General features: G+C 45.4%; 2 protein-coding genes across 11 annotated transcripts; both read left to right on the top strand.

Moving 5' to 3' along the window:
• Positions 1–25,845: 25,845 nt before the first annotated feature.
• On the top strand, positions 25,846–42,015 carry LOC123143088 (uncharacterized). Of its 5 annotated transcripts, XM_044561888.1 has the most exons (24): positions 25,847–26,842; positions 27,379–27,605; positions 28,074–28,165; positions 28,263–28,320; positions 28,419–28,510; positions 28,606–28,663; positions 28,776–28,924; positions 29,294–29,463; positions 29,579–29,724; positions 29,830–30,120; positions 30,845–30,985; positions 31,215–31,469; positions 31,645–31,782; positions 31,860–32,156; positions 32,296–32,466; positions 32,694–33,657; positions 33,734–33,822; positions 34,781–34,885; positions 34,975–36,447; positions 37,935–38,168; positions 38,256–38,879; positions 38,967–40,064; positions 40,173–40,368; positions 40,769–42,015. In XM_044561888.1, exons 1-24 carry the CDS (start codon positions 26,380–26,382, stop codon positions 41,797–41,799), a joined length of 8,562 nt encoding a protein of 2,853 aa, XP_044417823.1. In that variant the 5' UTR covers positions 25,847–26,379; the 3' UTR covers positions 41,800–42,015. The 5 variants fall into 5 exon arrangements, with proteins under 5 accessions (XP_044417821.1, XP_044417818.1, XP_044417822.1 ...); XM_044561886.1 differs by having other exon boundaries at positions 25,846–26,842; positions 37,935–38,879; XM_044561884.1 differs by having other exon boundaries at positions 38,256–40,064.
• Positions 42,016–42,352: 337 nt separating this feature from the next.
• On the top strand, positions 42,353–48,890 carry LOC123143090 (receptor-like serine/threonine-protein kinase NCRK). Of its 6 annotated transcripts, none has more exons than XM_044561894.1 (7): positions 42,353–43,034; positions 46,155–46,295; positions 46,397–46,522; positions 46,613–46,732; positions 46,852–47,109; positions 47,218–47,459; positions 47,652–48,890. In XM_044561894.1, exons 2-7 carry the CDS (start codon positions 46,226–46,228, stop codon positions 48,699–48,701), a joined length of 1,866 nt encoding a protein of 621 aa, XP_044417829.1. In that variant the 5' UTR covers positions 42,353–43,034; positions 46,155–46,225; the 3' UTR covers positions 48,702–48,890. The 6 variants fall into 6 exon arrangements, with proteins under 6 accessions (XP_044417829.1, XP_044417827.1, XP_044417828.1 ...); XM_044561892.1 differs by adding an exon at positions 45,742–45,833 and having other exon boundaries at positions 46,195–46,295; positions 46,852–47,459; XM_044561893.1 differs by having other exon boundaries at positions 46,195–46,295; positions 46,852–47,459.
• Positions 48,891–72,089: the final 23,199 nt, after the last annotated feature.

Below are 72,089 nucleotides of genomic sequence, written 5' to 3'. Positions count from 1 at the left end.
TACTAACTCATTAGTTGCATTGCGTGCAAGGCTTATAGTGATGTGCATTACCGAGAGGGCCCAGAGATACCTCTCCGACAATCGGAGTGACAAATCCTAATCTTGATCTATGCCAACTCAACAAGTACCATCGGAGACACCTGTAGAGCACCTTTATAATCACCCAGTTATGTTGTGACGTTTGGTAGCACACAAAGTGTTCCTCCGGTATTCGGGAGTTGCATAATCTCATAGTCATAGGAACATGTATAAGTCATGAAGAAAGCAATAGCAATATACTACATGATCAAATGCTAAGCTAACGGAATGGGTCAAGTCAATCACATCATTCTCTAATGATGTGATCCTATTAATCAAATGACAACTCATGTCTATGGCTAGGAAACTTAACCATCTTTGATTCAACGAGCTAGTCAAGTAGAGGCATACTAGTGACACTCTGTTTGTCTATGTATTCACACATGTACTAAGTTTTCGGTTAATACAATTCTTGCATGAATAATAAACATTTATCATGATATAAGGAAATATAAATAACAACTTTATTATTGCCTCTAGGGCATATTTCCTTCAGTCTCCCACTTGCACTAGAGTCAATAATCTAGATTACACAGTAATGATTCTAACACCCATGGAGTCTTGGCGCTGATCATGTTTTGCTCGTGAGAGAGGCTTAGTCAACGGGTCTGTAACATTCAGATCCGTATGTATCTTGCAAATTTCTATGTCTCCCTCCTTGACTTGGTCGCGGATGGAATTGAAGCGTCTCATGATGTGCTTGGTTCTCTTGTGAAATCTGGATTCCTTTGCCAAGGCAATTGCACCGGTATTGTCACAAAAGATTTTCATTGGACCCGATGCACTAGGTATGACACCTAGATCGGATATAAACTCCTTCATTTGCTGCTTCCGAAGCATCTATGTACTCTGCTTCACACGTAGATCCCGCCACGACGCTTTGCTTAGAACTGCACCAACTGACAGCTCCACCATTCAATATAAATACATATCCGGTTTGTGACTTAGAGTCATCCGGATCAGTGTCAAAGCTTGCATCGACGTAACCATTTACGACAAGCTCTTTGTCACCTCCATAAACGAGAAACATATCCTTAGTCCTTTTCAGGTATTTCAGGATGTTCTTGACCACTGTCTAGTGATCCACTCCTGGATTACTTTGGTACCTCCCTGCTAAGCTAATAGCAAGGCACACATCAGGTCTGGTACACAGCATTGCATACATGATAGAGCCTATGGCTGAAGCATAGGGAACATCTTTCATTTTCTCTCTATCTTCTGCAGTGGTCGGGCATTGAGTCTGACTCAACTTCACACCTTGTAACACAGGCAAGAACCCTTTCTTTGCTTGATCCATTTTGAACTTCTTCAAAACTTTATCAAGGTATGTGCTTTGTGAAAGTCCAATTAAGCGTCTTGATCTATCTCTATAGATCTTGATGCCCATTATATAAGCAGCTTCACGGAGGTCTTTCATTGAAAACTCTTATTCAAGTATCCTTTTATGCTATCCAGAAATTCTATATCATTTCCAATCAACAATATGTCATCCACATATAATATTAGAAATGCTACAGAGCTCCCACTCACTTTCTTGAAAATACAGGCTTCTCCAAAAGTCTGTATAAAACCATATGCTTTGATCACACTATCAAAACGTTTATTCCAACTCCGAGATGCTTGCACCAGTCCATAGATGGATCGCTGGAGCTTGCACACTTTGTTAGCACCCTTTGGATCGATAAAACCTTCAGGTTGCATCATATACAACTCTTCTTCCAGAAATCCATTCAGGAATGCAGTTTTTACATCCATTTGCCAAATTTCATAATCATAAAATGCGGCAATAGCTAACATGATTCGGACGGACTTAAGCATCGCTACGGGTGAGAAAGTCTCATCGTAGTCAACTCCTTGAACTTGTCGAAAACCTTTCGCAACAAGTCGAGCTTTGTAGACAATAACATTACCGTCAGCGTCAGTCTTCTTCTTGAAGATCCATTTATTCTCTATGGCTTGCCGATCATCGGGCAAGTCAACCAAAGTCCACACTTTGTTCTCATACATGGATCCCATCTCAGATTTCATGGCCTCAAGCCATTTTGCAGAATCTGGGCTCATCATCGCTTCCTCATAGTTCGTAGGTTCGTCATGGTCAAGTAACATGACCTCCAGAACAGGATTACCATACCACTCTGGTGCGGATCTTACTCTGGTTGACCTACGAGGTTCGGTAGTAACTTGATCTGAAGTTACATGATCATCATCATTAGCTTCCTCACTAATTGGTGTAGGAGTCACAGGAACAGTTTTCTGTGATGAACTACTTTCCAATAAGGGAGTAGGTACAGTTACCTCATCAAGTTCTACTTTCCTCCCACTCACTTCTTTCGAGAGAAACTCCTTCTCTAGAAAGGATCCATTCTTAGCAACGAAAGTCTTGCCCTCGGATCTGTGATAGAAGGTGTACCCAAGAGTTTCCTTTGGTATCCTATGAAGACACATTTCTCCGATTTGGGTTTGAGCTTATCAGGTTGAAGCTTTTTCACATAAGCATCGCAGCCCCAAACTTTAAGAAACGACAACTTTGGTTTCTTGCCAAACCACAGTTCATAAGGCGTCGTCTCAACGGATTTAGATGGTGCCCTATTTAACGTGAATGTAGCCGTCTCTAAAGCATAACCCCAAAACGATAGCGGTAAATCAGTAAGAGACATCATAGATCGCACCATATCTAGTAAAGTACGATTATGACGTTCGGACACACCATTACGCTGTGGTGTTCCGGGTGGCGTGAGTTGCGAAACTATTCCGCATTGTTTCTAATGAAGACCAAACTCGTAACTCAAATATTCTCCTCCACGATCAGATCATAGAAACTTTATTTTCTTGTCACGATGATTTTCCACTTCACTCTGAAATTCTTTGAACTTTTCAAATGTTTCAGACTTATGTTTCATTAAGTAGATATACCCATATCTGCTTAAATCATCTGTGAATATCAGAAAATAACGATACCCGCCGCGAGCCTCAACATTCATTGGACCACATACATCAGTATGTATGATTTCCAATAAATCTGTTGCTCGCTCCATTGTTCCGGAGAACGGTGTTTTAGTCATCTTGCCCATGAGGCATGGTTCGCAAGTACCAAGTGATTCATAATCAAGTGATTCCAAAAGTCCATCAGAATGGAGTTTCTTCATGCGCTTTACACCGATATGACCTAAACGGCAGTGCCACAAATAAGTTGTACTATCATTATCAACTCTGCATCTTTTGGCTTCAATATTATGACTATGTGTATCACTACTATCGAGATTCAAAAAGAATAGACCACTCTTCAAGGGTGCATGACCATAAAAGATATTACTCATATAAATAGAACAACCATTATTCTCTAATTTAAATGAATAACCGTTTCGCATCAAACAAGATCCAGATATAATGTTCATGCTTAACGCTGGCACCAAATAACAATTATTCAGGTCTAAAACTAATCCCGAAGGTAGATGTAGAGGTAGCGTGCTGACCGCGATCACATCGACTTTGGAACCATTTCCCACGCGCATCGTCACCTCGTCCTTAGCCAATCTTCGCTTAATCCGTAGTCCCTGTTTCGAGTTGCAAATATTAGCAACATAACCAGTATCAAATACCCAGGCACTACTGCGAGCATTAGTAAGGTACACATCAATAACATGTATATCACATATACCTTTGTTCACCTTGCCATCCTTCTTATCCACCAAATACTTGGGGCAGTTCCGCTTCCAATGACCAGTCCCTTTGCAGTAGAAGCACTCAGTCTCAGGCTTAGGTCCAGACTTGGGCTTCTTCACTTGAGCAGCAACTTGCTTGCCGTTCTTCTTGAAGTTCCCCTTCTTCCCTTTACCCTTTTTCTTGAAACTGGTGGTCTTGTTGACCATCAACACTTGATGCTCCTTCTTGATTTCTACCTCCGCAGCCTTTAGCATCGCGAAGAGCTCGGGAATTGTCTTATCCATCCCTTGCATATTATAGTTCATCATGAAGCTCTTGTAGCTTGGTGGCAGTGATTGAAGAATTCTGTCAATGACCCTATCATCCGGAAGATTAACTCCCAGTTGAATCAAGTGATTGTTATACCCAGACATTTTGAGTATATGCTCACTGACAGAACTATTATCCTCCATCTTGCAGCTGTACAACTTATTGGAGACTTCATATCTCTCAATCCGGGCATTTTCTTGAAATATTAACTTCAACTCCTGGAACATCTCATATGCTCCATGACGTTCAAAACGTCGTTGAAGTCCCGGTTCTAAGCCGTAAAGCATGGCACACTGAACTATCGAGTAGTCATCAGCTTTGCTCTGCCACACGTTCATAACATCTCGCGTTGCTCCTGCAGCGCACTACTGGAATTTGCGTATTTGCCGTCTGCCTATTCTTTGCCGTCTGCTGGCGGACGGCAAAGAAGGTCTTTGCCGTCAGCTTGCAAAAAACGGACGGCAAAGAAGGTCTTTGCCGTCAGCTTGCAAAAAACGGACGCCAATTCTTTGCCGTCTGCTGGCGGACGGCAAAGATCTTTGCCGTCAGCTGGTGGACGGCAAAGAGAGAGGTGGGCCCCACTAACGAGCTGCTTAGAAAAAACCTAACGGCCCCCCTCTTTGCCGTCTGCTAGCAGACGGCAAAGAGCAACAAAGCGGACGGCAAAGGGGGGCGGAAGTCAAAGAGATAACCTAACTAACGGCCGTCCCCCCACCCCGCTCCCTCCCTCTCTCTCTCTCTCTTTCTGTCCTCCCCACCCCGACGACCACCGCCACCCGCCACCGCCCCCGCCACCAGCCACCCGCCGCCACCCCCACCACCCGCCCACCCACCGCCTCTCGCCCCGTCGCCCCGACCACCCGCCGCCCCCCTTGCCCCGTCGCCCCACCGCCTGCCGCTGCCCCCTCGCCCCGTCGCCCCGCACCCCTCTCCTGCGGCGCCCCTTCCACGCCGGCCAGCCGCCCCCTCCCTCCCCTGTGTGGCCGTTCCCGCCCCGTCCCGCCGCGGCCTCCCCCTCCACCGGGCCGCCGCCGCCCCCACCCACCGCGGCCTCCCCCTCCACCAGGCCTCCGTTGCCCCCACCCGCCGCGGACTCCCCTCCACCGGGCCGCCGCCGCCCCCACCCGCCGCGGCCTCCCCCTCCACCGGCATCCGCTGCGCAGGTGAGTGATCTTCCCCCCTTTTTTTAGCTTAGTTTGTTTTAGTTTAGTTTCTTTTAGTTACTTTTAGTTAATTTAGTTTCTGTTTTAGTTATAGTTTTACTTTAGTTTTAGTTTCAGTTTAGTTTTAGTTTTAGTGTTAGTTTAGTTTATTTTAGATTAGTTTTAGTTTTAGTTTAGAAGAATAAGAAGAGTAGAAGGAGGAGGGAGGAAGAGGTGGAGGGAGAAGAAGAAAGAAAAGAAGAAGAAGAAAGAAGAAGAAGATGAAGAAGAAGAAGAAGAAGAAGAAGAAGAGGAAGAAAGAAGAGGAAGAGGAAGAGGAGGAGGGAGGAAGAGGAGGAGGAGAAGAAGAAGAAAAGAAGAAGAAGAAGAAGAAGAAGAAGAAGAAGAAGAAGAAGAAGAAGAAGAAGAAAAGAAGAAGAAGAAGAGAAGAAGAAGAAGAGGAAAAAAAACGGGAAAAAAGAAGAAGAAGAAGAAGAAGAAGAAGAAGAAGAAGAAGAAGAAGAAGAAGAGAAGAAGAAGAAGAAGAAGAAGAAGAAGAAGAAAAAGATAGCCTGACACCCCGACCCCGACACCCCGACACCCTGACACCCCGACCCCGACACGCCGACACCCTGACACCACACCCTGACCCACCCCGACCCCGACACCCTGACACCCCGACCCCGACACGCCACCCCGACACCCCGGCACGACACCCCGACCCCCGACCCCCGACACCCTGACACCACACCCCGACCCCGACCCCGACCACCCCGACACCCCGACCCCGAAACAGTACCCCGACCCCGACACGACACCCACGACACCAGAGGCCGACGGGGTCATATATTTGTGAATTATGAGCTAGGTCATATATTTTTCGATTTTGTTATGAAAAACATCATATATAATTGTGTTGATCGGGTAGATTTAAATGTGCAGTTGTTTCATCGCTGCGAGGTTTGGTGTTCGACGACCTCCCCGTGCGTTTGACGAGCTCTGCCCCTTCGTTCGTGGGTGAGAACAAATGACATGTCCTCCTCCCCCCTTAATTATTTGCTCTGTTCCGGTGTTCATGCCGATGAAACTTGATAGCTAGCTATATATCTGTCTTGAATCATCAGTATGCGTAACCAATATGTGTCTCCCGTTCGAAAGCGTTATAGTTATAAATATGCATGCATTTGCATATTTATAACCGTGATTCTTTTGAATTGTCCAACGCTATCCATGGATAGCCCGAGTATGTGTAGATTGGGTTCGTTTTCCCATATGCTTTGCTCCGGATCCGACGCATAAATTTCGTCAGTGCCTCCCCTGTTGTTCTCCGGGTACACATCCTCTCTGTTTATTGCAGAGACGTGTATCAGGAGAACAGCGGGGAGGTGTTGCCGAAATTTTGCGTTGGATCCGGAGCATAGCATGGGAAAATGAACCCAATCTACACATACTCGGGTGGGATTAGGACCTATCATTACCTATTAGAGTGTAGGTTGCATGGACATAATAAAATTGACAAAGTAGATCAACTGATGAATATATACATGGTGAATTATATATATATATATATATATATATATATATATATATATATTTGTTGTGTGTCCAGTAGCTCTGAAAGTCAAGATGAGTGATCGTGCGTGGATGTACACCGGTCACACTAGTCAGAACAAATGGAGCACTGAATGGTTCACAAAAACCAAGGGGTTTGTGCAAGCCGCATTTGCAAATGGCCAGAGGAAAACCTGGTGCCCCTGTTTACGGTGCGGCAATTGGGAAAGAGGACAGAGGCTGAAATGGGCAAACACCTGCAGAAGAGTGGTTTTACGCCCGATTATACAGTGTGGACATATCATGGTGAGTCTGCCCAACGTGACCGAGCTGAGGTGGATCGTCGTCGCACCGACGAGCATGGTACCGGGGCCCCCCGGACAGATTATGCAAAGAAAGAACATTTTCCTGATGTTGATAATTCCAGGGCCCAACTATCCGGGGAAAAATATGAATGTGTACATGCAACCACTTAAGGACGAATTGCAAGAAGCCTGGGATAATGGGTTCAAGGCATACGACGCCTATAGCAAACGGAACTTTATAATGCGTGTCTGGTACATGTACTCGACGCATGACTTGCTGGCGTATGCGCTATTCGTCGGCTGGTGTGTGCATGGAAGGTTCCCGTGCCCCACATGCAAGGGAGCTCTTGAGTTTCGTTGGCTTCAGGCCGGTCGCAAGTTTTCTTGCTTTGACATGCATAGACAGTTCCTGGATCCTCGCCATAAGTTCAGGAAAGACAAGAAGAACTTCATCAGAGGTAGAGTTGTCAAAAACTCTGCACCACCTGCGTTGACAGGCCAACAGACCCTGGATCAGTTAAACGCTCTCGAGCCAGATCCAGAGCATCCAGGGTACTTCAAGGGGTATAATTCTAAGCACGCCTGGACTCGCAAGACATGCTTATGGGATCTGCCTTACTTCAAAGACTTCCTTTGCCCACACAACATCGACGTGATGCACACTAAGAAGAATATCGCCGAGGCACTTTTTGGTACATTGTTCGGCATAGATGGGAAGTCAAAGGATAATACTAAGGCTAGAGTCGATCTGGAGGCGCTATGTGATAGGCCGTTACAAAACATGGAAGAACCGAAAGGAAAGCAGAACTGGACGAAGCCAAAGGCATGGTTCAATCTTGGAAGGCCAGCTATGAGGGAAATTATCTTGTGGGTGAAAATGCAGTTGGTGTTCCCCGATGGGTATGCAGCGAATCTAAAGAGGGGAGCGAGTCTTGATAAATTGAAGATATTTGGTCTCAAGAGTCATGATTGGCACATATGGATTGAGCGGGTAATGCCGGTGATGTTGCGTGGCTTCATCCCTGAGGATGAATGGCTAGTACTGGCAGAACTCAGCTATTTCTTCCGTGTTCTTTGTGCGAAAGAACTATCTCCTGGTGTGCTAGAAGAAATGGAAGAGTTGGCGCCGGAGTTGATCTGCAAGTTAGAGAAGATATTTCCACCGGGCTTCTTTAATCCAATGCAGCATTTGATTTTGCATCTCCCGACCGAGGCAAGATTGGGGGGGCCCGTGCAAAATCATTGGTGCTACCCAACTGAGAGGATGCAGAAGACGCTTCGACAAAAATGTAAAAATAAACGTAGAATTGAAGCATCGATGGCTGAGGCATTCATCACTGAGGAGGCGGCAAACTTCGTGACAGCACACTACGAAGCCAAAAATCGTCATTTGCATAATCTGAAGCCTCGGTACAATGCTGACGAACCTCAAAAGGGTGGATCCAACCTCAGCCTATTCAAAGGGAACCTCGCACCAGCCAGTGGTTCGAAACCAGTATCTTTGGATAACGAAGAATGGCGGACCATTACGTTGTATATCTTCAACAACCTGACAGAAGTGCGGCCGTACATCGAGTAAGTTCTCGGTACATTGTTTCGCAATTTCTATTTCCTTTGAACTGCTCTTATTCCTGGATATTTCATACAGTCGATACGTCGCCATATTCTCGTATGGAGCGGTGATCCAAAAGGATTCCGTCGAAGAGTATGAGCTTCTCGCAAAAGCAAGGAGGCGGCTATCCCGGTTTCATCTCTTGGTTCAAACAAACGGTAATTTCTATTAGACCATTTCATTTCATTCGCTAATTTCTGCCTAATGCAACAATCCTTTCGTATTAAACTTGTAGGCTAATTTAGAGTCTATGGACGCCGAATTGAGACAAGTCACTAATGGTTTTGACTATAAGGTCCGTTCATTTGACAAATACGACATCAACGGGTATCGCTTTCGTACCTATGGCAAAGAGCTATCTATGGCCGACCGAAAGTCTACAAATTGTTGTGTATCTGCTATCGGCGAAGGAGGTACCGAGTATTATGGGAGAGTTGAAGCAATTTATGAACTTCTATTCTATGGTGACAACCCACCGAATGTCGTACTCTTCCAATGTTATTGGTTTTAGCCGAAGGAGACTAGAAGGACTCATGAACATATATGGCTAGTTGAAATCAAACAAAGCACCCATTTAGATGTTCCTGATGTCTATATTACGGCTCAACAGGCGACCCAAGTATTCTATCTACCGTGGGCCTGCCAAACTAATCCAAATATGAAAGGTTGGGATGTCGTTTATGAAGTGCCGCCACGTGCTAGACTATCTCCCCCAAAGGAAGAGGATTATGAACCTCACATTAACCCAGACACATATGAAGGAGAATTCTTCCAAGAGACACGTCTTTCCAAAAAGCGTTTCAAGAACCGCTATACTTCACCCCAAAACATTGAAGTAGACAGCGACAGTGAATCCGACATCAACCCAGAGGAGGAACAAGAAGAGCCGGAACAAGAAGAGGTTACTGCTGCGGATGACCTGTCAATGCTTGACCGATTACGTCAAGGTGGCCTTCCACATGTTGATGCCACTGAACCCTATGAGCCCGTCATTGATTATAGTGATGATGATGATTATGCATTTATTGATGATAGTGATCGAGATTATTAGTAGTGTCAGGTATTCAATTTTTTTTATGTTGTACTTGATGATGATACACTTAAGTGATATACATATTATTATTCATGTCGGTATTTTTTTTATGTTGTACTAATTTCCTTACTCTTTGTCATGGCAGGTGTTGAAAGATGGTGGGCGCTGGTAAGTTTCTTCTGCAGATTAGCCAAAACATTCATGTAGTGTTTGTCTCATTACTAACTAGTATGACTGAGTCGTCAAAACCAAATGTGCAGTCTGTGTGCGAGAAGACCGGTCAGACCGCTCCGCCGATGCCAGTGATTGCTCCTGGGACCACGGTGAGTTTAATTTGAATGGACATTACTTGCTAGTCTTAACATTTGAGTGTCATCATGCTAACGAGACATTGGAAATGATCTTTGGTGCAGCGTAACTCCAGACAAGCATCGCACGATCCTTCTCCAGCTACCGGCACGAGCCAGCCCGCTCCTACACCTCCATGATCATGGTAAGTTTCTCTAGTGTTTTGCTTAACAAATGCATAAAGACCTAGACTTAGCCTTATTTCCTCCAATATGCTTACCACAATGACCTAGAGTTAGCTTCTTTTCCTCCAAAATGACTTAATAAGCTTACTGACCTCCAAAACCATCCATTTTACCTAAATTAGCTCTAAAACGATCTATACTTAGCTTTGTTTCCTCCAAAATGACCTAAGTTAGCTCTAGTATGCTTAGTTAACTAGGTTTGCTCAATAATGACATGTACTTAGCTTACTTATGTCAAAAATGGCATAATTAGCTTAGTTAGCTCATAAACAATCCATTTTACCTAAGTTAGCTCTAAAATGACCCATTATACCTTAGTTAGCTCATAAATGATCCATTTTACCCAAGTTAGCTCTAAAATGACCCATTTTACCTAGACTAGCTCCAAAATGATCCATTTTACCTATGTTAGCTCTAAAATGCCCATTTTACCTAGGTTAGCTCCAAAATAACCCATCTTACCTAGGTTAGCTCCAAAATGATGCATTTTACCCAAGTTAGCTCTAAAATGACCCATTTTACCTAGATTAGCTCATAAACGATGCATTTCACCTAGGTTAGCTCACAAACGATCCATTTTACCTAGTTTAGCTCCAAAATGACCCATCACACCTAGGTTAGCTCTAAAATGATGCATTTTACCTAAGTTAGCTCATAAACGATCTATTTCACCTAGGTTAGCTCATAAACGATCCATTTCACCTAACTTAGCTCAAAAACGATCCATTTCACCTAGGTTAGCTCCAAAATGACCCATCTTACCTAGGTTAGCTCTAAAATGATGCATTATACCTAAGTTAGCTCATAAATGATCTATTTCACCTAGGTTAGCTCATAAACGATCCATTTCAACTAAGTTAGCTCATAAATGATCCATTTCACCTAAGTTAGCTCATAAATGGCATATACTTCTTCTTCTAGTCACCTTTTTCTAACTTTCTTATTTGCCATTTTGCAGATTTCATTCACTTCACGGAAGCTAGCTTGCTACGATGGAGTGCTTATTTTTTTCTTTCATTCTCCTCTAGTATTCTTCTAGCTTGCTATGATGGAACTTGCTATCTTGATGAAACTTCGCATTGTAATATGTATGGATGGAACAATGTGTATGTGCAACTTGCTATGTATGAATGGATGGAACTATATATGTATGCACGATGAAACTTATGTGCTGGATATGTCATATGTTTGCTGTTAAATAGCCCTGTGAAATATATATGTGTGTGTGTGTGTGTGTGTGTGTGTGTGTGTGTCATATATTTGCTGTGAAAATTGCTGGATTAAAAAAAACAGAAAAAAGAGGCACCTTTGTCGTCAGCCGCTGATGGCAAAGGCGCCTTTGCCGTCTGCCGCGGACGGCAAAGAAGCCACGCGGCGGCCACCTGTGCTCCCTGGGAGCTGACCCATTTGGTCAGTTTGCCTACAGTGGTGGACGACAAAGGCTTGTCCCGCAGTGACGTCCAGCTGACGTCATTCGGCGGACGGAAAAGGCCGGATGCTCTTTGCCGTCAGCGGCGGACGGCAAAGGCTGCCGTTAGCCGCCTAACAGACTAACAGCACATTTATTGCCGTCGGCTTTCTTTGCCGTCAGCCGCTGATGGCAAAGGCCCCTTTGCCGTCCGCTTCAGAAAGCAGACAGCAAATAAGCTCTTTACCGATGCCTACTTTGCCGGAGCCTTTTGCTGTCCGCGGCATACGGCAAAGGCCTTTGTCGTCCGCCATCCTTGCCTTTGCCGTCTGCCGTGGCAGACGGCAAAGTAGCTGATTCCTGTAGTGGCGGGTTTGGCACCTAGCGGTGCTTCCATGACGTAATTCTTCTGTGCATCAATGAGGATAATCCTCAAGTTACGGACCCAGTCCGTGTAATTGCTACCATCATCTTTCAACTTTGCTTTCTCAAGGAACGCATTAAAATTCAACGGAACAACAACACGGGCCATCTATCTACAACAACATAGACATGCAAAGTACTATCAGGTACTAAGTTCATGATAAATTAAAGTTCAATTAATCAAATTACTTAAGAACTCCCACTTAGATAGACATCCCTCTAATCATCTAAGTGATCACGTGATCCATATCAACTAAACCATGTCCGATCATCACGTGAGATGGAGTAGTTTTCAATGGTGAACATCACTATGTTGATCATATCTACTATATGATTCACGCTCGACCTTTCGGTCTCAGTGTTCCGAGGCCATATCTGCATATGCTAGGCTCGTCAAGTTTAACCCGAGTATTCTGCGTGTGCAAAACTGGCTTGCACCCGTTGTATGTGAACGTAGAGCTTATCACACCCGATCATCACGTGGTGTCTCGGCACGACGAACTTTCGCAATGGTGCATACTCAGGGAGAACACTTATACCTTGAAATTTAGTGAGAGATCATCTTATAATGCTACCGTCGATCTAAGCAAAATAAGATGCATAAAAGATAAAAATCACATGCAATCAATATAAGTGATATGATATGGCCATCATCATCTTGTGCCTTTGATCTCCATCTCCAAAGCACCGTCATCATCACCATCGTCACCGGCGCGACACCTTGATCTCCATCATAGCATCGTTGTCGTCTCACCAACTATTGCTTCTACGACTATCGCTACCGCTTAGAGATAAAGTAAAGCAATTACATGGCGATTGCATTTCATACAATAAAGCGACAACCATATGGCTCCTGCCAGTTGCCGATAACTCTGTTACAAAACATCATCATCTCATACAATAAAATTTAGCATCATGTCTTGACCATATCACATCACAACATGCCCTGCAAAAACAGGTTAGACGTCCTCTACTTTGTTGTTGCAAGTTTTACGTGGCTGCTATGGGCTGAGCAAGAACCGTTCTTACCTACGCATCAAAACCACAATGATATTTCATCAAGTATGTGATGTTTTAACCTTCACAAGGACCGGGCGTAGCCACACTCGATTCAACTAAAGTTGGAGAAACTGACACCCGCCAGCCACCTGTGTGCGAAGCACGTCGGTAGAACCAGTCTCGCATAAGCGTACGCGTAATGTCGGTCTGGGCCGCTTCATCCAACAATACCGCCGAATCAAAGTATGACATGCTGGTAAGCAGTATGACTTGTATCGCCCACAACTCACTTGTGTTCTACTCGTGCATATAACATCTACGCATAAACCTGGCTCGGATGCCACTGTTGGGGAACGTAGTAATTTCAAAAAAATTCCTACACACACACAAGATCATGGTGATGCATAGCAACGAGGGGGAGAGTGTTGTCTACGTACCCTCGTAGACCATAAGCGGAAGCGTTATGACAATGCGGTTGATGTAGTCGTACGTCTTCATGATCCGACCGATCCAAGTACCGAACACACGACACCTCCGAGTTCAGTACACGTTCAGCTCGGTGACGTCCAACGAACTCACGATTCAGCAGAGCTTCGAGGGAGAGTTCCGTCAGCACGATGGCATGATGATGGTGATGATGAAGCTACCGACGCAGGGCTTCGCCTAAGCACCGCTACGATATGACCTAGGTGGATTATGGTGGAGGGGGGCACCGCACACGGCTAAAAGATCAACTAATCAACTTGTGTGTCTATGGGGTGCCCCCTCCCCCGTATATAAAGGAGTGGAGGAGGGGGAGGGGGCCGGTGCTACCTTTTGAGCACTGCGTTGGTTTTCCCTTGAAGAGGAAAGGGTGATGCAGCAAAGTAGCGTAAGTATTTCCCTTAGTTTTTGAGAACCAAGGTATCAATCCAGTAGGAGGCTACGCGCGAGTCCCTCGCACCTACACAAACAAATAAATCCTAGCAACCAACGCGATAAGGGGTTGTCAATCCCTGCACGATCACTTACGAGAGTGAGATTTGATAGATATGATAAGATAATATTTTTGGTATTTTTGTGATAAAGATGCAAAGTAAAGAAAGTAATAAAAACGGCGCCAGAAATAGCTTGTTGTCGGGAGATTAATATGATGGAAAATAGACCCGGGGGCCATAGGTTTCACTAGTGGCTTCTCTCAGGAGCATAAGTATTACGGTGGGTAAACGAATTACTGTTGAGCAATTGATAGAATTGAGCATAGTTATGAGAATATCTAGGTATGATCATGTATATAGGCATCACGTCCGCGACAAGTAGACCGAAACGATTTTGCATCTACTACTATTACTGCACACATCGACCGCTATCCAGCATGCATCTAGAGTATTAAGTTCATAAGAATAGAGTAACGCTTTAAGCAAGATGACATGATGTAGAGGGATAAATTCATGCAATATGATAAAAACCCCATCTTGTTATCCTCGATGGCAACAATACAATACGTGCCTTGCTGCCCCTACTGTCACTGGGAAAGGACACCGCAAGATTGAACCCAAAGCTAAGCACTTCTCCCATTGCAAGAAAGATCAATCTAGTAGGCCAAAACAAACTGATAATTCGAAGAGACTTGCAAAGATAACCAATCATACATAAAAGAATTCAGAAGATTCAAATATTGTTCATAGATAAACTTGATCATAAACCCACAATTCATCGATCTCAAAAAACACACCGCAAAAGAAGATTACATCGAATAGATCTCCACAAGAGAGGGGGAGAACATTGTATTGAGATCCAAAAAGAGAGAAGAAGCCATCTAGCTAATAACTATGGACCCGAAGGTCTGAGGTAAACTACTCACACTTCATCGGAGAGGCTATGGTGTTGATGTAGAAGCCCTCCGTGATCGATGCCCCCTCCGGCGGAGCTCCGAAACAGGCCCCAAGATGGGATCTCGTGGCTACAGAAGGTTGCGGCGGTGGAATTAGGTTTTTGGCTCCGTATCTGATCGTTTGGGGGTACGTAGGTATATATAGGAGGAAGGAGTATGTTGGTGGAGCAACATGGGGCCCACGAGGGTGGAGGGCGCGCTTGGGGGGGTAGGCGCGCCCCCCTACCTCGTGGCTTCTTGGTGGCTTTCTTGACGTAGGGTCCAAGTCCTCTGGATCATGTTCGTTCCGAAAATCACGTTCCTGAAGGTTTCATTCCGTTTGGACTCCGTTTGATATTCTTTTTCTGCGAAACTCTAAAATAGGCAAAAAACAGCAATTCTGGGCTGGGCCTCCGGTTAATAGGTTAGGCCCAAAAATAATATAAAAGTGAATAATAAAGCCCAATAATGTCCAAAACAGAAGATAATATATCATGGAGCAATAAAAAATTATAGATACGTTGCAGACGTATCAAGCATCCCCAAGCTTAATTCCTGCTCGTCCTCGAGTAGGTAAATGATAAAAACAGAATTTTTGATGTGGAATGCTACTTGGCATAATTTCAATGTAATTCTTCTTAATTGTGGTATGAATATTCAGATCCGAAAGATTCAAGATAAAAGTTCAATATTGACATAAAAGTAATAATACTTCAAGCATACTAACTAAGCAATTATGTCCTCTCAAAATAACATGGCCAAAGAAAGTTCATCCCTACAAAATCATATAGTTTAGTCATGCTCCATTTTCGTCACACAAGAATGCTCTCATCATGCACAACCCCGATGACAAGCCAAGCAATTGTTTCATACTTTAGTAATCTCAAACTTTTTCAACTTCCACGCAATACATGAGCGTGAGCCATGGATATAGCACTATGGGTGGAATAGAATATAATGATGGGGGTTATGTGGAGAAGACAAAAAAGGATAAAGTCTCACATCAACGAGGCTAATCAATGAGCTATGGAGATGCCCATCGATTGATGTTAATGCAAGGAGTAGGGATTGCCATGCAACGGATGCACTAGAGCTAAAAAATATATGAAAGCTCAACAAAAGAAACTAAGTGGGTGTGCATCCAACTTGCTTGCTCACGAAGACCTAGGGCACTTGAGGAGGCCCATTGTTGGAATATACAAGCCAAGTTCTATAATGAAAAATTCCCACTAGTATATGAAAGTGACAAAACAAGAGACTCTCTATCATGAAGATTATGGTGCTACTTTGAAGCACAAGTGTGGTAAAAGGATAGTAACATTGTCCCTTCTCTCTTTTTCTCTCATTTTTTTGGGCCTTCTTTTTTTATGGCCTTTCTCTCTCTCTCTTTTTATTCCTCACTTGGGACAATGCTCTAGAAAATGATGATCATCACACTTCTATTTATTTACAACTCAATGATTACAACTCGATACTAGAACAAAGTATGACTCTATATGAATGCCTCCGGCGGTGTGCCGGGATATGCAATGAACCAAGAGTGACATGTATGAAAGAATTATGAACGGTGGCTTTGCCACAAATACTATGTCAACTACATGATCATGCAAAGCAATATGACAATGATGAACGTGTCATGATAAACGGAACGGTGGAAAGTTGCATGGCAATATATCTCGGAATGGCTATGGAAATGCCATAATAGGTAGGTATGGTGGCTGTTTTGAGGAAGATATAAGGTGGTTTATGTGCGAAAGAGCGTATCATATCACGGGGTTTGGATGCACCGGCGAAGTTTGCACCAACTCTCAATGTGAGAAAGGGCAATGCACGGTACCGAAGAGGCTAGCAATGATGGAAAGGTGAGAGTGCGTATAATCCATGGACTCAACATTAGTCATAAAGAACTCACATACTTATTGCAAAAATCTACAAGTCATCAAAAACCAAGCACTATGCGCATGCTCCTAGGGGGATAGATTGGTAGGAAAAGACCATCGCTCGTCCCCGACCGCCACTCATAAGGAGGACAATCAAAGAACACCTCATGTTTCAAATTTGTTACATAACGTTTACCATACGTGCATGCTACGGGACTTGCAAACTTCAACACAAGCATTTCTCAAATTCACAACTACTCAACTAGCACAACTTTAATATCACTACCTCCATGTCTCAAAACAATCATCAAGCATCAAACTTCTCTTAGTATTCAAAACACTCATAAGAAAGTTTTACTAATCTTGAATACCTAGCATATTAGGATTATTTAAGCAAATTACCATGCTATTTAAGACTCTCAAAATAATCTAAGTGAAGCATGAGAGATCAATAGTTTCTATAAAACAAATCCACCACCATGCTCTAAAAGATATAAGTGAAGTACTAGAGCAAAAACTATATAACTCAAAAGATATAAGTGAAGCACATAGAGTATTCTAATAATTTCCGAATCATGTGTGTCTCTCTCAAAAGGTGTGTACAGCAAAGATGATTGTGGTAAACTAAAAATTAAGGACTCAAATCATACAAGACGCTCCAAGCAAAACACATATCATGTGGTGAATAAAAATATAGCTCCAAGTAAAGTTACCGATGGAAGTAGACGAAAGAGGGGATGCCTTCCGGGGCATCCCCAAGCTTTGGCTTTTAGGTGTCCTTAGATTATCTTGGGGGTGCCATGGGCATTCCCAAGCTTAGGCTCTTGCCACTCCTTGTTCCATAATCCATCAAATCTTTCACCCAAAACTTGAAAACTTCACAACACAAAACTCAGCAGAAAATCTCGTGAGCTCCGTTAGTGAAAGAAAACAAAAGACCACTTCAAGGTACTATAATAAACTCATTCTTTATTTATATTGGTGTTAAAACTACTGTATTCCAACTTCTCTATGGTTTATAAACTATTTTACTAGCCATAGATTCATCAAAATAAGCAAACAACACACGAAAAACAGAATCTGTCAAAAACAGAACAGTCTGTAGTAATCTGTAACTAACGCAAACTTCTAGAACTCCAAAAAATCAGCCAAAATAGGACGACCTAGACAATGTGTTTATTGATCAGAATCAATTGGAATCAATATTTTATCACGTTCTGGTGATTTTTAACAATTATTTTCGTGAACAGAAAGTTTCTGGAAATTTCTGCAAGATCAAATAACTATTATCCAAGAAGATCCTATAGGTTTAACTTGGCACAAACACTAATTAAAACATAAAAAGACATCTAACCAGAGGCTAGAACAAATATTTATTCCTAAACAGAAGCAAAAAGCAAAAAACTAAAAAATAAAATTGGGTTGCCTCCCAACAAGCGCTATCATTTAACGCCCCTAGCTAGGCATAAAAGCAAGGATAGATCTAGGTATTGCCATCTTTGGTAGGCAATCCATAAGTGGCTCTCATAATAGATTCATATGGTAATTTTATTTTCTTCCTAGGGAAGTGTTCCATGCCTTTCTTCAATGGAAATTGGAATCTAATATTCCCTTCCTTCATATCAATAATTGCACCAATCGTTCTAAGGAAAGGTCTACCAAGAATAATAGGACATGAAGGATTACAATCTATGTCAAGAACGATAAAAATCTACGGGCAGATAGTTCCTATTTGCAACAATAAGAACATCATTAATTCTTCCCATAGGTTTCTTAATAGTGGAATCCTCAAGGTGCAAGTTTAAAGAGCAATCATCAAAATCACGGAAACCTAGCAAATCACACAAAGTTTTTGGAATCGTGGAAACACTAGCACCCAAATCACACAAAGCATAGCATTCATGATATTTAATCTTAATTTTAATAGTAGGTTCCCACTCATCATAAAGTTTTCTAGGGATAGAAACTTCCAACTCAAGTTTTTCTTCATAAGATTGCATCAAAGCATCAACGATATGTTTGGTAAAGGCTTTATTTTAACTATAAGCATGAGGAGAATTTAGCACGGATTGCAACAAGGAAATACAATCTATCAAAGAGCAATTATCATAATTAAATTCCTTGAAATCCAAAATAGTAGGTTCATTAACATCTAGAGTTTTGTTCTCTTCAATCCCACTTTTATCAATTTTAGCATCAAGATCTAAAAACTCCGAATTTTTGGAACGCCTTCTAGGTAAAGGTGGATCATATTCAGTCCCATCATTATCAAGATTCATATTGCAAAACAAAGATTTAATAGGGGACACATCAATAACTTTTAGATCTTCATCTTTATTTTCATAGAAATTTGAAGAACACGCTTTCATAAAGCAATCTTTCTTAGCACGCATCCTAGCGGTTCTTTCCTTGCACTCATCAATGGAAATTCTCATGGCTTTGAGAGACTCATTGATATCATGCTTAGGTGGAACAAATCTAAGTTAAAGGAATCAACATCAAGAGAAATTCTATCAACGTTCCTAGCCAATTCATCAACTTTAAGCAATTTTTCTTCAAGCAAAGCATTGAAATTCTTTTGCGAATTCATAAATTCCTTAACACTAGTCTCAAATTCAGAGGGCATCTTATTAAAATTTCCATAAGAGTTGTTGTAGGAATTACCATAATTATTAGAGGAATTACTAGGATAAGGCCTAGGATTAAAGTTTCCTCTATGCGCATTGTTACCAAAATTATTCCTACCAACAAAATTTACATCCAAAGATTCATTATTATTCTCAATCAAAGTAGACAAAGGCATATAATTAGGATCAGAAGAAACACTCTTAGTAGCAAATAATTTCATAAGTTCATCCATCTTTCCACTCAAAACATTAATTTCTTCTATCGCATGCACTTTTTTACTAGTAGATCTTTCAGTGTGCCATTGAGAATAATTAACCATAATATTATCTAGGAGTTTAGTAGCTTCTCCTAAAGTGATTTCCATAAAAGTGCCTCCCGCGGCCGAATCTAAAAGATTTCTAGAAGCAAAATTCAATCCGGCATAAAATTTTTGTATAATCATCCACAAATTCAAACCATGCGTGGGGCAATTACGCATCATTAATTTCATCCTCTCCCAAGCTTGTGCAACATGTTCATGATCAAGTTGCTTAAAGTTCATAATATCGTTTCTAAGAGAGATGATTTTAGCGGGAGGAAAATACTTAGAGATAAAAGCATCTTTGCACTTATTCCAAGAATCAATACTATTTTTAGGCAAAGACGAAAACCAAGTTTTAGCACGATCTCTAAGCGAAAAAGGAGATAGCTTCAATTTAACAATATCATTGTCAACATCTTTCTTCTTTTGCATATCACACAAATCAACGAAGCTATTTAGATGAGTAGCGGCATCTTCACTAGGAAGGCCGGCGAATTGATCTTTCATGACAAGATTCAACAAAGCAGCATTGATTTCACAAGATTCAGTATCGGTAAGAGGAGCAATCGGAGTGCTAAGGAAATCATTATTGTTGGTATTGGTAAAGTCACACAATTTGGTATTATCTTGAGCCATCGTGACAAGCAAGCAATCCAACACACGAGCAAACAAGAAGCAAGCGAAAAAGAGGCGAACGGAAAAGAGAGGGCGAATAAAACGGCAAGGGTGAAGTGGGGGAGAGGAAAACGAGAGGCAAATGGCGAATAATGTAATACGGGAGATAAGGGTTTGTGATGGGTACTTGGTATGTTGACTTTTGCGTAGACCTCCCCGGCAACGGCGCCAGAAATCCTTCTTGCTACCTCTTGAGCACTGCGTTGGTTTTCCCTTGAAGAGGAAAGGGTGATGCAACAATGTAGCGTAAGTATTTCCTTCAGTTTTTGAGAACCAAGGTATCAATCCAGTAGGAGGCTACGCGCGAGTCCCTCGCACCTACACAAACAAATAAATCCTCGCAACCAACGCGATAAGGGGTTGTCAATCCCTGCACGGTCACTTACAAGAGTGAGATCTGATAGATATGATAAGATAATATTTTTGGTATTTTTGTGATAAAGATGCAAAGTAAAGAAAGTAATAAAAACAGCGCCAGAAATAGCTTGTTGTCGGGAGATTAATATGATGGAAAATAGACCCGGGGGCCAAAGTTTTCACTAGTGGCTTCTCTCAAGAGCATAAGTATTTTATGGTGGGTGAACAAATTACTGTTGAGCAATTGACAGAATTGAGCATAGTTATGAGAATATCTAGGTATGATCATGTATATAGGCATCACGTCCGAGACAAGTAGACCGACTCCTGCCTGCATCTACTACTATTACTGCACACATCGACCGCTATCCAGCATGCATCTAGAGTATTAAGTTCATAAGAACAGAGTAACGCTTTAAGCAAGATGACATGATGTAGAGGGATAAATTCATGCAATATGATAAAAACCCCATCTTGTTATCCTCGATGGCAACAATACAATACGTGCCTTGCTGCCCCTACTGTCACTGGGAAAGGACACCGCAAGATTGAACCCAAAGCTAAGCACTTCTCCCATTGCAAGAAAGATCAATCTAGTAGGCCAAACCAAACTGATAATTCGAAGAGACTTGCAAAGATAACCAATCATACATAAAAGAATTCAGAAGATTCAAATATTGTTCATAGATAAACTTGATCATAAACCCACAATTCATCGATCTCAACAAACACACCGCGAAAGAAGATTACATCGAATAGATCTCCACAAGAGAGGGGGAGAACATTGTATTGAGATCCAAAAAGAGAGAAGAAGCCATCTAGCTAATAACTATGGACCCGAAGGTCTGAGGTAAACTACTCACACTTCATCGGAGAGGCTATGGTGTTGATGTAGAAGCCCTCCGTGATCGATGCCCCCTCCGGCGGAGCTCCGGAACAGGCCCCAAGATGGGATCTCACGAGTACAGAAGGTTGCGGCGGTGGAATTAGGTTTTTTGGCTCCGTATCTGATTGTTTGGGGGTACGTAGGTATATATAGGAGGAAGGAGTAAGTCGGTGGAGCAACGTGGGGCCCACGAGGGTGGAGGGCGCGCCCAGGGGGGTAGGCGCGCCCCCTACCTCGTGGCTTCCTGGTAGCTTTCTTGACGTAGGGTCCAAGTCCTCTGGATCATGTTCGTTCCGAAAATTACGTTCCCGAAGGTTTCATTCCGTTTGGACTCCGTTTGATATTCTTTTTCTGCGGAACTCTGAAATAGGCAAAAAACTGCAATTCTGGGCTGGGCCTCTGGTTAATAGGTTAGTCCCAAAAATAATATAAAAGTGAATAATAAAGCCCAATAATGTCCAAAACAGAAGATAATATAGCATGGAGCAATCAAAAAGTATAGATACGTTGGAGACACTATCAGCCGGCCTCCTAGGCGCACCCCAAGGGGAGTCCTACTCCCACCGGGAGTAGGACTCCAACCCTTCCAAGAGTAGGAGTAGGAGGGAAGGAAGGAGGAGAGAGGGGGAAGGAAAAGGGGGGCGCCCCCCTTCCTTGTCCAATTCGTACTAGAGGGGAGGGGGGCGCGGCCTGCCCTGGCCGCCCCTCCTCTTCTCCACTAAGGCCCAATAGGTCCATTACACTCCCCGGGGGGTTCCGGTAACCCCGCGGTACTTCGGTATTTGTCCGAACTTACCCGGAACCCTTCCGAAGTCCAAACATAGTCATCCAATATATCGATCTTTATGTCTCGACCATTTCGAGACTCCTCGTCAAGTCCGTGATCATATCCGGGACTCCGAACTACCTTCGGTTCATCAAAACACATAAACTCATATTACCGATCGTCACCGAACGTTAAGCGTGCGGACCCTACGGGTTCGAGAACTATGTAGACATGACCGAGAAACGTCTCCGGTCAATAACCAATAGCGGAACCTGGATGCTCATATTGGTTCCTACATATTCTACGAAGATCTTTATCGGTCAAACTGCATAACAACATACGTTGTTCCCTTTGTCATCGGTACGTTACTTGCCCGAGATTCGATCGTCGGTATCCCAATACCTAGTTCAATCTCGTTACCGGCAAGTCTCTTTACTCATTCCGTAACACATCATCCCGCTACTAACTCATTAGTTGCATTGCTTGCAAGGCTTATAGTGATGTGCATTACCGAGAGGGCCCAGAGATACCTCTCCGACAATCGGAGTGACAAATCCTAATCTTGATCTATGGCAACTCAACAAGTACCATCGGAGACACCTGTAGAGCACCTTTATAATCACCCAGTTACGTTGTGACGTTTGGTAGCACACAAAGTGTTCCTCCGGTATTCGGGAGTTGCATAATCTCATAGTCATAGGAACATGTATAAGTCATGAAGAAAGCAATAGCAATATACTAAACGATCAAATGCTAAGCCAACGGAATGGGTCAAGTCAATCACATCATTCTCTAATGATGTGATCCCGTTAATCAAATGACAACTCATGTCTATGGCTAGGAAACTTAACCATCTTTGATTCAACGAGCTAGTCAAGTAGAGGCATACTAGTGACACTCTGTTTGTCTATGTATTCACACATGTACTAAGTTTCCGGTTAATACAATTCTAGCATGAATAATAAACATTTATCATGATATAAGGAAATATAAATAACAACTTTATTATTGCCTCTAGGGCATATTTCCTTCAGCTTCCCACTTTCCCTTGGAGCCCGAGCCGGCCATGATCGATCGAGAGAATGGCCGGAGAAATCTTTTGGAAGGTTGGGTGGATCTGGGGCTGGAGCTCAGAGGTTTGGGAAGGCAATGGCAGGGGAGGAAGAGAGAGCGTACGGTGAAAGTGGTGGTGGTTGCTCTTTTATAGGTCATCGTAATACCAAGAGCCCATTTACTGCGCCGCGGACCTCGTGTCTTCCCGATATACTCGTGTCGTTGTGCGCGCATGGGGTAAGGCGAATCATTGATCATGGTGCTTAAAAATAGGGCACGATCTCCATCTTGATAGGACGTGCCAATGAAAAACCGCCTCGAACCACGTAACTGGCTAGAGGTTATGTCAAGTCGTGGCCTTTCGGTAAAAGTTGTCAGACGAAGACACTATTCAAACTTGGGCGGCTGGCCTTCGAGGCTAAGTAATACATACACTTCGGAAATCCTGACATAATCCGGACGGCATGTGGCCGGACATAGTCAAGCAACCCTTAAGGGTCCGGCTATGGGTTACTACGAACTTGGTGTAAGCACCATGGAAGGAAGGAACTGGTCCACGAAGCCTATGATTCTCGCATATACTTTGGCTTCGAAGACTAGTTCAGGGGCTACTGAGGGAGTCCCGGACTAAGGGGTCCTCGGCTGCCGGCCTGTTTCTCGTGGGCCGGACTGGTGGGCTGCTTATTGATCGACATGAGAAGACCGGCCTTCGGATAATCCCGTGCTCTGGAAGGAAGCCTCTGGGGTCTTGACGTATACTCCAAGTCTTTGTTGACATAGCTCGCGTGCTCATCCTCTGGTGGTAACCGACATATGTAACCCTAGGTACCCCTGGTGTATATATATAAAACAGAGGGTTTAGTCCGTAGAGGCTAGAACCATCATCCTACTCATCTAGGGTTTAGTTCATACAATCTCGTGGTAGATCAACTCTGTAATCCTTATATACACACATCAATATAATCAAGCAGGACGTAGGGTTTTACCTCTTCGAGAGGGCCCGAAACTGGGTAAATATTGTCCCTGGGTTCTTTGCTACCCATTGATCCAAGATCCACAGCTCGGGACCCCCTACCCGAGATCCACCGGTTTTGACACCGACAAGGGGGGGGGGGGGTGCCGAGGTAGGCACGTAAAGTGGCGGTGTGACATGAGGGACCAGTCTTTGTGCCGTGGAGATGCACCACCAGATGCTTAATTGTCGCATGATCGATCGAGGTGACTTACTATTCATGAATTCTTGTATATACAGACCAGGCTATGAGGCCTTTTTATTTGCGACAGGCTATTTGCCTATGTACAAGGACACACAAACCATATAGGATCATGGGCCCTCCTAGTGTTGGGCCTTTGGCGGTCACCCTCCCGCCTAGGCCCAGAGCCAACCCTGCTTAAAAAGACTCGGCTATAAATCCTTTTCATACCAACTCTTTCCCATAGCCCTAAACCCTAGCGGCCACCCCAATCCTCGCGATCTCAGACTTCTTCCTCTTTTTCATCCCAGTCGAACACTTGAAGTCTCCGACGCCTGCACCTTCGGTAAGGATTCGCCTCCAGAGGATCTTCATCCCCCGGAGCTTCGCCCTCGGTTACCGTCCTCACCACCCTCAAAGTTTTTTTTCCATCGGTTCCACCATAGCCGCCCCCCTGAGTTGGAGCAAGATGCGCAGGAGAAAGCGTCCTGTCGTCGATGCTCCTAGTGGATCGGGCCGCCACCATAGTGCACGGTAAAACTGCCGCTTTTTCATTCTAACTTGGATCTAGTGTTTTTTTCTTCATGTTTGTTATGATGTTTATTTCCTTTCCTATGCATCGTCGTATGTTGTCTCTATTATATAGCGGTTGCGGGAGTCACCGGAAAACCTTCCCGAAGCATAGTTTGAGCCACCCGATTCCATGTCCATTCTTTTAGCATCAGCTCAACGAGCAACGTGCTGAGAGCACGAGCCTTCGCAAAAATATGATCTAGCTGCTCGTTTCAGGGTAGATCCAGCAAGACGTAGGGTAAGACATGCCCCACCCTAAGATCTAGGTCGAGCCAACATACCTACCAAAAAAAGGAAACATGCCAAAAGGCCCAGCCCAACTCACCTCGGGCCCACCCTAGCAATCTGGTCTGATCTGTCACCGGCTGCTTGACCGTAATTATTTTCCAATACTAATATTTAGGCACGTGGTGATGATAAAATATTCGGACGGATACACCCCACCAACTCCGGTCTAGTAGAATTAATGTCCCTCGTCTTTTCCGCCCCACAATAAATGCGCTACAATTATTATCCAATAATGACATTATTACATCCCAACCCTTTGGTCCAATGGTGGGGGTGGGGGTTGGGGAAAGACCTGACATATCTCAGAAGCCACTGCAGCGCCCGTGACGAGACGGCCGCGGCGCGGGCAGAGGGGGGAGGGTAAGAAGCAGAGCCAGGAGGCAGGCAGTAACAGCGGCGTTTTCCCCCGTCTTTCTCCCACCGGAGCCGCTCAAAACCCCGTCGCGGCCGCCGCCCGCCGCCCGCGATCGCGCTAAACCCTAGCCTCCGTCGCCGCCGCCCGCCTCCGCGACCGGCCCGCATTCCCCGCCCGTCTCGCGCCCGCCCGCCCGCCCGCAGAGGTACCCCGCTTCTCGCCCGCCCGCCTCCCCCTCCTCTGTTTCGCGCGCCGTCGCTCGGGGCCGCCTCCCTCCCTTCCGCGGACCCGCCCGCCGGCGCGCCTTCCGCGGGCGCGTTCCGGGGAGGGGACTGGCCCGGGAGTAGGGTTCCGCCCCTCGGCACCTGGTCTCGACCTCTGATTTTGGGGTTTTTTGCCCCCCGGACCGGCGCGTGTGCGCGCGGCGGCGCACGGCGCTCGATTGCGATTCCGATCTCTCCGTCGGCGTCGCGCGGTTGGTGCGGGCTTTTTTGGGATTGGTTCCAGAGCGGCGGAATGGGGAACAGCCGGCCGGGAGGGGCGCCGCCGACAAGCAGCGGGAGCGTGGCGGGGAGCAACCCGGAGGCTGTACCGGAAGCTCCCCGGTTGCGGCCGCACGGAGGGCCAGGCGCGTCGGGTCTGGGGAGCCCAGGTCGGAGCACACCCCTTCCTGGTGGTCGGGAGAGGGGTTCCACGGCGGCAAATGTGATGACACCGTCTTGTGACAGGCAGCAGAACAGAGCGGTGGAGGAAGCGCCGCTCGGAGGGTCGAGCGCGGTTAAGAAGAGCAGTGTGCCCAATTCTCTGTCAAGAGGTTCAGACGGAAGCTCTGGCTCTAGGATGGGTGCAGAGGAGCAAGTGATGAGTGAGCATGCGAGCAACGGGGATGCTGGCTCTTCGTCGAAGAAGCGGCGAAAAAGAATGGATGCAAGAAGCTACATCAAGAAATTCAAGACGGGCATAAGACCGGGTGCCTCAGGTATTAGTTCCTCTCATGTTGGGCTCTTGCTGTACTTGCTTAAAGGCTGGATGGCCCCATCATCTGAGACAAATAATTTTAATGGCCTGTGCTGGTTTACCTACTCTGTTATCAAATCACATTGTAATCATCAGGGTTGCCTAGTGGTTAGGAATAGCTGAAGGTTTATATGGGAATGCCATAATGTGTAGGCACACAAGTCAGGCATCATTGACTGCATCATGTTCTGTGCATTAAAAAGGAAGACAGTTTTACAAAAAACATTAGTATGTCGACGCAAACTAGTCAAGGTTTTAGGCTTCAAGGTGGGGGACATATCTAGGGCACCATCATGGCACCATCATTTAGGCGCAATCATACAAAACCATTTTTGTTTGAGCACCAAATCAACATGAAAATTTCCATATATGTGTTACCCTTGGGCAAGCCTGCATTCTAGTTTATGAAACCTGCCTATTAGTTGTACAACTTGGTCATTTAGCCTGCATTAATTCATCTGAGTACTATCATATCTAACTTGTCTCTTAAATTTTCAGCTGCAGTTGTTGCTTCCCCTGACAGGATGGGCAAGGAGAATACTTCAAGTGGGCATGTGGCAGACAACAACAACAATGCTGCTATTCTGTGTGAAGGTAGCAGGTTGATTGAAAAAAGCAAGGGACATTCAAGCCATGCTGCCTTTAAAGTTTCTAAAAGTCCTATTTCTGGTTTACATGAAACTTCAGACACAAGAGTTGACCAATGTTCTACACCGCTTTTAGAGGTTTGCCTGTCTTCCACTGTCTGCATTTCATTTTGGACAGAGTTAATTCCACCTTTTTACTATGCAAAAATGGAAACTCTTTGAACATTACTGCGAGTTCTTGGGAGACTTCAATGGCATCTGGTGCATGATCTATCAAATTTTGCAATACTTCTTTCTTTGCCTCCATGTTACTGGCAGAGGGTTTATTATACTTGTCTTTAGCCATCTGCTGGGCTAGTCATCTACTTAAGTGGAAGCCAAGCATGTTAAGTGCTATTGCATGTATTGATTGTTCAGGATAAATGATGTGCATATGAACATTAATTGAGAAGATGCAATATGCAATACTATACTTTCCATGCTATAGCAGCAACTGTATAGAGACACTACAACAGCCAATCACCAACAACAGTCGGTGCCTTTTACTCCATAGGACACCATTTGAAGCAGTGACAGTTGCTTATCTCTTGTCATCAATTGTTGTAGGTACAGCCACATAAACCTACCGACGTGCAAAATATAGCGGCTGAAAGCAGTCTTCCAGCAAAGGCTAGAGATCCACACACTGGCCCTGCAAGGTGCTTTCCTTTTCAGCCTTTATGACTTTGATACTTGGCAATTAGGCATGTATTTTTTGGATACATGTTAATTCTGTGTTAACCATCCATTTTGCAGGCAAAACATTCTATCATCATTGCAAAGTGTGCCAATATCTACTATTCATCAAGAAGAGGTAGCCCTCTCCCACTATAGCTCAGGAGTACTTCAATTCTTTTGGCAATATCTTTTTATGCATCAGTTCTCTTGCCCCCTTGTTTTTAATTGTTGTAGGTACTGCCACATAAACGTACCGTTGTGCAAGATATAGCGGCTGAAAGCAGTCTTCCAGCAAAGGATAGAGATCGACACACTGGCCCTGCAAGGTGCTTTCCTTTTCAGCCTTCGTGACTTCTTTGATACTGGGCAATTAGGCATGTATTTTTTGAATACATGTTAATTCTGTGTTAACATTTTGCAGGCAAAACATTGTACCATCATTGCAAAGTGTGCCAATATCTAGTATTCATCACAAAGAGGTACCGCTCGCTAACTGCAGCTCAGGAGTCCCCCCCCCTCCCCTGATGTGCTTTCTGATTTTTATGCATCAACCGTATGGGGTTCAACCTTTGCTATTTGATATCATGTTAGATTAAGAGCACACTTGGAGATGCTGAACCTATTAGCGTTCAGAAAGAAAATTCAGCTCCAGGACATCTCCAGGTGGCCCGATCTGATGGAACAGATGGTAACCCCAACATATGTGTTGCCTGTGGTCTTGGATCCCCAGGAACTTTTAGGTAAGTCAATTCGTTTTTTTCATCAGCTTTACCTACAGAAAATAGTAGTGCAAATGAAGCCATATCTCTAGGATAGCATAAGAACATATTATTGTGGTTTGTGAATGAAAATATTCTACCCTCAATTACATCCCTATATGTGCAAGTATTGAAGATCCTGAATTTTGGTTACTTGACCTGTTTTATGAAAACTAATTTTGAACTTGTAAATCTCCTGTTCTTTTATACTGCCTAGCATGGTAAGAGAACACACTATTAAAACTTTTCATCTGATCTTTGTATATTATTGATCTTCTGCATACACTTTTGGTCCATCATGCACACTATTCACTTTGTGATGATCTAATGTATATTTTCAATTGATGATAGGTCCTGTGATGGAAAAGGTTGCAAAAGTAGGTACCATATGTCTTGTCTGGATCAATATTTGTCTCTTGGAAATTGGTTCTGTACCAGCTGTACGAAAAAGAGGTTGCAGTCTGGCTTACATCATATTGTTGATGGGATAGAGTCTGTGTGGGATGTCAAGGAGGCTGAGGGTAAGCAAAGAACAAAAACAAAAATCTTGCGTGAAACAAAATCAAAATTTATCCTAGCAGTATTGCCTTCTATTTCCTAATTTAGTGCTTCTGTTTATTGGTTCTATGTTTGTAGGAATGCAAACTAGCAAGCAGTATTTTGTCAAGTATAAGAATCTGGCGCATGTCCATAACCGTTGGGTTCCAGAAGGTGATATTAGTGTCATGCCTGGAGGTCCTGATCTTCTTTCCTTGTTTAACAAGAGGAATCATACTGAAAAGGTGATTACTTTTGCGGTGAACTTTATTTCTTCGTGCCTATGAAGGATGACTTAGGCTTTGCAAAAGATCCATGCTTATGTTTTTTCTTGTGAAATGATTCCCCAGACAATTCGGAAGGAGTGGACTAAACCACATCGCCTGTTGAGGAAGAGGCTACTTGTGCCCCCAAGATTGGCTGAGGATTTCTTCTGCTCGGATGATTTCCTTTGCTCATCTGGTGTCTCATATTGTACTCTTGAATGGTTAGTGAAATGGAGGGGTCTTGGCTATGATCATGCAACATGGGAACTAGAGACTTTATCCTGTTTATGTACGCCGGAAGCTGACGAACTTAAAGAGAACTACGAGAACCACCGTGAAGCTGCAAAACAATCATCTATTCCCCAAAAAACAAAGGTGTGGTGGGAAAACCAATTTTAATGCTATAGCTTGCCTGATATTAATTTTAATTCATGCATGACATGACTCTGGTAGAAATATAGTCTGATCAGTTCGAAGATAAACATCACAGAAATGTAATACCAGTTTTCTAGGTTGTGTATACAATTACGATTTTTTCTGTTTAAGATGATCCATTGTACTAGCCACCAAGACTTAGAAAACTGAAAACTGTGTGTTGACTGATCTGCTAATTCCATGAATTTCCTTTTTTTTTTTTCTTATAAAGATCGGAGTTGGCGTCAGCCCATTCGCCCTCCCTTCAGAGATTACCTCTAAGTGCCGAGAAATGAATTTCTCTAGTTATCATACATTATATGTAGTAGACAGATGTACCATGATCTTATGATTAATTGATTTAATTGATATATATTTTGAGATTTTCTTTCTAGAAAAAACTCATGCAGTAAAAAAAAAAGAACTTTTATAGGCATGATTATTTAACTCCCATAGCAACTCATAAGTATTTAGCTAGTCCATGAAAGTTTAAGTGCACATTAACTGCACCATGTTGTCTTTCTACACTTCTTTTTTCTGGCTTTATTGAACTACCACGACATTGACAATATCTTTATCGCTGTTCTCTTTGTCACAAGTTACTTATACGAGAGTGCTTGAAACTTATACATTTTCGTGAAACTTCTACTTAAGCTCTTCTTTTTAATATTACTTGCCTTTGCAGGTTAAGCAAAGCTCATTCCAGAAACTTGAGAGATTGCCAGATGGGTGCCATCCTGATTTTGACAATGATCACTTGTATTCAATCAATCACCTTCGAGAGTACTGGCACAAATCCCGTGGTGCTGTTCTTGTTGATGATAAGGTAGGAACCATGCAAGTAGCTTAGCAGACTAGTCCAGCTACTCTAGTTTTTCACCCACATTCTTGTTTGTAGTAGTTATGGCCACCGGCATGGTGAGTTGTTCTATTGCTTCATTTACATGGATGCAACAATTTAGCATTATAAGTACATCTCTCACAGTTGTACTTGGTTAATTTTGAACTCCTTCCTAAACAAAAGGGACTTGATGCTTAACTCATTTGTTATGCAGGAGTATGTAATAAAGACTGTGCTATTCACAATGTCTGTATTACCTGACGTCAGCCAACCTTTTCTGATTCTCACAACTCCTGGTTCTCTGTCCTTATGGGAGGTTCAGTTCAATAAGTTGGCACCGTTTATCAATGTCGTTGTGTATGACGGGGGGAAAGATGAGCTCAAATTAATTCGAGATTTGGAATTCTATGAGAGTGGAAGCCACTGTATGTTACAGGTTCTCTTATCCCATCCTGATGCTATCCTAGAGGTAAGTTCCAACTGCTAAGTATTTCCTTGCCTAGTTTTATTGAGCAAATGCTGCTAACCAATTAAGAGCACATAGATTGCACCTATATCATATTGATGCCGTTGTTACTACACCCCTAGCCCATCTCTCAAACTTATGCTTTCCATTTAATTGTGATCTCTCTGCCATGACACAGGATATTGAACCTATAGCACACATTGGTTGGGAAGCAGTCATAGTTGATTATTATCAAAAGTCAGCTTTACAATACCTCGAACAACTGAAGCAATTTCCCACTGATTTCAGAATGTTGCTTGTGAGCTCCCCAATTAAGGTGTCTATCAATAGCTCTGGCCGGTAAAATTGCTTCTGTACCACAAATAAGCCATGCTAAATATTGTTATTTTGCAGGATAATCTTCCTGAATACGTGAAACTTCAAGCATTCCTTAATTCTGGAGAGCAAGAAAATGGCAGTTACGTTGATACTGCTGAGACCCTTATGATGCTGAAAGGAAACTTCAAAAGTCATATTGCATATGAGCGTCAAGCAGATTCTTCAAAAATATTGGAGCATTGGGTTCCTGCTTATGTTTCACAACTGCAGCTACAGACATATTGTTCCATACTGCTTTCAAACTCATCTGTCCTCCAGTCGCAGATGAAAAGTGATAAAGCTCTTTATGACATTATTATGTCTCTCTCAAAGGTGTGCTTTGCAAACAAATTTACGGCTTGTATGATAACAGTCTATATGCAGTCTGCAGTACATGTACTTTATTCCTTTTTCTGCAAAGTTATGGCTCTGTTACTGACTTCTATCTGTTCTTCTTGTCGTTATGTTATAGTGCTGTGATGACCCTTACCTTGTTGATGAATCCCTGCGACCTCCTGTCAACAATCATGATCAGACTGATCCTACAGTTACGAGAGTGCAAGCATGTGGCAAGCTACTGCTTCTTCAAAAAATGCTTGAAGCAATAAGGAACAAGAGGCTAAGAGTCATTATTCTTTTTCAAGTGAGATACTCATGGCATCACTCTCTTTTACTTATGGTCATGTGTGGCATAATTTACCCAATCTTAGATCTCTGTAGTTGTTGTTCCAAACATGTTCCCTCAAGTACTCAGCAATGTTGTCGTTTCTTATTGAAGTATTCCCTTGATGCTCCTCTATGGAATTTGTGTCTTCGAGAACTCCTTCATTTTTTCTTAACTCAGCATGTTTTCTTGGCATGTTCTGGCAGTCTGGTGCACCAGCTGGAAGCTCAATGGGTGATACTTTGGAAACTGTTGTGCGCCACAAATTTGGCCCGGAGTCATATGAACGTGTTGGATTTTGTGGATCATTCTCGAAGAAAGCGGTGGCACTTAATAAGTTCAATGACAAGACCAAGGGGAGATTTGTTTTTCTGATTGAAACAAATGCATGCCTCCCAAGTATTGAGCTGTCATCTGTCGATGCCATTATCATATATAATAGTGACTGGAACCCACTTACTGATCAAAAGGCTCTTCAAAGAATCAAAATAGAGTCACATCTTAGCTATCCAAGCATTTTTCGCTTATACACTCCTTTGACAATGGAGGAGAAGTGGCTTGTGCTTGCAAAACAGGGCATGCTTATTGATAAGAAGGATATAACACACAGCGTAAGCCATTCCTTTATCAGTTGGGGTGCATCATGTCTCTTCACTAGACTTGATGAGCTTAAGCATGACAACTGTGCAAGTAAAAACTCTGAAAGGGACAACTTTATGGACAAAGTAGTTTCAGAGTTCTTGAAAAAATTAGCCACTAATGTTGTAGGCAGCACCAAACTTAACTGCACATGCATATCGGAAGCTAACATGAGTGGTAAATTTTACTCAAGAAACATCACACTAGTAGGTGAAAAAGAGGAAATGTGTGCATTGGATGGAGACCCATCTAAGTTCTGGTTAAATTTACTGGATGGAAAATCTCCCTCTTGGAGCTATATATCTGAGCCACCACAATCAAGCCATAACATCTTACAGAACATGGAAGAACCACCCAAAGTTCCTGCTGAAGAAGAACCCAATGAAACCAGAAGGAAGCGTAGAAAGGTTGGTGAAATCACAGGTCCATCTTCAAAAAGTTCACATGACAACAATCACCATGATGTGTTGCCTGAAAATTCTACATCGAGTCCTGCTATTCAACCGCTGGATGACGCACAACAAACATTAGGTATCATGTTCATCATCATATAATACATTCTGCTGCATATATGCATTACATGTTCTGATGCAATTTTGTTCTGAAGGGGTGGAAAAACGGATGAGCACACCCAAGAATCTTCACGTCCAACTTAAGAAAGAGCTGTCAAAACTAATTACGGCCCTACAATTGCCGGTATGAATTTTCGTAGTTCTGCTATTGGCAGGATGCATCGAAGTCACTTATGCTTAGAATATGTTCTGCTAATGTACAGAAGGTTACAGAAAGTGTACAAACTCGTTATTATCTGCATGCAAAAACAAACAAACAAAATCCTAAATTTAATCTTGCATTTGTACCTGAATGGAACTTATATAAAAAATGCCTAAACTAACTGCCAGTGAGTGCCCACAATTACATCTAGTGGGGCTTAATGTTTGACATAAATGGTAGTAAGACCAACCCTTGCTCCCTTGTTTCGATGGTTGGTCTCTGCTCCCTCTGTATCAAAATATAAGACGTTTTTTGACACTATCGTAGTGTCAAAACACTTCTTATATTGTGATATGGAGGGAGTATTTTTTCCGTCTTTGGCTAGTTTGTCATGGCAATTTTTTTATTCATGGACAAATTGTGCAACTAGTAATCAGATATAATATGTCAGCTAGGCTATAAGTCAACACTAACCCTCAAGTTTTATGTAGGTCACAACTCAAGAGTCAATATTTAAAGCTTGTCTGACTCACCTTGACAAGCTAAAAGTTATACCGTAGAAGAGTTTTATGTATTAACAGTTTAACACACCAATTCTTGTACATTCTCAAGAGCTTTCATATATGCCTGTCTTGAGGACTGTGATTAGGGTAACCTAAAGTGAAGAGCTGCTAAATATGTCTTGACTGTCTGCAGTTCAGATATGCTCTGTTGCACTTCCTGTAATTTAATCTGATATGTCTAACGACTATACATTCTTGACAGTTGACACCCATGTGAAACAAAGATTTAGTACTGGAATATGGAAAATATTCTCGCTAATGGTTCTTTTGATTTTTGTTACGTGCCGTTCTCATTTGTTCATTCTTTTGCTTTGCTCTTGCACTGATTCTTCATGCTTACCTGGCTAATGAGCATCTTGTGTAAATTGGAAATGCAGGATGATGTAAGAGCTATGGCTGAACAGTTGTTTGAGTATTTTTTGAAGAATCATCTAGTTGTTACAGAGCCAGTGAGCATACTGCACGCAATCATCATATCCTTGGTAAGAAAGACACCCGCGAAGTCATTGTATTTTTATTTTCATATTTATGTTTATCAAATATGCCAACGTTCTTTAATCATTTTCTTCAGTGTTGGCATGCTGCTTCTGTTCTTAAGTATAACATAAATTGTGGAGAGTCAATTGCCCTTGCTGGAAAAAGCTTGAACTGTGAGTGCAATGAAGAGCTTGCATCATTCATCTATGGAAGATTAAGGTTCCCAGAGGAAAAAAATCCAAATAGAGCAATTGAAACTAGCATCAATGGTCAACCAGTGTCAGTAGAGGACACCCAAATCTCATGGGAGGAGACCTCTACCAACTTGGCTACCAACTTGAGAATCAACCACATGCTCCAAAATAAGGAAATGGATCATGGTAATTTGACGAGTAGTGGACCACAAGAGGTTTCATCTAGTGCTGAGCATATGATCCCAGAGGTGCAGGAACCTGTTCAGGAAACTCATGGAGAATGTCATGTGTCAAATGATGAGCTTCCTAATATGATTGTGGAGAAAAGAACAGAGTTAGACAACAATCTTGACAATTTCACAAATGGTGCACCACAAGTGATCTCATCTGGTGCTGAGCAGATGATCTCAGAGGTGCAGGAACCTATACAAGAAATTCACAGAGAATCTCATTTGCCAAATGATGAGCTTCCTAACATGACTCTGGAGAAAAGAGCAGAGTTAGTTGACAACAATCATGACAATTTCACAAATGGTGCACCACAAGTGGTCTCATCTGGTGCTGATCACATGATCTCAGAGGAGCAGGAACCTGTTCAAGAAACTCACAGAGAATGTCATTTGTCAAAGGATGACCTTCCTAACATGATCGTGGAGAAAAGAATGGAGTTAATTGACAATGTTTTCTCCTTGAGAGAAAAGAATATCCTTTGTAAACAACAGCTTGAGATCTCAGGTTTAGACACATACACACAGAACAACGTTATCAGACTGAAGGAAGTGTGCACTTTAGTTCTGAAGCATATTCGTAGAAGTCACATTGATGAAGTGACCAGGAGTGACAAAATAAAGCTAACTGTTCAGTGGTTCACTATGCTTATGTATGCATTTTTGGACCACATGAGTCTCCAGCATAACAAACTCGAGGCACTGCAATCTGATAGGTGGCTCGTAGAGCGACATCTGAAGGAGAATCTCCACCAGGTAGCAAAATCAGGCCAATTAGATCAAGACTTTGATCGGCATATTGCTCTACCAGATTCAAACTTTGTTATGGAAGAATTCATCCATTTTAAGGAGCAGAGTGGCGAGTATCATATTGTTGAAAGTTCTGTGTCAGATAACCAGCAGTCATTAGATGATGGATTGTTAATGGAAATTGCATTAGTACGAAATGAAGTTCTGTCAGGGGCCATATCTACACAGGCAATGGAAAATGAGCCAGCTGCAACTTCTGTGGACTCAAGTGAAGGACCAGCATCAGAAGCTGTTGATTTTCCAGGAAACTGCATCCTTAGTTCTGATGGCATGGGTGTACAAAGAGCTGGTTGTTCATCAAGTACTATTCCTGCAAATGATGATTCAGTTGGTCAGGTATAATTTTCACTTTCCAGAATGCATTTATTCTGAAGGACTGGAGTATCACCAGAGAACTAGGGGTGCGTGGAAGCTTGCTATCCATGTGCCAGAACCATGAGTTGGTTGCGAGATCTTTATCCATGTGCCAGAACCATGCGTTGGTTGCGAGATCTTATGGGTTTCACCTCTAGCCCAGCCCAACTTGCTTGGGACTAAAGGCTTTGTTGTTGTTATTGTTTTTGTTATTGTTGTTGTTGTTGTTGTTGAGGATTGTGTGCTGGTACAACTTGCTTGTGCTTTAATCCGGACTCCTTGCAAGAGTTAACCTCAAGCCACTGGCAGTGCTAGAGCCATACATTTTCTGAATTATGATTTTTTTATGCAATATCAAGAATGAAGTTAAGAGTGATTACACAACCTGTGGGGTCAACTGACTCTCCATAGGTTGCACATAGAACTGCAACTGCCTGGAGCTATATCTTGCAGCTAGTCAAATGATGTCATATATAGAAGATTAGCAGATAACCAAAACTGAGCTATTTTGCTACAGTTCCCCATTCTAACTGTGAGCGAGACGAGTTGGTCTATTAGTTTGCAGTTGTGTTCCTTGTGAGTGGAACACAACAGGTAGTTCTACGAGGCTGCATGCTTGAAGGTTTGTGGCCTGGTGGTGCCTTGGTGGAGATAGATAGGTAAGTGCAGCTGAAAAAGCAAAGTGGCAGACAGGAAAACTAGGCATGGTTTTCGAGTCGCGCGACTAGTCGTCGACTAGTCGATGAGTTGCAAAAAAATGTCGATTCAACTTAGTGTCGACTCGAGTCGTGAGTCACGACTAGTCGCAATTGCAGGCTTGACTTTTTCCGAGTCGCTACCCCAAAGCGACTCGGGAGTCGCGACTCGAAAACCATGGGCGCAAGAATAATTGGAAAGTAACCTCCCCATCCTCTTAAGACAGGGGTGTGCCTAACAAACATGGCTAGAGATAATATGGAAAATAAACTAAATGGTAAGTTAACAACACCTCAAAATGCTGCTTCGCCACCATAAGTTTCTGCCACTTGCACCATGCCATAGTCCCACCTTGGTGATAGTGTGTCGTGTGTGTGGAATGATGGCATGTATAGACCCAAAAGGAAATGAATATGCGCCACCATGTATTTGGGTTGTCCAGATTGTGTATGCAGTCAATCATCATTTTTCCAGCCTTGATTGCCTATTGTGCCGCAGGCATCGAGAGTTACATATGTTGTTGATTATATTCGTTTGAGCATTTATGTCACTCGCTTGTTGAAAAGCACTTTCAAAGTTATGCCATTTGACACAAATAGTATTTATTTTGCACATTCCAAAACTTGGCACATAGTGGTCATTCCAGTGTGTCCTGCTTTGCTTTTCGTGATTCCGCGTATCATCATACTTGATTTATTTATGTGTTCATTGTCATTGCGTATAGTTTAGTGATGCCAGATAACTGATCACAAACACCTTTAATTTTGCATCAGGAATCTTCAAGTGGTGACTCTAGAAATACTGGACATGTTGAGGCAGAAAATATTGCTAATCCAAGTATGTTGCTGGAAGGAGCAGATTCTCTTGTTAGGGGACTTAATGCAAACAACGACACTGTTGATACAGATCAAGTCCACTTGGAGTCACCAGTTAGTCCAGCTACCTTACCAATGTCTACTGAATTTGAAACTCAGACTTGCCAATCAAGTATGCATGTGGAACAAAGTGTAAGTGTACCCGCCCAACAAAGTTTAGCAACTTGCCAACCAAGTATCTATCAAGTATGTCTCCTGAACAAATCTTGCGATTTGCAGCCTGAAGTGCAACAGTCAACCTCAATGCAAGGTCAACCTGCAGAAAAACGAGCATGTATCGTGGGTCCCGAGGCAGCAATGCAGGATCAGCCAGCAGAGGCAGAGCGAGCAGGTACCTTGGGTGCGATATCAGCTCAGGTTTTGCCGCCTGAAATGCAATCATCATCAACCTCAACGAGGGGCGTTCCTTTTGTGTCTGGTCTGCAGAGTTCGTCTGTCCATCAAAGTGTAGTACCTTCATTGGATCCACATGCAGGAGTAGAGTTATCGGGCATGGTGACACCTCATGCTGTACAATCACCAGCCTCAATGCCTGCAGAACAGAGTACGAGTCTGCCTGACGAACAAAGCTTAGCAACTTTGCATCATCCGCCAGCAGAAGCAGAACCAGCAGGTATTCTGGCCACAGAGGCAGCTTGTGATTTGCAGCCTGAAGTCCAACTGTCAACCTCAATGCAGAATCAACCTGCAGATTCTCTTTTTAGGGGACTTGATGCAAACAATGATGACACTGTTGATACAGATCAAGTCCACTTGGAGTCACCAATTAGCCCAGCTACCTTACCAATGTCTACTGAATTTGAAACTCAGACTTGCCAATCAAGTATGCATGTGGAACAAAGTGTAAGTGTACCTGCCCAACAAAGTTTAGCAACTTGCCAATCAAGTATCTATCAAGTATGTCTCCTGAACCAATCTTGCGATTTGCAGCCTGAAGTGCAACAGTCAACCTCAATGCAAGATCAACCTGCAGAAAAACGCGCATGTATCGTGGGTCCCGAGGCAGCAATGCAGGATCAGCCAGCAGAGGCAGAGCAAGCAGGTACCTTGGGTGCCATATCAGCTCAGGTTTTGCCGCCTGAAATGCAATCATCATCAACCTCAATGCGGGGCGTTCCCTTTGTGTCTGGTCTGCAGAGTCCGTCTGCCCATCAAAGTGTAGTACCTTCACTGGATCCACATGCAGGAGTAGAGTTATCTGGCACTGTGACACCTCATGCTATACAACCACCAGCCTCAATGCCTGTGGAACAGAGTACGAGTCTGCCTGCCCAACAAAGCTTAGCAACTTTGCGTCATCCACCAGCAGAAGCAGAACCAGCAGGTATTCTGGCCACAGAGGCAGCTTGCGATTTGCAGCCTGAAGCCCGACTGTCAACCTCAATGCAGGATCAAGCTGCAGAAGAAGGAGCATGTATCATGGGCGCCACTGCTGCTCGAGGTTCGCAGCCTGAAGTGCAACCATCAACCTCATTGGATTCACATGCCGGAGCAGAATCAACAGATACGTTGGGTGTGGTGACAGCTCCTGATATGCAATCGGAAATACAACCATCAGCCTTGATGCAGGACCGACCTGTGGCAGCAGAAGGAGCATGTGTTCTAGGCACGACAGTAGCCCAGGAGTTGCAGCCTGAACTGCAAACAGCAACCACAGTTCAGCATGACCCACTTGAAAGAACACGCTCTGAAGAAAGGAGACAAGCTGGTTTTGAACCAAACACAGCAGCCAGTCCTGAGCATGATCTGCAGTCTGAAATACAGCCATCAGCCTCAATGCGTGATCGACCTGCAGGAGCAGAAGGAGCAGGTATGGTAGGCAGTACGGCAGCCCAGGATTTGCAGCCTGAACGGCAGTTATCAACCACAGTTCAGCATATCCCTATCGGTCCTGAGCAGCCTACCCAACTGCCTCCAGTCACGCCATTAGTGTTTAATAATCCAATATTTAGTGATGAACCGCTGAGAAATGAGTTGGAAAAAATAATTCATTGGAGCACTTTGCTTGATAAAGGCCATGACGATAAGGTTTGTTTTTTTGTTTTGTTTGTCTATTATCTGTTTTACTGTAAATTGCATGTGCTAGTCGTGAGTTTTTTTCATGTCTTGCTTGGCTGCACATCTATTTGTCAACAGAGATCACAACTTCAGGCAGAGCGCAACCAAGAAATAGAGAAGATAAACAGGAAGTATGACTCGTTACTTCAACAAGAAGATTCCGCTCATCGTCTGAAGCGGACTCAGTTGAATGGTATCTACCAGAAAGTTTACGTGAGCAAATCACTAGCTGAGAATTTCCGATGCCAGTTCACGCCATCAGTTGCATCTCATGGTATCCACCTAACTGTTGCTAGAGTATCTCGTTTGCTTTCCAAAACAATGATCTGGTCATAGCTAGTCTTTCAGCATTTAGCTCTGCTCGCTGTGATATTTCTGTTTAATACATATATTTCGAAACGCTTCTTTTTCTTTTGATCAACATATAAGATGGAGCATGGTGTGCTTGCATGATTCATTTGCCAGCACCTTGTGTATATTTGGCTGTTTCTGTATGGTGAAATCTTACTGTTGTTTCTCACTTCCTTTTCAATGAATGTCATGTTAGGTGGTTGCATTACATTGATCTTCAAACGCGAAAGCACAGTCAAGATCCAGGATCTGTTGCTTACTCAGATGCTCTTTAATCATTTGATCATGCGAATAATGTTTACTTTTTTCCTTGTGTAATGCAGGGAGATCGACGGGCCATGTAATGGATCAGCTACCCGAGTCTTCTTCAGCGGCTCGGGGCCATGTAATGGATCAGCTACCCGAGTCTTCTTCTTCTTCAGCGGCTCGGGGCCCAGCATCGCCGCCGGTTATCCCATCATCAGCCATCAGAGCGCCGGTGCACAGTTCAGCAGGATCCTACGTCCGCCCTTCACTGGTGGCATCACGGACCGTCCAGTCACAGTCAGCCATGCCTGGCAATCTCTCTGGAGCAACATCACCACCTTTTGTTCCAGCGCCTTCGCTACATGCAAGCCACGGACCCGCCGGACCACAGTTGCGCCCTGTCCAGCCACAATCAGTTCCACCCAGCATTCTCTACAGAACAATGCCACCTGGTATTCCGACGCCTCGGCCACAGGGCAGCTACAGGCCCGCTGGAGCAGCAGCAGCACAGCAGCTGCGTGCGCCCTCTCCTCATCTGCAGCACCTCAGGATGCGCCCGCCATATGTCACCCCCACAGACCAGCAGCAGCAGCAGCAGCTTCCTGCCATCCTAGGGGTTCCAGCGGGCGGGCAGTTTGTCACGGATAGCCTAAGGCCGGCGTTTCCGCAGCCAGGCGCCGTGCTAGCCTCCATGACTCCAGCAGCAGGCTCGGCTCACCAACCAGTGCCGCCGTCAGCGCCAGGCTCAAGCTCAGCCACCCCGACGTACTTTGTTCCACCTGGTCGGCATACGGACCCCGTCTGGACGCCGAACCCCGCCCTCACGGTTGCCCAGCTCCAGCAGCAGGCATCGTATCTGAACATGGCCTTGGGCGGCGGCAGCAGCACCTCAGCAGGTCCGGCGGCGCCAGGAAGCCAGCAGCACGCCGGCGGCGCTCAGCTGCCTGCCGTCCTCAACCATCCAGGCTTGGAACCGTCACCGCCGCCGAACAGCAACCGGTACATGCCGGCCAGGTTCGGCGTGGAGCCTGACAGCAGCAGCGGCGGCACCAGCAACGCAGCTGGGCCGAGCGCGGAGGTGGTGTGCCTCTCCGACGACGAAGCCTAGTCGGTGCGATGTGTTGTAGGCCATCGTTTGCTTCGCTTTTGTGCTGTTGTTGACTTGAGTCGTCCACTTAGAAGCCGGTATAGAGCCTTTAGCAGCGTTAGCAGCATCCTTGTAGCCGAGAGATGCGCGGGCAGAGGAGCGCCCCTGTTGATATGGTAGCAATTTTTGAACTAACTCGAGTAAGTTGTTTATAGAAGTGCCGGTTGTTTCAGCGAATGCCCAACCGCTTTGTGTGTTTTGTGTGAATCTGCCTGCCTGCTTGCTTTGTCCCTTTGTTAGGCTGAGATGGGTCCTTGTGATCTCTGACAGTCTGAATATAAGTAGTAGTACATTCTTAGGGTGGTGCAAGGATTTGGTTTGGTTTCCGCTGGGAAATGGAGCTATGTGAGGTGGCTGAGCTGCCTTGGATCCCATCCCATCTGGTGAGAAGGGAAGCAAGCTGCTGTGGGAGGCAGAAAATGTCTGTGCTGTGTAAACATGCCGAGATATGGCGCGGTAAGTCAACTGAAGTGCACATGGGCATGTATGCCATGGGAGGAGCCCGATCTGGGTCGGGAGGGGAACGTGAGATTAATTACTAGTGCGGCATTTTTATTTATTTTAGGTAAAGCTGGAGTGTTTCTCAAAAATAAAAAAGGGTAAAGCTGCAGTTATACTCGGTTAATCCACGCAAGTCTTTACCGGAGTTGCAATTGTTTTACTGCCATTTTCTTCTTGTTTCGTTTATTTATGTATTGTGTGGATTTGTGGACGAAGGGTGGACGGTGTCCCGTGGAACTGCAAGCGGTGCGGTGCGTGTTGGTGGGGCGTGCGTGCGTACGCGGCGGGGCATGAATCTGGGAGCGCGTGACTGGCATGATTGATTGTGGGGCAGGATCGGAATGGATTGAATTTGGGGGCGATGTCGTGCGTGAGGACGGACAGACAGGCAGGCCCGAGCCAAGAGGTGGAAGAGTGGACTTGGCCGCATCCCTCGTCTCACCTCACCTCACCTCATTCTGCTGGAGTAAGCAGAGAGAGCATTAACGACGGCCTTATTACTGGCCTGACCAACGGGACGGGAGCGCATTCAACTCGAGCGAGCGCATCAAGATCAGACAAACAGAAACGCTCCCTAGACCCACGCCCCATCCCTTCCAAGGCACGCACGCACGCACGCACGCGGTCAGGCGGCGATGGAGACGGCAGCGGATATGCCGGAGCTCCATGGGTGAAGCTGAAGCACGGCGGCCGAGGTAGGTACCTTCTCCTCTCCTCCCTCTCTCATCTGTCGATTGCAATGCCTGCTGCCCTCAACTCTACTTTTCCGCTCCCGTCCTTCATCCCCGACCCGCCCCGCCTCGCCTCGTCTGCATCACATTGCCTGCCTGCCTGCCTGTTTCCTCCATGGATTTGCTTCTCCCACCCATGAAAAACCGCGTGGTGCCCACAGATTCGAATTCCTCCGAGTTTTTTCACGGGCATGCTTCCGTTCCACCAAGAATGCGACCCAGACTACTCCTCTCTCTCTAGCGGAATGTCCAGTCCAGTCCAGTTCAGTTCAGGTTCAGGTTCAGGTTCAGGTTCACACTAGCGGCATGCCAACATGGGGCGTCTGCCTGCCTGTCTGACGGACGGACGGACGGGAAGATGCCATCTCAAGTGCACGAGCAGTGCCTACGCCGCCCATCTGTATCTGCCGCCTCCGCGTCCTCCTCCACGCCGCTGCTCTGCAAGATCGCAGAATGATTCCTCTAGTCCACCTCCTGGAGCAGCGCCGCCCACAGCACACTTGTTTTCTCCCTTCGAGGGCGGTAGCAGCTTTTTCTTCTTCGTCCCGGTCTTCCTAGCCGCCTCGCCTGGGGAGCGGTAATTTACTCCCTCCAACGTGCCCTGCCCACACAATTCTTCTTCCCTTTTACCCGGCCACCAAGACACCATAGTACTGTCTCTAGTACGTAAGGTGGACCGAGTGCGTGCTTTTGTACCGGGGAAGGAATTCTCCGCCTCCCACGCAATCCGGCCCTGCCATCCATTCACATGGACACACAACATGGGACACCTTTACACTACCTCCGGATGCTGTCTTACTGCTGCAGCAGCATTATTCGCATTAGTAACTTAGTATTACCTCCTGTCAGTGAGGCCACTCGTTTAATACTGTCCTACTATGACTATGCTCACTCTAGGCCACCCTCCTCACTCTACCCATCACCATTAGTTTACTTTAATGGCAGTGGTTGCAGAAAGAGGGAAAAACAAACCAAAGCCACATGCGTCGCAACCAATGCGTCTAATTCCGTCCTCACGTTTACAACCACGGGTCTCAAAATCCAGTGCCGAGGAATGCCGTAGGGGCGTGCCGTACGGTGGCCGCCACCGGGATTATTATGCCCTTCCTTCCGTGGTTCTTCTCGAGATTGTGTTTGCTCCTGACCTGGGACCAAACCCAATGATGAACGACGTTTACATGTATACCAGCATCTATCCGTCAGTATCAGTGTCAGGCCCCCCTTTCTTTCCTTTTCATCATTCCTCATCATCCTGGCTGGCCTACCGATCGAGCTTCGCCGTCACGGAGGCGATCGATCAATCAATCAAATGGTTTTCCATTTTGTTTTTTCGTTCACGAGCGTCGGTGCAAAGGGAGTGAGATTAGCAGCTGCTCATGTGGGATCCCAACAACAGGCCCCAGGTGTTGATTGATATATATATATATATATATATATATATAGCAAGGTCTGTCAGGTTCATCTTCTTCCCCTTTTGTTTGAGAAGAAAAAGAAATTATATAAACTACTCCAAACTCACGCTTAGAATAGCGTTACCCTATATATATAATGCATGTAGAATCTAGATACAATGCCGTCGATGTGTGCCTCGCAACCAACCAGTTTAGAATCGCCAAAAGGAAATTCAGAAATGCAAAAGGGGAAGCTGCTGCCTGCCCACCACCACCTACATGGATGGTTGGAATAGTTTAAGCAGTGGTGGTTGCAGATGGCACGTCCATGAGCATGCGGCTGGAGGTGAGATGTAGCCATCAGAGCAAGCAATGCGCTGAAATGAAAGAATGAATGAAAGAAAGTTTGGTCATCTCCTCAGGAAGCCTCTGCGCCGTCCTTTGCCGACAGAATCCAGTGGCTAAAGCAGCGTTTGATTAAAAAAGAGAGCGGGAGATGAGGTGTCGTAGAATGATGATGATGATCTTAGTGCTGCTCGTTATTAATCTGAGGCTTGCGGTGCTAAGCTACTGATGGTACCATCTTTGCAAAACCTGTCCTGTTGTGGTTGTGGCCAATTTTCCTGCAAATGAAGGTTCTGATTTTTTCCTTTTTACGGCGAATGCTTAAGAACGTCGTGTTTTAGCAGTAAAGATCAGTTGCAACCTGGCCATACTCTTTCTGCATCAATTCAAAATTTGGTGTCATCTTCTTGCACATAGCGGGTTTTAGAAGCCTTGCCAAGCCTGAGATCTCTGACCACCGCCAAGCCAAGCATCCGTAACATCTGTGGTTCTCATGTCAGTTGTTGTCCTCTCAACTTTCAGTCCACAGTCTCCATCCAACATCACACCCAATTAGCACATGCAATCCAGTCTCTTTGTAGTTGGAAGCAGATGGCTGCTGTTCTAGCTGCCTTAGCCATAGACCTATTTACCTATTTTCCCCTACTGTGTAGTGCTGTGGGTTGAGATGTCCCCTGTCTCGCAGGGGAGGTGCTGGTCCTGAATTGAGTTTACTACTACAATGATGGATGTGCAGTGCATTTACAAGACTTTTCTTGTCGTTGAAGTTGATAGCTTTCTGTCCTTTCATTGCGCGGATTCTCTTGCCTTCATATAAGCTGACCCCTTTGTTAATCAAAACTTAGAACTCCTCCTCTCTTTAGTAAGTAGTACTCTCGGACCAGGATACTTGTCTGAAGCAATTCATAAGTTAGGCCAGCTTATTGTGCTTTCAGTTGATTTTTGGCTGTGAGCTCTCGGAGAGATCATGGCGGTGCCGTATGTTCGGCAAGCTTCATAGATCTGTTTAGCACCAAGATAGATAGCTGTAAGTATAAATTTCAGAGTCACTTGTTCTCCTTCCAGTTTTTACATATTAACGATGACTCGACATCTAATAGGATTTTGTGCTTGCTAATGATGAACTGCACTTGTTTTTTTGTTTTATTTTATATCTAGTCCCCTCGATATATATAGTGGCATAATTTGATAGATAGTCAACCATGTACTACTTTAACATTATCAGAAGTATGAAGTGTACTTGTTCATAGTGCTATATTCATGTATCAAATTTATGTTCTTTTCTTCCATTTTGGTCAATAAGCCATGATTTCAAACATCCATTGTTATTTTTCCATCATCAATTCAGAGATTGAACTGGATGGGGTCTGTTTGATATTCCTCCCCAGTCCCCACTCCCTGCCTGCAAACTAGCCGACGATGGATCTCCACATGAAGCTTCTGCTGGCCTCCCTCAGCTGTGTACTTCTAATACAAGGAGCATTCTGTGGTAAGCACTGCGAATTCATGAGCTAGATTACCATAGTGCTCTGTATGAAATGTGCTCAAATATTGGTGATTTAACCTCTAATCCTCTCGTAAAACATACAGATAACACTGCAGGGGGGACTGGAGCCACAAGCTGGACATGTGTGTGCGCTGCTCATCCGCTTGGTGAATCTAACTCCAATAGCAGCCTGTCATCCAGCTGCGACTCCTCGTGCCATTGCCTACGAGGTATGAGAAATTAATCACAATTTATGCTTATCAGCAGTTAAACAAGGCATGCCACCAAGATACCTGAACTTTGGGTCTTTGCCGTTGCAGATGAAAACGGCGGCACAGGGTCATGGAACTGCTCGTGCCGCTCCGACAAGGACCTTCAGGAAGAAGAACATGCTGTGGTGCACAGCGGGAGCTGCTTCACTTCCTGTAACTGCACATCTGGTATATGAAATTCTCCTCTACTGATTCCATCATATACACTTTGGATACTGAATGTTAAGATGGAATGTGTGCTGTGGTTACTGGTGACTGTCTGAATACTGCCTGCTTCAACTCTCCAGGAAGTTCTGAACAAGGGAGGAAGCATTTCTCTAGTAAAACAGTCATCGCAACACTCCTGGTATGTGTGGTTCTCACCACTGTTGCTTTCGTCGGCACAACGGCGTACTACTTTCGACGCAAGGACGCGCTCTCCCCGCGTTCTCGGATGCACTCTTTCGACAAGTATGCCAGCTGGAGCAGTAGATCGAACCTCGTCAGCCACCGGTCTTCTCCCCTTACCCAACTGAAACCCAAACCGGGGCTCAGTGTCATCAAAGGCAAGGCAAAACATTTCTGTGTTATTTGTCTGAATTGCTTCAGAGTTCTATTCAGGAGGTCAGTCTTGGTTCTTGTTTCAGCTATGATTTTTCTCTGTCACGGCACAGGGTTTTTGTGTAGCTGCCCGCTTGTCTCCCGGAGCGAAGACGGCCCATTCCCCGGCGTGGTTCTCCGGTTCTCCTACGCGGAGTTGGAGCAGGCAACCGGGAAATTCTCCGACGAACAGCTCATTGGCGTCGGCGGGACAAGCAAAGTGTACCGTGGACAGCTCGCCGACGGCAAAGTCGTCGCCGTGAAGAAGCTTCGGCCCCTCGGAGGCGCAGACGAAGACTATGAGTTCCTGTCAGAGGTACTGCAAATCATGCTCTGAACTCTGAACTGAACTTCCTCAAAAAAAGTCTGAACTCTGAACTTTCTCAAAAAAAGTCTGAACTCTGAACTGAACTTTCTCAAAAAAAGTCTGAACTCTGAAGAAGAGAGCATTTCCATGATTCATGACCATTGATTGGCATCTGCATCTTCTTCCTCCATGAACGAACAGATCGAGCTGCTGTCGCGGCTGAACCACTGCCACGTGGTGCCGCTGCTGGGGTACTGCTCGGAGCGGCAGGGGCGGCAGCTGGAGCGGCTGCTGGTGTTCGAGTGCATGACCAACGGCAACCTGCGGGAGTGCCTGGACGACCTCAACAGGAAGCCCATGGACTGGGCGACGCGCGTCGGCGTGGCGCTGGGCGCGGCGAGGGGCCTCGAGTACCTCCACGAGGCGGCGGCGCCTCGCATCCTCCACCGGGACATCAAGTCAACCAACATCCTGCTCGACGACAGGTTCAGGGCCCGTATCACGGACCTGGGCATGGCCAAGTGCCTCATGAACGACGGCGTGACGAGCTGCTCCAGCTCGCCGGCGCGCATGCTGGGCACCTTCGGGTACTTCGCCCCGGAGTACGCCATCGTCGGCAAGGCGTCGCTCAAGTCGGACGTGTTCAGCTTCGGCGTGGTGGTGCTGGAGCTCATCACCGGCCGGCAGCCCGTGCACAAGAGGGGCGGCGCCGGCGCCACTGGCGGCGCGGACGAGAGCCTGGTGATGTGGGCGACGTCGCGGCTCCGGGACAGCAGGCTGGTGGTGGCGGAGCTGCCGGACCCGGCGCTGAAGGGCGCGTTCCCGCCCGAGGAGATGCAGATCATGGCGCACCTCGCCAGGGAGTGCCTGCAGTGGGACCCCGAGGCCAGACCCACCATGACCGAGGTCGTCCAGATCCTCTCCACCATCGCGCCCCTCGCCGACAAGCGCCGCCGGCACCACCTGCCCGCCGCCGCCGGTGCCTTCGCCCCGGGCTTCCGTGCCGAGAGGCCGCAGGAATGCTCGATGTGGCAGGACGGTGATGCCGACCGTCGCCGCGATCACATGCACGGAGGGAACGGCAGCAACGCCAAGGGCGCCGTCGTGTCCGGAGAGGTCGCGATCAACGTCGGCACGCCGGTGACGATGGGCCGGAGCTGGCGGTCGGCAGAGCAGGAGGAGGTGGACCTGACGGAGCCGCGGCTGGAGACGTTCACGCAGCCCACGACGGCGACGAGCCTCTACAGGTGAAGGGAGATCGATCGAATACGTTGTAGAAGAGATAGATATAGAATAGTCAAGTAGCACCAGAAACTCTGCTGCGATCCTCCGCGTGCATGGCATGGCGGGACTGATCTATCTTTGTACAGGCAAAAACGTAATCAAATCAATTTGAGAAGAAAAATGGGAATGAGACCCATCACGCCCAAATTTATCAAATGATTCGATGCTATTTTTTTAGATGCTTTTGGTATAACATTGTACATTCGCCCAAAAAAAAAAGTGGTCTAGCACTACCCGTCGGCTGATTGATAATCTAAAAAGATCTGCCGTCTCCCAGACCGTCGGATGGAGGCAGAGTTAACTGTTAGATCTTGCAACAAGCTTAATGTTGCACTTGTTTCTCTGCAACAATGAGCTTGTTGCAATCTTTTTTCTTCTTCGATCTCTGCAACAATGGCTATGTTGCGCCTTGTCTATCTGCAACAACTGCCTATCTTTTTTTCCTCCCGATATCTGCAACGACGAGCTTGTTGCGTTTGGCCTTCTGCAACAAGAGCCTTGTTGCAGAAACTTTTTTTGAACCTTTTCCCCCTGGTCTCTGCAACAGAGGTGCTATTGCAGAAACGTTTGTAACAGAGTTGTTGTTGCTAAGTCGGCATGTCCATTTTCTTTCCTTGACCTTTTTCCTCTCCAATCTCTACAACAGAGGTGTTGTTGCAGAAACCTTTGTAACAAAGGTCTTGTTGCAGAGTTGGCATATGAGGGATCTGCCGTACCGCCGCCAGTGAGCTCACCGGAGCAGCACACCGCCATGCCCGCACCTCGTTCTCCCCTAGCTCGTTGCGGACCTTTGCAATACCTCAAATGTTGCGCAGGAGGCGGTGGCGATTGCAGCTTCATGGCCGGAGGTAAAGGGACACGGCGGTGTACCAGTGGGTGGCTCACATGGTAAGCGGAAAAAGCGATGGTGGTCTTCCGTGCTAGTAGGTGCTCCATGTGCCTGGAATGTACAGAGAGAGACGAGCAAAAGAAAGAAAGGAGATAGGATGCCTCCTGAGATTTCTTGAGAAGGGGCACGTGGTCAGCCGAAGCACAGGGACACGTGTCTACTATTGGAGGAAGTCGATCAATAGTAGGATCCGTCGGCTGATGTGAATAGGATCCGACTTGTCTGCTTCCTCCCCATGCTCCCATCCGTGCTCCCACTTCATCCTACGGCTGTCTTTTTTCCTTTTTCCTTTCTAATCTAGTCATCTCCCCCCTGATTTTAAGGGGGTGGGGTCGGGCCTTATTTTGTTCCAATCAAATCAAGCCACGTATGCGGGAGCACGGATGGGCGCACGCGGGGAGCAGGCAAGTCTCATCCATGTGAATAATACCCGTTGTAGATAACACAATTAATGTCACACCTTTTTCATAATCTTACATTGCATGCCATCAACAAAGAAGAGAAATGCGCACCTCCATGCCTTAAGTGTAAATAGCATCCCAAACCATAGCCAGGAACCAAACACAATCCCAACAATAAAGTAGCATATCCAGTGGTCCTCCTCCTCGCCATTTTTCCCATTCGGTGAAAGCGAAGTATTTGTACACGGAATGTCAAGAGGAAAGCCACATAGCCCAGAATTGTTGGAGGAAATCGATGGGTCGGTCAGGGATGAATCTGACCCTCAACGTGTATCTTGCCTGATTGTTTGAGACATTCAACATGCTGAGTGAGGGTTGATAAGCTCGAGACTAAGGGAGGAATGGCTCCTGTAAGTTCATTAGATGATACGAGGGACTCGAGAAAAGTCAAACTACCAATGTCCTCAGGGATGTTGCATGTCATATGGTTTCTTGACAGGTTCAAGAACAGATGATAAATTACCCGACAAATAAATATCGGCTAATAATCGGACCGCTCTTTGGAAAATCTGCTCCTGTCCCTTCCAGATTATGTCAATTATGTCATAGTATTTGTCGAGCGGTTCCCTACCGGACATATTTTGTGGATGCTTCATGGACGTCAAGCTGCCTAAGGCTGTCGCAATTGAGTCAGTCAAGCTATTGTTGGCCATGTCGAGTAGCTGTAGCTGTGAAAGTCATGATAACCCCACAAGAATTTCTCTAGTGAAGTTGTTTGATCTGAGGCTAAGGATTCTCAATAATGGAACCCGACTCCTGATCCATTGAGGTATAACTGTTGGGGAACGTAGTATTTCAAAATTTTTGCCTACGATCACGCAAAATCTATCTTGGAGAAGCATAGCAACGAGCGGGGAGAGTGTGTCCACGTACCCTCGTAGACTGAAAGCAGAAGCGTTATATCAACGCAGTTGATGTAGTCGTACATCTTCACGATCCGACCGATCCTAGCACCGAACGTATGGCACCTCCGTGTCAGCACACGTTCAGGTCGATGACGTCCCTCGTACTCTTGATCCAGTTGAGGTCAAGGGAGAGTTCCGTCAGCACGACGGCGTGGCGATGGTGATGATGAAGTTACCGGCGCAGGGCTTCGCCTAAGCACTACGACGATATGACCGAGGTGTGTAACTGTGGAGGGGGGCACCGCACACGGCTAAGACAAATCTTGAGTGCCTTTGGGGTGCCCCTGGCCACGTATATAAAGGAGGGGAGGGAAGAGGTGGCCGGCCCAAGGGGGCGCGCCAGGTGTGGGGAATCCTACTAGGACTCCCCAGTCCAAGTAGGCTTCCCCTCCTCTTTCCTATTAGGAGTAGGAGAGAAGGAAAGAGAGGGAGAGGGAGAAGGAAAGGGGGGCCGCGCCCCCACCCCTTGTCCAATTCGGTTTGGGCAGGGGGGAGGCGTGCGCCATCTCTTGGCCCTTCTCCCCTCTCTCCACTAAAGCCCAATAAGGCCCATTACTTCTCCCGGCGAATTCCCGTAACTCTCCGGTACCCCAAAAAATACCCGAATCACTCGGAACCTTTCCGATGTCCGAATATAGCCTTCCAATATATCGATCTTTGCATCTCGACCATTTCGAGACTCCTCGTCATGTCCGTGATCTCATCTGGGACTCCGAACAATCTTCGCTACATCAAATCACATAACTCATAATACAAATCGTCATCGAACGTTAAGCGTGCAGACCCTACGGGTTCGAGAACTATGTAGACATGACCGAGACACATCTCCGGTCAATAACCAATAGCGGAACCTGGATGCTCATATTGGCTCCTACATATTCTACGAAGATCTTTATCGGTCAAACCGCATAACAACATACGTTGTTCCCTTTGTCATCGGTATGTTACTTGCCTGAGATTCGATCGTCGGTATCATCATACCTAGTTCAATCTCATTACCGGCAAGTCTCTTTACTCGTTCCGTAATGCATCATCCCGCAACTAACTCATTAGTCACATTGCTTGCAAGGCTTATAGTGATGTGCATTACTGAGAGGGCCCAGAGATACCTCTCCGATACACGGAGTGACAAATCCTAATCTCGATATATGCCAACTCAACAAACACCTTCGGAGACACCTGTAGAGCATCTTTATAATCACCCAGTTACGTTGTGACGTTTGATAGCACACAAAGTGTTCCTCCGGTATTCGGGAGTTGCACAATCTCATAGTCAGAGGAACATGTATAAGTCATGAAGAAAGCAATAGCAATGAAACTGAAACGATCATAATGCTAAGCTAACGAATGGGTCTTGTGAAGGAAATATGCCCTAGAGGCAATAATAAAGTTATTATTTATTTCCTTATATCATGATAAATGTTTATTATTCATGCTAGAATTGTATTAACCGCAAACATAATACATGTGTGAATACATAGACAAACAAAGTGTCACTAGTATGCCTCTACTTGACTAGCTCGTTGATCAAAGATGGTTATGTTTCCTAGCCATAGACAAAGAGTTGTCATTTGATTAATGGGATCACATCATTAGGAGAATGATGTGATTGACTTGACCCATTCTGTTAGCTTAGCACTTGATCGTTTAGTATGTTGCTATTGCTTTCTTCATGACTTATACATGTTCCTATGACTATGAGATTATGCAACTCCCGTTTACCGGAGGAACACTTTGTGTGCCACCAAACATCACAACGTAACTAGGTGATTATAAAGGTGCTCTACAGGTGTCTCCAAAGGTACTTGTTGAGTTGGCGTATTTCGAGATTAGGATTTGTCACTCCGATTGTCGGAGAGGTATCTCTGGGCCCACTCGGTAATGCACATCACTATAAGCCTTGCAAGCATTGCAACTAATGAGTTAGTTGCGGGATGATGTATTACGGAACGAGTAAAGAGACTTGCCGGTAACGAGATTAAACTAGGTATTGAGATACCGACGATCGAATCTCGGGCAAGTAACATACTGATGACAAAGGGAACAACGTATGTTGTTATGCGGTTCAACCGATAAAGATCTTCGTAGAATATGTAGGAGCCAATATGGGCATCCAGGTTCCGCTATTGGTTATTGACCAGAGAAGTGTCTCGGTCATGTCTACATAGTTCTCGAACCCGTAGGGTCCGCACGCTTAACGTTCGTTGACGATATAGTACTATATGAGTTATGTATGTTGATGACCGAATGTTGTTCGGAGTTTCGGATAAGATCACGGACATGACGAGGAACTCCGGAATGGTCCGGAGATAAAGTTTGATATATGGGATAATAGTGTTTGGACTCCGGAAGGGGTTCCGGATGTTTCCCAAAATTTTTGGGTACGAGAACACTTTATTTGGGCCAAAGGGGAAAGCCCACAAGGTTTTTGGAAAGCGCAAAAGGAAGTTTTGCGGAGTCTAGGGGCCAGACGCCAGGGTCCCTGGCATCTGGGTCCACACGCCGGGAACCCTGGCGTCTGGCCCTGGAGTCTGAGAAGGACTCTTGCCTTTCGGGTGAAACCGACTTTGTGGAGGCTTTTACTCCAAGTTTCGACCCCAAGGCTCAACATATAAATAGAGGGGTAGGGCTAGCACCCAAGACACATCAAGAAACACCAAGCCGTGTGTCGGCAACCCCGTCCCCTCTAGTTTATCCTCTGTCATAGTTTTCATAGTGCTTAGGCGAAGCCCTGCGAAGATTGTTCTTCACCAACACCGTCACCACGCCGTCGTGTTGCCGGAACTCATCTACTACTTCGCCCCTCTTGCTGGATCGAGAAGGCGAGGACGTCATTGAGCTGAACGTGTGCTGAACGCGGAGGTGCCGTACGTTCGGTACTTGATCGGGACGGATCGTGAAGGTGTACGACTACATCAACTGCGTTGATAAACGCTTCCGCTTACGGTCTACGAGGGTACGTAGACAACACTCTCCCCTCTCGTTGCTATGCATCACCATGATCTTGCGTGTGCGTAGGAATTTTTTTGAAATTACTACGTTCCCCAACAGTGGCATCCGAGCCAGGTTTTATGCGTAGATGTTATATGCACGAGTAGAACACAAGTGAGTTGTGGGCGATACAAGTCATACTGCTTACCAGCATGTCACACTTTGGTTCGGCGGTATTGTTGGATGAAGCGGTCCGGACCGACATTACGTGTACGCTTATGCGAGACTGGTTTTACCGCCGTGCTTTGCACACAGGTGACTAGCGGGTGTCAGTTTCTCCAACTTTAGTTGAATCGAGTGTGGCTACGCCCGGTCCTTGAGAAGGTTAAAACAACACTAACTTGACGAACTATCGTTGTGGTTTTGATGCGTAGGTAAGAACAGTTGTTGCTCAGCCCGTAGCAGCCATGTAAAACTTGCAACAACAAAGTAGAGGACGTCTAACTTGCTTTTGCAGGACATGTTGTGATGTGATATGGTCAAGGCATGATGCTATATTTTATTGTATGAGATGATCATGTTTTGTAACCGAGTTATCGGCAACTGGCAGGAGCCATATGGTTGTCGCTTTATTGTATGCAATGCAATCGCCCCGTAATTGCTTTACTTTATCACTAAGCGGTAGCGATAGTCGTAGAAGCAATAGTTGGCGAGACGACAACGATGCTACGATGGAGATCAAGGTGTCGCGTCGGTGACGATGGTGATCATGACGGTGCTTCAGAGATGGAGATCACAAGCACAAGATGATGATGGCCATATCATATCACTTATATTGATTGCATGTGATGTTTATCTTTTATGCACCTTATTTTGCTTTGATTGACGGTAGCATTATAAGATGATCTCTCACTAAATTTCAAGATAAAAGTGTTCTCCCTGAGTATGCATCGTTTCCAAAGTTTGTTGTTCCCAGACACCACGTGATGATCGGGTGTGATAAGCTCTACGTCCATCTACAACGGGTGCAAGCCAGTTTTGCACACGCAGAATACTCAGGTTAAACTTGACGAGCCTAGCATATGCAGATATGGCCTCGGAACACTGAGGCCGAAAGGTCGAGCGTGAATCATATAGTAGATATGATCAACATAGTGATGTTCACCATTGAAAACTACTCCATTTCACGTGATGATCGGTTATGGTTTAGTTGATTTGGATCACGTAATCACTTAGATGACTAGAGGGATGTCTATCTAAGTGGGAGTTCTTAAGTAATATGATTAATTGAACTTAAATTTATCTGAACTTAGTACCTGATAGTATTTTGCATGTCTATGTTTGTTGTAGATAGATGGCTCATGCTGTTGTTCCATTGAATTTTAATGCGTTCCTTGAGAAAGCAAAGTTGAAAGATGATGGTAGCAATTACACGGACGGGGTCCGTAACTTGAGGATTATCCTCATTGCTGCACAGAAGAATTACGTCCTGGAAGCACCGCTAGGTGCCAAACCTGCTGCAGGAGCAACACCAGATGTTATGAACGTCTGGCAGAGCAAAGCTGATGACTACTCGATAGTTCAGTGTGCCATGCTTTACGGCTTAGAACCGGGACTTCAATGACGTTTTGAACGTCATGGAGCATATGAGATGTTCCAGGATTTGAAGTTAATATTTCAAGCAAATGCCCGGATTGAGAAATATGAAGTCTCCAATAAGTTCTATAGCTGCAAGATGGAGGAGAATAGTTCTGTCAGTGAGCATATACTCAGAATGTCTGGGTATAACAATCACTTGATTCAACTGGGAGTTAATCTTCCAGATGATAGCATCATTGACAGAATTCTTCAATCACTGCCACCAAGCTACAAGAGCTTCGTGATGAACTATAACATGCAAGGGATGGATAAGACGATTCCCGAGCTCTTCGCAATGCTAAAGGATGCGGAGGTAGAAATCAAGAAGGAGCATCAAGTGTTGATGGTCAATAAGACCACCAGTTTCAAGAAAAAGGGCAAAGGGAAGAAGAAGGGGAACTTCAAGAAGAACAACAAACAAGTTGCTGCTCAAGAGAAGAAACCCAAGTCTGGACCTAAGCCTGAGACTGAGTGCTTCTACTGCAAGTAGACTGGTCACTGGAAGCGGAACTGCCCCAAGTATTTGGCGGATAAGAAGGATGGCAAGGTGAACAAAGGTATATGTGATATACATGTTATTGATGTGTACCTTACCAGAGGTTGTAGTAGCACCTGGGTATTTGATACTGGTTCTGTTGCTAATATTTGCAACTCGAAACAGGGACTAAAAATTAAGCGAACACTAGCTAAGGACGAGGTGACGATGCGCGTGGGAAATGGTTCCAAAGTCGATGTGATCGCCGTCGGCACGCTACCTCTACATCTACCTTCGGGATTAGTTGTAGACCTAAATAATTGTTATTTGGTGCCAGCGTTGAGCATGAACATTATATCTGGATCTTGTTTGATGCAAGACGGTTATTCATTTAAATCTGAGAATAATGGTTGTTCTATTTATATGAGTAATATCTTCTATGGTCATTGTGACGCCCCCGTTTTGACCGTACACTAATCATGCACGCAAATGTGTACGATCAAGATCAGTGACTCACGGGAAGATATCACAACACAACTCTAAAACATAAATAAGTCATACAAGTATCATAATACAAGCCAGGGGCCTCGAGGGCTCGAATACAAGTGCTCGATCACAGACGAGTCAGCGGAAGCAACAATATCTGAGTACAGACATAAGTTAAACAAGTTTGCCTTAAGAAGGCTAGCACAAACTGGGATACAGATCGAACGAGGCGCAGGCCTCCTGCCTGGGATCCTCCTAACTACTCCTGGTCGTCGTCAGCGGCCTGCACGTAGTAGTAGGCACCTCCGGCGTCGTAGGTGTCATCGTCGACGGTGGCGTCTGGCTCCTGGACTCCAACATCTGGTTGCGTCAACCAGATAGAAAGGAAAGGGGGAAAAGAGGGAGAGAAGCAACCGTGAGTACTCATCCAAAGTACTCGCAAGCAAGGAGCTACACTACATATGCATGGGTATATGTGTAAAGGGGCATATCAGTGGACTGAACTGAAGAATGCCAGAATAAAAGGGGGATAGCTAGTCCTGTCGAAGACTACGCTTCTGGCCACCTCCATCTTGCAGCATGTAGAAGAGAGTAGATTGAAGTCCTCCAAGTAGCATCGCATAGCATAATCCTACCCGGCGATCCCCTCCTCGTCGCCCTGTTAGAGAGCGATCACCGGGTTGTATTTGGCACTTGGAAGGGTGTATTTTATTCAGTATCCAGTTCTAATTGTCATAAGGTCAAGGTACAACTCCGGGTCGTCCTTTTACCGAGGGACACGGCTATTTGAATAGATAAACTTCCCTGCAGGGGTGCACCACATAACCCAACACGCTCGATCCCATTTGGCCGGACACACTTTTCTGGGTCATGCCCGGCCTCGTAAGATCAACACGTCGCAGCCCCACCTAGGCTCAACAGAGAGGTCAGCACGCCGGTCTAAACCTATGCGCGCAGGGGTCTGGGCCCATCGCCCTATGCACACCTGCACGTTGCGTACGCGGCCGGAAGCAGACCTAGCCCCCTTAATACAAGCGCGAGCTTACGGTCCAATGCGGCGCGCGCCACTCAGTCGCTGACGTCAAAAGAGCTTCGGCTGATACCACGACGCCGGGATACCCATAACTACTCCCGCGTAGATGGTTAGTGCGTATAGACCAAATGGCCAGACTCAGATCAAATACCCAGAACTCGTTAAGCGTGTTATTTATCCGCGAACACCGACTAGGGCCAGGCCCACCTCTCTCCTAGGTGGTCTCAACCTGCCCTGTCGCTCCGCCACAAAGTAACAGTCGGGGGCCGTCAGGAACCCAGGCCCACCTCTACCGGGATGGAGCCACCTGTCCTTTCAGCCCCCTCATCAGAATCACTTGCGGGTACTCCTCGAGCCGACCCGACTTTAGTCACCACATGTGTCATGTATATAATGTATATAGTATATACCCGTGATCACCTCCCGAAGTGATCACGGCCCAGTAGTATAGCATGGCAGACGGACAAGAGTGTAGGGCCACTGATGGAACACTAGCATCCTATACTAAGCAGTAGGATAGCAGATAAGGGTAATAACTGTAGCAACAATGACAGGCTATGCATCAGGATAGGATTAACGGAAAGCAGTAACATGCTACACTACTCTAATGCAAGCAGTATAGGGAAGAATAGGCGATATCTGGTGATCAAGGGGGGGGGGGCTTGCCTAGTTGCTCTGGCAAGTAGGAGGGGTCGTCAACTCCGTAGTCGAACTGGGCAGCAGTAGCGTCGGTCTCGTAGTCTACCGGAGAGAAGAGGGGGGAAGAAACAGTAAATACAATGCAAACATAAGCATGACGATGCGTGACATGACAATGAGCGGTGCTAGGTGTGCCCTAACGCGGTAGTAGGTGATATCGGCAAAGGGGGGAAACATCCGGGAAAGTTTTCCCGAAGTTTGCATTTTTTGGACAGATGAAACAGAGGGGGAAAGTTGCAAGTTTGCTATGCTAGGGACGTGTGGCGGACGAACGGACTGCATATTCGAATTCGGCTCGTCGTTCTGAGCAACTTTCATGTAGAAAGTATTTTCATCCGAGCTACGGTTTAAAAGATATGATTTTCTAAAGATTTACTAATTTCTGGAATTTAATTAATCATTTAATTTAATTCATAATTGGATTTATGACATCAGCATGATGTCATGCTGACATCAGCAGTCAACAGGGGTTGACTAAGTCAAACTGACATGTGGGTCCAATGGGACCCACCTGTCATTCTCTGTTTAGGTTAATTAGGGTTTATCTAATTAATTACCGTTTAATTAAATTAACTAATTAATTAGATTAATTTAAACAGGATTAATTAACTTAATTAATTTAGTTAATTAATTAATTAATTAATTAAATTTATTTTTATTATTTGTTTTATTTATTTATTTATTTTAATTCTTTTTTTTAACGTTCTCTGGGCTGGGCGGGGCCCATGTGTCATAGGCCCCAGGGGGCTTAGTGGGTTCGGGCGCACGGGCAACGGGCGCCAGCGCCCGTGTAGAACCAGAAGCGCTGGGCGCGGCGATGCAAGCCGGCGTGGCCGGACAGAGCGGGGGGGGGGGGGGGGGTGCCGCGACGGAGGTGGTGGCTGAACAGGGCGGCAACGGGACGGAGAGAGCCCGGGGTGGGCGCCGGAGTTGGCCGCCGGCGCGGCGATGGCCCGCGGGGCCAGAGGCGGAGGCGGGGCACAGGCAGCGGCGGGATGCAACAGGACGAGCGCGCGCGGGCGGGGCACCGCGGGGTTGGTCGGGTGCGGCTGTCCGCGGGCGCCGGTGGGCGGCGGAGCCGTGCGCGGGGGAGAGGCAGGGCGCACAGGGGGGAAGAGGAGAGGGGAAGCTCACAGGGGCGGTAGGGATTCGGGCAGCGGGGTCGAGGAGGTCGTCGGGGACGACATGCGGCGAGGAGGCAGACCGGTGGGGAGGCTCCGGTGAAGTAGATCGACCGTGGGGTCGTGCGATGGCCGTGGGCGGAGGCGAGGTCGCATGCGGCGAGGAGGCGCGTCGGGGCCGATGGACGACGGCGCGGCGGCGTCCAGAGGGGGACGGGGGAACGCGGTGGCGGTCCGGGAGCGACGGGCGGCGGGATCGACGATGGGGTCGGGGGGTCGTTGCCTCGATCCAGAGGGAGTCGGGGGAGGCAGAGAGAAGAGTGGGGAGTCGTGGGGGGAAGTGGGGAGGAGATGGCTAGGGTTCGGTCCCCCCAGGGGGCTGTAGGCGCTGGCTGGGCTGGTTCGACCGGGCCGGCGGAAGTGGCCAGGGGGCACTTTTCCTTCTTTTTTTTGTTTGTTTCTTTTTTTTGTAGTTTCTTTTTTTTTGTTTTACAAAAATTACCACTAGTGCCTAAATTTGTATTTATCAACAAACTACTGTGAGATTAATCCTTAACCCATAATAAAATAGTTTTAGCATTTTATAAATTCAATAGGCATTTGTTTGATTGTTTTCACTATTGTTTTAATTGTTTTAGAACCTTTAAACATTTTGTCAAAGCTTGGTTTCTCCACCATAATTACTTACGATTTATTTGACACAACCCGAACATTTTAGTTTTGATATTTGAAAATTTTACTGTTTGCCTATATATTAAATTTTAATTTGAATCGTTTTTGAACTAACTCGAGTTTATCAACAGTAACCGAGGTGACGTGACACCATTAGCAGAGGTTTACTGTAGCTTGATTATCCGGGCGTCACAATTCTCCTCCACTACAAGAAATCTCGTCCCGAGATTTAAGAGGGAAGTAAAGGGGGAAGGTTCGGGTTACGAAATTCTAGGGAGTGTTCTTGGTCTTGGTTGTTCTTCTCGAAGAGGTTGATCCATTACATTGATGTCTTCATTCTGCTGTTTCAGGTCATCATGATGAAGTTGTCGTCCTTTCTTCGGGAACTCCATCGTACTTACGAAAGAATAAGGGGGTATTCTGGAAGAATGGGACCTCTGCAAGGTTGACTATCTGGTAGCTAACATCGGGGAAGGTGGCGGAAAGTAACTCTCGAACTGGAACTTTAAGAAAATATCGAGAGCAAAGTAAGAAGGTACCATGAGAAGTTTCAAGCGGGTAGGCAATCGTTCGTTGCCTGAAACAAAGTGTAAAAGGGGTCCAGATCAATGGGAGTAAGTTTTGTGTCTGATACCAGAACTGATGATCTTTCGGGAGGTGACTCGTGAATTATATACGAGGCCACGCGCGAGGAACAACCTTGGGAACAGGGGGTGTACAGGAGAGTCAGGTTTCGATCCTGTGGAACTATGGGTTATGGGCCCACCATGTGGATTAAAAGCAGAAAGGTTGTTGGCATCTTACACGGTCATGATAGCAAGACATGTCAGAGGGTAGCCTGTCAGTTATATGTCAGCAACATCGTCGGTACCAAAGGCGAGGGACGAAGAGAACCATTTTCCTGCTCGTTGAAACGAGGCGGACCAATAGGCAAAGTTCTCGTCCATCGGTGGTTACCGGAATGTCACCAACAATAGTAACAGGGTCTTACTGACAAAGTTGTACACCGAGGTGTTTACATAAGCAGGAGAATATTACTGCTTAGATCATATAGAACTCAAGAAGGGTTAAACAAAAGAATGGAAAGGAAAATATCATTATTAGATTAAACAGAACAATGGAAAGGAAAATGTGTTTAAACACATATTTCAAGGGTATATTCTTCCCAAGGGTAAGCAGAGCATGATATCCATGTCGGGATATAACGTAGAAAACTCCTTTAGGGACGGGAGAGAATTTTCATGACATTACCCATACAACGGTGTTTGGATAATTGAGCAGGAAACAATTAGCTTTGGGCTTCAAATGTTTCCGTTGAAAATCGGAGTACCATAGACATGCTTTGAGATAGCATTGACATGGTCAACAGGTGAAGATCAGAATTTGGAAACAAAAAGGATCCATCAGGAACAACTTATAGAATAAGTCTTACAATTTCTTCATGGAAGAATAGCTAACCTTGCTAAAAAGGAAAACTTATAACAATAGGTCCTCCGGCCAGGTGTGTTAAGCATGACATCACCTTACCGGGTCATAAATAGACCAATGTTACAACTCTTGGAACTATGTTCCAACCATCATATCTGACCGAGATTCAGATCTGATTGGTGTCAGGATACCTCAGACTCAGGATGTCTGAGAAGAAAAGTGCAACACAAATTGACGGGATGACATTGTAAGATTCTCGGGAAATGAACTATGGAAGCGAGTTCCGAAACAAGAGTCCCTCAGTAAACCAACGAGAGGATGAGGAGGTGGCTGATGGAATCAGCGACAATTCATCGGGATTAACAAAAGATGGATTTCCACAACTATGTGAACAAGGAGATAACATTTGTCAGATCAAATGGTATAATGATGTATGCTCGAGGAAAACATACACAATTAAACATTGGTTGAAAAGGGGCACCCGAAATATGGGCTAGGTAGCACGATCAACGTCGGAATGGTGATTCAATAATCAATAGTCTAAGAATGAACGTCCGACCATTAACTTCAAAGGAATAGGGTTGCTAGAAGGGCAGAATCCAAACAACACAGTTCACTTGTGGGTACCTCGGTTGGAATCAACCCGAGGACCAAGAAAGAATGGTGATGGTGAGGCGTATCATTATAGCAAGAATTCTTAAGAGGTGGAGCAATCCTCATAACATCCATGACATCAAAGATGGTAATATTCCACGGTAGAACTTAACATAAGTTGGATAGCAGGGAAATCAAGATACAACACAAAATATGAACCAGTTTGTGTTGGGGGGGAGGCAAGAATGTTGTCGATGATAACACAATTCATCGAGGGGCAAGGATGGTATTTCTCATCCTGAATTTCGACTCACAACTTGGAAGAAGTCAAATTGTTGACAATGATCACGACACATTTGTCGAGAGATTTCGATGGAGATGTAATCAATCAGCGGCGACATCAAGTCAAAGGAATGATGAAGCAGACGGTTATTGGAACCATGGGTAGGACACAAACTCAAAGCCAAGCTTGTCGTCCAAGGCGAAATGCTATGATGAGTAAGGTCGACATAAGCTGAGCTTATCGTCGAAAGTTGTGCTTCGGGATTAAGGACCAGGTAGCATAGTTAAAATCGGCTCGACAAGGGTATAGCCAAGCAGGCTAGGAATGACGTGATTGAGTTAAAACTCGTAAGCAATGAAGGTTACCAAGAGTTGCTTAATCGCGATGCGGACTTGAGTTAGTTATCGGTGTCTTTGAGTGTTTAATAACTCAGAGTCCGTGAAAAATTGGAATCAATGAGAATGTAGTACTTGATGGAGAACTCATAAGAAGTTATGCAGTTTCGTGATAATCTCGAGATACCAGGGGGTAATACTCGACGACAGATCAAAGTAGAGGTTAGATTGGGTTTTGCTCTGCAGAAGTCAAGTGCTTAGACTTGCACGAGAAATGGTGTTTAAAGGAGAACATGGTCGAAACCACGATGGCAAAGGACCATATCCCAGATATAAGATGAACTTATACCAAGGGAATAATTAATTTAAGAGAAGCTTTTAATGATACGATCTACATCGTGTCCATGGGCATGAACACAAAGGTTCAAGGTCGACTCCCACTTCTCCAATGCATAACCTTTCATTCACTTCTCATTTTTCAAAAAAGTTGTAGTGTTGAAATTTTACTAGCAAAACTCCAGAAGAGTATGACTCGTGCAAACTTTCAAGTTCCCACATATTAAGGAAGGCATAGGTTCAACCCATCGGGGCATCGTGGAAACATATACCTCAAGCTTCAATAGTAAATATCACAAGCTCGAAAGAAGAGCATTGTTCAAAAGCAGATGATACAATTTACCAAAGGCATTATATACCCATGGAAAGGCCCACAAAGTTATTGAATATGAAGGACGTCGTCGGATAAAATCCCATAAAGGTTCTGGTGGTCCATAAAGGATCTGATGTGAGCATCGGCACAAAACCAGAGCAAGAAACAATGCAAAGACATTGAATTATAGAAACAACTGACTAACTCAGAGCTCAACCGAAAAGGAATTATGATTTCCAAATCAAGGGATCACCAGCAATGTTCTGATTAGGGATAGATAAGTTGAATAGCCTTAGGGGTACAATCGACGGCAATTGGTTTGGTTGAGAACTAGCTCATGTTTACAATGTCGTCTGAGACGGAAAGATAATTTAAAAGGATCATCTGATGATTGCGTGCATTCGCACTCATGTTGAATCAATAGGATCAAAATGATGGTGCCTAAGGATACTGACGAATATTGCCAGACATATGGAAAGCATCCATAATGCAAGCAGACAAGTATTGCAGAGCAATAAGCTACTAAGGATTTCTGGAGGATCGGATAGTATTTCGAAGACCATGGTGAAACACATGAACAACTGGGGGATGAGCGGATACTCGATAAGGGCGAGAAATTATCCGTAGGAGTATTCATGTGGCAAAGAACTGCAAGGCAGTAGCCACAAAATATTCTCGGAACAATAGAGAGGATTTCAGGGTATCTTGTAATAACAAGATCAACTGGGAGTAAAAGTAAGAACGGCAAGTGTATGTGTATACCCATAGGGATATTTCGGTGGTAGGGAATTGCAAAAGCAACGGGCACAAAGTCTCAAAAGAGTATCGGAGAGTAACTTCGAAATCTTCTGGTGCAGTCGGCGACCATCTGTGATAAAGGGCTCTCCGGGAGAAAGTATTTACGAGAACCTACAGTTAGTCCTTTTAGCAAAATCATTTAACCCGAATAGGAGAGAGTTCAGAGTCCCAGAGTATAGACAAGGAGTAAAAGATCCTAATACCACCCAATGGCGACGTGGGCCCGTAAGCCACACAACCATGTTAGTAAAAGTTTTGTAAAGGCTAGACTCGACTTCGGCCAAGGAGTGTGGAAAGGGGGATTCCTACAGGCAGTCGGCTCTGATACCAACTTGTGACACCCCGTTTTGATCGTACACTAATCATGCACGCAAATGTGTACGATCAAGATCAGGGACTCACGGGAAGATATCACAACACAACTCTAAAACATAAATAAGTCATACAAGCATCATAATACAAGCCAGGGGCCTCGAGGGCTCGAATACAAGTGCTCGATCACAGACGAGTCAGCGGAAGCAACAATATCTGAGTACAGACATAAGTTAAACAAGTTTGCCTTAAGAAGGCTAGCACAAACTGGGATACAGATCGAACGAGGCGCAGGCCTCCTGCCTGGGATCCTCCTAACTACTCCTGGTCGTCGTCAGCGGCCTGCACGTAGTAGTAGGCACCTCCGGCGTCGTAGGTGTCGTCGTCGACGGTGGCGTCTGGCTCCTGGACTCCAACATCTGGTTGCGTCAACCAAATAGAAAGGAAAGGGGGAAAAGAGGGAGAGAAGCAACCGTGAGTACTCATCCAAAGTACTCGCAAGCAAGGAGCTACACTACATATGCATGGGTATATGTGTAAAGGGGCATATCAGTGGACTGAACTGCAGAATGCCAGAATAAAAGGGGGATAGCTAGTCCTGTCGAAGACTACGCTTCTGGCCACCTCCATCTTGCAGCATGTAGAAGAGAGTAGATTGAAGTCCTCCAAGTAGCATCGCATAGCATAATCCTACCCGACGATCCCCTCCTCGTCGCCCTGTTAGAGAGCGATCACCGGGTTGTATCTGGCATTTGGAAGGGTGTATTTTATTCAGTATCTAGTTCTAATTGTCATAAGGTCAAGGTACAACTCCGGGTCGTCCTTTTACCGAGGGACACGGCTATTCGAATAGATAAACTTCCCTGCAGGGGTGCACCACATAACCCAACACGCTCGATCCCATTTGGCCGGACACACTTTTCTGGGTCATGCCCGGCCTCGTAAGATCAACACGTCGCAGCCCCACCTAGGCTCAACAGAGAGGTCAGCACGCCGGTCTAAACCTATGCGCGCAGGGGTCTGGGCCCATCGCCCTATGCACACCTGCATGTTGCGTACGCGGCCGGAAGCAGACCTAGCCCCCTTAATACAAGCGCGAGCTTACGGTCCAATGCGGCGAGCGCCACTCAGTCGCTGACGTCAAAAGAGCTTCGGCTGATACCACGACGCCGGGATACCCATAACTACTCCCGCGTAGATGGTTAGTGCGTATAGACCAAATGGCCAGACTCAGATCAAATACCCAGAACTCGTTAAGCATGTTATTTATCCGCGAACACCGACTAGGGCCAGGCCCACCTCTCTCCTAGGTGGTCTCAACCTGCCCTGTCGCTCCGCCATAAAGTAACAGTCGGGGGCCGTCAGGAACCCAGGCCCACCTCTACCGGGATGGAGCCACCTGTCCTTTCAGCCCCCTCATCAGAATCACTTGCGGGTACTCCTCGAGCCGACCCGACTTTAGTCACCACATGTGTCATGTATATAATGTATATAGTATATACCCGTGATCACCTCCCGAAGTGATCACGGCCCAGTAGTATAGCATGGCAGACGGACACGAGTGTAGGGCCACTGATGGAACACTAGCATCCTATACTAAGCAGTAGGATAGCAGATAAGGGTAATAACTGTAGCAACAATGACAGGCTATGCATCAGGATAGGATTAACGGAAAGCAGTAACATGCTACACTACTCTAATGCAAGCAGTATAGGGAAGAATAGGCGATATCTGGTGATCAAGGGGGGGGCTTGCCTGGTTGCTCTGGCAAGTAGGAGGGGTCGTCAACTCCGTAGTCGAACTGGGCAGCAGTAGCGTCGTTCTCGTAGTCTACCAGAGAGAAGAGGGGGAAGAAACAGTAAATACAATGCAAACATAAGCATGACGATGCGTGACATGACAATGAGCGGTGCTAGGTGTGCCCTAACGCGGTAGTAGGTGATATCGGCAAAGGGGGGAAACATCCGGGAAAGTTTTCCCGAAGTTTGCATTTTTTGGACAGATGAAACAGAGGGGGAAAGTTGCAAGTTTGCTATGCTAGGGACGTGTGGCGGACGAACGGACTGCGTATTCGGATTCGGCTCGTCGTTCTGAGCAACTTTCATGTAGAAAGTATTTTCATCCGAGCTACGGTTTAAAAGATATGATTTTCTAAAGATTTACTAATTAATGTAATTTAATTAATCATTTAATTTAATTCAAAATTGGATTTATGACATCAGCATGATGTCATGCTGACATCAGTAGTCAACAGGGGTTGACTAAGTCAAACTGACATGTGGGTCCAATGGGACCCACCTGTCATTCTCTGTTTAGGTTAATTAGGGTTTATCTAATTAATTACTGTTTAATTAAATTAACTAATTAATTAGATTAATTTAAACAGGATTAATTAACTTAATTAATTTAGTTAATTAATTAATTAATTAATTAAATTTATTTTTATTATTTGTTTTATTTATTTATTTATTTATTTTAATTCTTTTTTTTAACGTTCTCTGGGCTGGGCGGGGCCCATGTGTCATAGGCCCCAGGGGCCTTAGTGGGTTCGGGCGCACGGGCAACGGGCGTCAGCGCCCGTGTAGAACCAGAAGCGCTGGGCGCGGCGATGCAAGCCGGTGTGGCCGGACGGAGCGGGGGGTGCCGCGACGGAGGTGGTGGCTGAACAAGGCGGCAACGGGACGGAGAGAGCCCGGGGTGGGCGCCGGAGTTGGCCGCCGGCGCGGCGATGGCCCGCGGGGCCAGAGGCGGGGCACAGGCAGCGGCGGGCTGCAACAGGACGAGCGCGCGCGGGCGGGGCACCGCGGGGTTGGTCGGGTGCGGCTGTCCGCGGGCGCCGGTGGGCGGCGGAGCCGTGCGCGGGGGAGAGGCAGGGCGCACAGGGGGAAGAGGAGAGGGGAAGCTCACAGGGGCGGTAGGGATTCGGGCAGCGGGGTCGAGGAGGTCGTCGGGGACGACATGCGGCGAGGAGGCAGACCGGTGGGGAGGCTCCGGTGAAGTAGATCGACCGTGGGGTCGTGCGGTGGCCGTGGGCGGAGGCGAGGTCGAATGCGGCGAGGAGGCGCGTCGGGGCCGATGGACGACGGCGCGGCGGCGTCCAGAGGGGGACGGGGGAACGCGGTGGCGGTCCGGGAGCGACGGGCGGCGGGATCGACGATGGGGTCGGGGGGGTCGTTGCCTCGATCCAGAGGGAGTCGGGGGAGGCAGAGAGAAGAGTGGGGAGTCGTGGGGGGAAGTGGGGAGGAGATGGCTAGGGTTCGGTCGCCCCAGGGGGCTGTAGGCGCTGGCTGGGCTGGTTCGACCGGGCCGGCGGAAGTGGCCAGGGGGCACTTTTCCTTCTTTTTTTTTGTTTGTTTCTTTTTTTTTGTAGTTTCTTTTATTTTTTTTGTTTTACAAAAATTACCACTAGTGCCTAAATTTGTATTTATCAACAAACTACTGTGAGATTAATCCTTAACCCATGATAAAATAGTTTTAGCATTTTATAAATTCAATAGGCATTTGTTTGATTGTTTTCACTATTGTTTTAATTGTTTTAGAACCTTTAAACATTTTGTCAAAGCTTGGTTTCTCCACCATAATTACTTACGATTTATTTGACACAACCCGAACATTTTAGTTTTGATATTTGAAAATTTTACTGTTTGCCTATATATTAAATTTTAATTTGAATCGTTTTTGAACTAACTCGAGTTTATCAACAGTAACCGAGGTGACGTGACACCATTAGCAGAGGTTTACTGTAGCTTGATTATCCGGGCGTCACAGTCATGCACCCCTGAAGAGTGGTCTATTTTTGATGAATCTCGATAGTAGTGATACACATATTCATAATGTTGAAGCCAAAAGATGCAGAGTTGCTAATGATAGTGCAACTTATTTGTGGCACTGCCGTTTGGGTCATATTGGTGTAAAGCGCATGAAGAAACTCCATACTGATGGACTTTTGGAATCACTTGATTATGAATCACTTGGTACTTGCGAACCATGCCTCATGGGCAAGATGACTAAAACGCCGTTCTCCGGAACTATGGAGCGAGCAACTGATTTGTTGGAGATCATACATACTGATGTATGTGGTCCAATGAATGTTGAGGCTCGCGGCGGGTATCGTTATTTTCTCACCTTCACAGATGATTTAAGTCAATATGGGTATATCTACTTAATGAAACATAAGTCTCAAATATTTGAAAAGTTCAAAGAATTTCATAGTGAAGTTGAAAATCATCGTAACAAGAAAATAAAGTTTCTATGATCTGATCGTGGAGGAGAATATTTGAGTTACGAGTTTGGTCTACATTTGAAACAATGCGGAATAGTTTCGCAACTCACGCCACCTGGAACACCACAGCGTAATGGTGTGTCCGAACGTTGTAATCGTACTTTACTAGATATGGTGCGATCTATGATGTCTCTTACTGATTTACTGCTATCGTTTTGGGGTTATGCTTTAGAGACGGCCGCATTCACGTTAAATATGGCACCATCAAAATCCGTAGAGACGACGCCTTATGAACTATGGTTTGGCTAGAAACCAAAGTTGTCGTTTCTTAAAGTTTGGGGCTGCGATGCTTATGTGAAAAAGCTTCAACCTGATAAGCTCGAACCCAAATCGGAGAAATGTGTCTTCATAGGATACCCAAAGGAAACTGTTGGGTACACCTTCTATCACAGATCCGAAGGCAAGACATTCGTTGCCAAGAATGGATCCTCTAGAGAAGGAGTTTCTCTCGAAAGAAGTGAGTGGGAGGAAAATAGAACTTGATGAGGTAACAGTACCTGCTCCCTTATTGGAAAGTAGTTCATCACAGAAACCGGTTCCTGTGATGTCTACACCAATTAGTGAGGAAGCTAATGATGATGATCATGAAACTTCAAATCATCGAACCTCGTAGGTCAACCAGAGTGAGATCCGCACCAGAGTGGTACGGTAATCCTGTTCTGGAGGTTATGTTACTAGACCATGACGAACCTACGAACTATGAAGAAGCGATGATGAGCCCAGATTCCGCAAAATGGCTTGAGGCCATGAAATCTGAGATGGGATCCATGTATGAGAACAAAGTATGGACTTTGGTTGACTTGCCCGATGATCGGCAAGCCATCGAGAATAAATGGATTTTCAAGAAGAAGACTGACGCTGACGGTAATGTTACTGTCTATAAATCTTGACTTGTTGCAAAAGGTTTTCGACAAGTTCAAGGGATTGACTACGATGAGACCTTCTCACCCGTAGCGATGCTTAAGTCTGTCCGAATCATGTTAGCAATTGCCGCATTTTATGATTATGAAATTTGGCAAATGGATGTAAAAACTGCATTCCTGAATGGATTTCTGGAAGAAGAGTTGTATATGATACAACCGGAAGGTTTTGTCGATCCAAAGGGAGCTAACAAAGTGTGCAAGCTCCAGCGATCCATTTATGGACTGGTGCAAGCTTCTCGGAGTTGGAATAAACGTTTTGATAGTGTGATCAAAGCATATGGTTTTATACAGACTTTTGGAGAAGCCTGTATTTACAAGAAAGTGAGTGGGAGCTCTGTAGCATTTCTGATATTATATGTGGATAACATATTGTTGATTGGAAATGATATAGAATTTCTGGATAGCATAAAGGGATATTTGAATAAGAGTTTTTCAATGAAGGACCTCGGTGAAGCTGCTTATATATTGGGCATCAAGATCTATAGAGATAGATCAAGACGCTTAATTGGACTTTCACAAAGCACATACCTTGACAAAGTTTTGAAGAAGTTCAAAATGGATCAAGTAAAGAAAGGGTTCTTGCCTGTGTTACAAGGTGTGAAGTTGAGTAAGACTCAATGCCCGACAACTTCAGAAGATAGAGAGAAAATGAAAGATGTTCCCTATGCTTCAACCATAGGCTCTATCATGTATGCAATGCTGTGTACCAGACCTGATGTGTGCCTTGCTATTAGTTTAGCAGGGAGGTACCAAAGTAATCCAGGAGTGGATCACTGGACAGCGGTCAAGAACATCCTGAAATACCTGAAAAGGACTAAGGATATGTTTCTCGTTTATGGAGGTGACAAAGAGCTCGTCGTAAGTGGTTACATCGATGCAAGCTTTGACACTGATCCGGACGATTCTAAATCGCAAACCGGATACGTGTTTATATTGAACGGTGGAGCTGTCAGTTGGTGTAGTTCTAAACAAAGCGTCGTGGCGGGATCTACGTGTGAAGCGGAATACATTGCTGCTTCGGAAGCAACAAATGAAGGAGTCTAGATGAAGGAGTTCATATCCGATCTAGGTGTTATACCTAGTGCATCAGGTCCAATGAAAATCTTTTGTGACAATACTGGTGCAATTGCCTTGGCAAAAGAATCCAGATTTCACAAGAGAACCAAGCACATCAAGAGACGCTTCAACTCCATCCGGGATCAAGTCCAAGTGGGAGACATAGAGATTTGCAAGATACATACGGATCTGAATGTTGCAGACCCGTTGACTAACACTAGTAGAAAACAGGGCTTAGGTCACAGGACAGTTTTCACATTAGTCCCGGTTCAGTCACGAACCGGGACTAATGTGAGCATTGGTCCCGGTTCATGCGGCCAGGGACCTGCCGGGCCTCGTGGGGGCATTGGTCCCGGTTCGTCCGGACCCTTTGGTCCCGGTTGGTGGGACAAACCGGGACCAATGGGCCACGCTCCTGGCCCACCACCCTTTAGTCCCGGTTCCTACCACAAACCGGGACTAAAGGCCTGGTCCTAGTTGCGGCCAGTGTTTAGTCCCACCTCGCCAACCGAAGGGCGCTCACATCAGTTTATAAGGCCATCCCTCTCTGCCTTGTTGAGCTTCTCTTAAAGTGAAAATAGATGCCCTTACACAGGGAATTTGACCTAAATTCACAGTAAATTTCATAGAAATTTATTATGAATTTAGGTTGAATTTTCTCTATAAGCGCATCTATGTTCATTTTTTATATTTATAAAATAAATAAACCTTAATAAAATAAATAAAACTAAATAAACCTTAATAAAATAAAATAAAATAAACTATAGTAACTACAATAAATAAACCTTAATAAATTAAGTAAAAATAGCAGCAGTAAAATAAATAAAAATAGCAGCAGTAAAATAAATAAAAATAAAATAATTAAAGTAAAATAAAATAAATAAGTTTTTTGTTGTAAGTAGAAACAAAACAAAACAAATAAATTAAAAGAGAAAAAAAACAGAGGAAAAAAATTATGCCACCTACTGGGCCACCACGGCCTGAATACGACTAGAAACCCATCCATGGGCCAGGATTCAGTCCCGCAGAAGGCCCAGTAGGCCCCACAGGCAAAGAGAACAGTTAGGCCCGAAAGCCTGCAGTTGAGAGGAGTTCGAGAGGGTGGGCGCAGCAGCGCTTATAAACCACTCTCGAGCTCTCTCAACTAGCGAGGTGGGACTAAACTTTTGACGCGGGGCAGCACAAGGCCCTTGGTCCCGGTTGGTGCCACCAACCGGGACTAAAGGGGGCATTGGTCCCGGTTCGTGGCACCAACCGGGACCAAAGGCCTTTAGTCCCGGTTGGTGCCACCAACCGGGACCAATGAGTTCCCTATATATACCCCATCGCCACAGCAGAGCACTTCAGAGTGCTCTGTTTTTTCTGGCCGGCGAGGGGAGGGCATT

This window comes from Triticum aestivum, chromosome 6D, assembly GCF_018294505.1.
Source record: "Triticum aestivum cultivar Chinese Spring chromosome 6D, IWGSC CS RefSeq v2.1, whole genome shotgun sequence".
Classification (NCBI taxonomy): domain Eukaryota; kingdom Viridiplantae; phylum Streptophyta; class Magnoliopsida; order Poales; family Poaceae; genus Triticum; species Triticum aestivum.
Note: the sequence above shows the minus strand (reverse complement) of the source record. Positions and strands in the feature narration are given on the sequence as shown.

What these genes read in the sequence shown, in the direction of transcription:
- LOC123143088 (XM_044561883.1), top strand. Translation starts at nt 26,380, where the DNA reads ATGGGGAACAGCCGGCCGGGAGGGGCGCCGCCGACAAGCAGCGGGAGC. An exon ending in CTGTTCTTGTTGATGATAAG is followed by an intron (nt 30,986 to 31,214) that starts GTAGGAACCATG and finishes TTTGTTATGCAG; the next exon opens with GAGTATGTAATAAAGACTGT. An exon ending in ACGCAATCATCATATCCTTG is followed by an intron (nt 34,886 to 34,974) that starts GTAAGAAAGACA and finishes CATTTTCTTCAG; the next exon opens with TGTTGGCATGCTGCTTCTGT.
- LOC123143090 (XM_044561893.1), top strand. Translation starts at nt 46,226, where the DNA reads ATGGATCTCCACATGAAGCTTCTGCTGGCCTCCCTCAGCTGTGTACTT. An exon ending in CTCGTGCCATTGCCTACGAG is followed by an intron (nt 46,523 to 46,612) that starts GTATGAGAAATT and finishes TTGCCGTTGCAG; the next exon opens with ATGAAAACGGCGGCACAGGG. An exon ending in ACTATGAGTTCCTGTCAGAG is followed by an intron (nt 47,460 to 47,651) that starts GTACTGCAAATC and finishes ATGAACGAACAG; the next exon opens with ATCGAGCTGCTGTCGCGGCT.